The sequence below is a fragment of the Henckelia pumila genome, chromosome 2 (genome assembly GCF_033568475.1).
Source record: "Henckelia pumila isolate YLH828 chromosome 2, ASM3356847v2, whole genome shotgun sequence".
Classification (NCBI taxonomy): domain Eukaryota; kingdom Viridiplantae; phylum Streptophyta; class Magnoliopsida; order Lamiales; family Gesneriaceae; genus Henckelia; species Henckelia pumila.
This window is the reverse complement of record NC_133121.1, coordinates 102,304,787-102,376,875: the sequence shown is the minus strand read 5'-3', so window position 1 is coordinate 102,376,875 and position 72,089 is coordinate 102,304,787. Positions and strand designations below refer to the sequence as shown.

The following is a 72,089-nucleotide window of genomic DNA, read 5'->3' as shown; positions in this document are numbered from 1 at the left end:
ACTCAATAAAAATCACCAGATTGTGGTTCCAATCAAATAAAGCACATTTTTTTACTACCAATCTGCTTATTTTCACGATTTTTTTTTATTTTTTAAAAAACAATTCAAGCAGGCAATCCGTCAAAGACAACTCCAATTTCGCTGACAAAAATAACACGGGTACCGATTCTGGGTCAAATTTCACGCATTTCACCACCCAACCCTCCTGAACAAAAGAAACGAAAGAACCAACAATTTGGTGCAAAATTTATGCTCGAGTTCACCTCATACCCCGAGCTACAATAAAACATCAAATAATTTAGTAGCAAGTAAATATGATCACGAAATTCCAACCCCACAACAATCTTTTTCCACGCATAACATCGCCATTCAAAAACATTAATCTTCCAGAAAGGAAAAAAAATTCGATCCCATTTCTCCTAACAAAGATGATGATTGTTTCCATTAAAACAACAAAAACTCGCAATGCTACAAGAGCATACACAATTGGAAAACAAGAAACGGTCCTTACCGAGCTGGATTCCGCTGAAATTACAGGATCATATAGAAAAATGTGATCTTGGTTGGATCTATGTTGGTTCCGAGGCACGGGAATTGAGTTGACACGAACGCGTAGGGCTCTCTTATTATAATATATATATATATATATATTTATCAATTTGAAAACCGCATTTTTCTTCGCAAGTTTTTGGAATTTATGTCGGAACCATGTAATGTAATCCATAAATTTTCGTCTTGCCACGACGTCGTTTTGGTATTTGTTTCTTTTTTGCATCACTCCCACCCAAGTCCCAATTACAGAGTCCAATTTTCTATATTTTTAGTTTTTTTCCCCCACTTTTACACCAATTTGCTCTTATTAATTCGATATCATTAATTATTTATACATTTTTTTTACTTTATTAAAATATTTATCAAATAAGAATAAATTGAAATTTTGTTTTATAAAATTTATATTTTCAAACACTTTCTTAATCTTATATGTGAAAAAAATGTAGATTTCAACCTAGCATATGAGTATTACCCCAATGATAGATCTAATGTCTCATGATTTGTCACGTTAATAATATATAATTAATTACGCCTATGTGTAAAAATAAGAACTATTGGATGCATAGTTTGGATATTACCCATATGGTAGGATCTCATCTACCGTGAAAAAACATAGAAGCCTAAATTAATGAGATAAAGAGAGTTTTTTTAATTATAATTATGCATTGTTAAACTACCTTTAAGTCCTTAAACAATGGTTATTTTTCATTCGTCCCTCAAGCTTTTATTTTACAGTAACACACGTACACTCTGTGTTTGGATGGGAGGATTCAGAGAAAGTAATTGAATAAAGATTTTAGATGAATTCGTAGTCGGATGTATTTGAAATCTACAATTATTATTATTTTTTTTTTAAAAAAAACTAGGTGTTATTTGAAATCCATTGTTAATTAGTGGATTTATCCAAACAAGTCTATTAATTTGTTATTATGTATTTAAAATCATTAAATTCAAATCCAAAATACAAAATCAAATAAAAATAATAATACTCCAACCAATCAAATGATTTTCTATAACCACAAAAGGTGTAAAATATTTATACTATGTTTTGTATATTGCCTAACGCAAATGTAAGTGATCTCGTAATTATATGTTAATTGAGTCCTATATATATAAAAATTTAAAACCCTTTTTGTGGATTGTAATTTGAGATTTAGATAGTTTTTGCAATCTTTTAAAATAAATTATTATCATTTTTTTCTTCATGATTGTTAAATATATATATATATATAAATTTTCAGCTGCCCAACCAATGATGACCAACTCGTTCTCGACCACTAAAACCCGGTACCGTGTTTTAGTTATGCGAAAAATAAAAAAAATAACTAAAACCCGATACCGAATTTTAATGGTCAGAAACAAGATAAGAAAATATTGTTGGGCAGCTGAAAAATTCTCTATATATATATATAATTACTTACTTTTATTTTTAGATATTACAAACAATCCATCAGTTATCCACACACTGAACGTTACATAAAAAAGATTGATAATTGTAATATAAAATCTTGGTAAATCATTGCATGTGAAACAGTGAAACTTAAGACAATGGGACCCTCACACGCACATGTATAAGTTAATTAATCCACCAAACAAACAAACCTCACACAAGAATCAAGTTTTGGGAGTTGATTTCTGTGCCCAAATTTTAAAACTTATGTCTCCAACTTGAGATATTCTATGTTTGCCAACTTGCCATCCATTTTCTTGGCTAGAGTGTATCTAAGATAATCTATATATTTAACGTCATTTCTGTAAATTTGGGGGAAGCGATCATCTTCCACCATGGTTTCAACTGGGTTCAACTCGGCCTCATTGCCCGGGATCACGAATGCCGCGATTGATATCCTCGATTTTTCTTCATTAGTAACCGCTCTATGCTCGATGCTCTTGTATATCCCATTGCTCCAAGCCTCCATGACCAAGAAAACATATATAGAAATTGTCAATTATAAATCGCAAAAGTACATATCGACATATCGTAGCTCATCAATTTTTCAAATGTCGCTCGTTATCAGCTTTCAAGATAGCTTGAACTCAACCAGACAAGAGAGAAACGACTTTTTCACGTACCTCGAGAACATCACCGACGTTGACAACAATGGCATTTGGAATAGGCTTAACCGGCACCCATTCTCTCTTGTGCCTGATTTGTAGAGCAGTGATTTCATCTTCTTGCACAAGTAAAGTAATTGAACTAGCATCAGAATGTGGGCTAACACCTAGTACCAAATCAGGCCTACCACACTTTGGGTAATAGTTCATTCTAATGCCTTGTTTCATGTCTTTATGCAACTCTTTGAGACAATTTTCTTCCTTTCCCATTAACAACGACAAGTTTTTGAATATTTCATCTGTCACCCTTTGAACTTCAATCGCGTATTCATCTACAGATTCCCTGTGATCATATATTAGCTACAATCATATGAAACTATTAACTATATATATACTCATCAATAACATTAATATTTCTTCTTGAGTTAACAAACATACTTGAAAGAGGGTATTGTGAGAGGCCAATACTTGATATTCCTCATATCAGATGGCAGTGTCATCAAGAAAATAAGGTCATTCCAGTCGAGTTTTTGATCCTCCGAGACCACGTAACCTTGTCCATAACCTTGAATGTCATTCGCGGCCATAGCATATTTCTTCTTCTCCGCTAAGGGGAGAGCGAAAAATGCTGCTACACTTGCCTTCATCTTGGGTATAGCCTTATCACAGTTGTGGTTAATAACCTGCATACCAATTATATTCTCATCATATATATGCTACCATTTGTTTTTCTTTCATATATATATAGACAAAGAAGGGATCCATTATACTATATAATTAAGTTTGGATTAATAGTCAATAGATATATGATGAATCAATGATAGTTTTATAAAATAATATACTTTCAACATTTTCACCTGGAAGAAACCCCATTCCTTACATGCAACATCCAACTTTCTTCTTTCGGCTTCGTCTCCATTGGCAAGCGGAGAAAGATCTATGATAGGAATATGCAAAGAAAGATGGGATGTATCAGAAAGTTTAGGCCTGTCCTCGACCTCTTTGATGTACTTTTCGGGGATATTCGTGGGATCATTCCTTACAATTTCTTGAACACTTGGCACAGGCAAGGAGCTTCCATAGCCTAATCCTTCATCTTCTTGCATTGTCCCCATTGCTGTATCTACTTGTGAATATATGAATATTAATGTTCTTCCTAAGGCCTATATATATATATCACATTTGGTGCAATATTTATACACTACCAAACTGAGAATCTTGGAATTAATCTCCATAGGAGATTCCAATTTAGTGTTTCATGGTTAATTTAGCTCTAATTGTCTTGTTGCTTCATTCTTGATAATGACAGTTCTTGGTTTTTGGTAATGTCCATAGGCGATGTGATAAAAGTTTGTAATAAATTATTAATAATTTTATAATCTTTCAATATTTGATCACTTTACACATCGTTAACAAAGGTTTGTTTGTAGTGGTTAACATATATATATATATATATAGCAAACTATTTGAATGATTGGAAATGGATTTTTAGGGGAATGCTATTTGCATAATACTTCGTCCCCCTGTTTTTTCCAAGTATCTATATATGCATGGTTTAATGATTAAATCCATACGTACCTTTAAGGCAAATATATCATTACGTACGATTTCTTTTCACTTTATATTATAAATATATCAAATAATTAAAACTAAAATTATTTACATTCGTTTTATTTTGCAATGTTGAATTTCTAGTTTTAATTTTGGGAAATATGTCGACAAAAATTTTAATTAAAAAAAATGGATCATATATTCAATACCATGGGTTTCTCCGCTCTAAGCTTGAGCCTTGTTACCGATTAGTTGGATTAATAATGTCCCAAATCCCAATTTTATGATGTGATAACTACGTCTCAATATTTTTGTCCCGTGGAAGGAATTATTCCTATGTATTTATACCAAATGGATTATAATTAAATAATTAATTAATTAGTAGGCTCTAAGATTTTGACTTTATAACCAACATTTTTTGTTTTTTTTTTTGAAAGATATAACGAACAGTTAATATTGTGTAATATACTTATAAAGAATTTAATATTTTTTTTAAAAAAATTGACTCGTACGATAAGATGATAAAAATATATCGATACAAATAACATATATCATCTTTAATTTACGTAAATCATTTTAAAATTCGAGCAAAAAAATTTATAAGATACAGAGGTGAATCCAAACAATGTCTAAATAGAGCTTGGTTCGTCTTTCATTTCTTGTGCTAATTAAATTTTCCATTCAAGTCTTCTGAAAACGTGTATATTACGTTTCAAAAATAAAATAAAATAAAATAAAAATGTATGTATTACTGAACTAACAAATAAAATGTATCTTACTTTATTAAAATAAATAAATAAAATGTATCTTGCTGTATTGGGCCACGCATGCATCCATTCTTTATTAATTTATTAACTAATATTCTAAATATATATAGGTTTATTCTAATCACAACAAACTTTAAGAAGTAAGCTATTGAATTTCAACTTTATTTCCAGATCGATTTGGTGTAATTTGGACAATTTGGTCATTTATTACTATATACTAACAGATCATAACACACATATTCTGATAAAGCTCTAACTCAGATGAAGGATCTAATCTATGTTGGCGCAAGAGCAAAAGAGATTCAGAAAAGTATGGCCCTCTACAAGTTTCTAAGATTGCCCATATAGGCCAGGCTCCCAATGTTGTTGCATACAGTGTTTGCTTCTTTTGTTTCTTATTCCCATGAATCATGATCTATTTGTTTGGAAATTTGAAAATTTTCTTTTTTGGTTGAATAAATCTCTTGTATCCCCAATGTTGTTGCACACATTGTTTACTTCTTTTGTTTCTTATTCCATGATCCATTTGTTTGAGAATTTGAGGATTTTTTTTTGGATAATGCTATGTGTACATAGAGTTGTACATAGAGGGTTACACGTCCTATAAATTAGGAAAGTATATCAAAAATCTTTTAAAATATCTTTATTTTCAATAGTTTGTTTTGCTCAAAAAAACTTTTAACGAAAATATTATTATTTTTTATTTTATTATTTATTGTGCAGTTTTAGGAGGTGTCAAAATTGAACCCGACCCGAGCTGATCAGAAAATTATCGGATTAAGGTTTTGAGGTTTTGGGATTCGGGTTGACCTGAAATATTTGAATTTTTTTTTATTTTTAACAAAATAATTAAATACACATAATAATAATAATCAATATATTTTAATTTAAATACATAATAACAAAATCTCACTTATATAGTTTTATATAATTTAAATTGAAAGTTTAATTGTACAAAATTTAAAATATACTTACTACACAAAATAAAAATTATTTTTAAAAATCAATACCCGAATAAATCAATAGCGATCGACCCAAACTCGACTAACTCGATCAACTCAAACCTACATGATTTGAGTTTTGATTTTGTTTTTTTTAACAAAATATTAACTATTACACATAATAATAATAAATATATTTTAATTTAAATACATAATAATAAAATCTCGTTTATATATGATTTAAATTTGAAAGCTAAATTTTAAAATTTTATAAAATAATTATTTTTGTTGAACTCGGTAAATTAATTCTAAAAGTAAGTAATAGAATAAAAATAATAATATTTTAGAGAAAAGTTTTTAGAGTAAGACAAAAAATTGTAGGTTGAAGAGAAAAAAAATTTAAGATACTTTCCTAATTTAATTGACGTGTAACCCTTTATGTACAACTCTATGTACACATAGCATTGTCCTTTTTCTTTTTGGTTTAAATCTCTTGTGATACAATAATTTTATGGTCAACTCATTTTCTGACTACAACAGCTGAGAGAGTTTTATTTCTTCAATTAAAGCCGGGATGGTGATGGTGCCTTCCCGATTTTCCTTCCCAATACTGGGAAAGAGGATGAGGTTTGCGGCTACCGACCAGTCACCCCTCCCGGGACAAAAGACGAGGGTTCTTCTAGGATAATGAAATTGGACATAACTCACTACAAAAAATTTAGCTAAAAGAGAAGAATTGTCCTTTTCTATATACTAGTAAACAGCACGTGCGATGCATGTGATTATACTTTGTTTATATATATTATATCTATTTATTATTTTTTTATAATTATCGAGATTTTCACGGCATCATAATAAAAATCATATAAACTTTAATTATTAATTATGAAAATCAACTGAAATAATACAAAGATCATTTTTTTCAGTTTTAGTCATGTTAATGGTGAATTTGTATTTTCAATCCTGTAACTTGAATGTTTTCATTTTTAGTCATATTATGATGCATTTTCATTTTTAATCATGTAACTTGTATATTGTTTTTTTATTTTGATCATTTAACTCCCATGTTTTTTTGGGTTATGTACTTATGTTATGGTATATATATTTTCATTTATAGTCATGTAACTTTTATATTATTTTTATTTTTTGTCATTTAACTTGTATTATATCCCTATATATTTTTATATGACCTTACTTATAGTGTAAATAAAATAACAAATTTTTTATTTCACAATGATAAAACTTTACTTTTTTATTCAAACTTTTAGATATGTAATAGATAATAGATAGATAGATTTCACAATGATAAAATTTTACCATTTTTATTCACATTTTTATGTAGGTAATAGATTTAATTTATACTCCTACATTAATTTCGTAAATATATGTACTTATGTTGTGGTATATATATATATATTTTTTCATTTATAGTCATGTAACTTTTATATTATTTTTATTTTTTGTCATTTAACTTGTATTATATCCCTATATATTTTTATATGACCTTACTTATAGTGTAAATAAAATGACAAATTTTTTATTTCACAATGATAAAACTTTATTTTTTTATTCAAACTTTTAGATAGGTAATATATAATAGATAAATAGATTTCACAATGATAAAATTTTATCATTTTTATTCACATTTTTATGTAGGTAATAGATTTAATTTATACTCATACATTAATTTCGTAAATATATGTTTTTAACTTTAACTTTTAATATTATTACAGAAAATTTTAGTTTTTATTTTTGTTCTTTTCAAGATTTATATTCTTATATTTTTTTTAATTTTAACTATTTATATTAATACCGTAAGTTTTGATTTTTTCCTTTTTTTCTTTTCAAAATTTATTTATCTATTTGATTAACTGCAACTCGATTAAGTCACAAACTAAAATTTAGCTTATTCTTATATATTTTTAAATTGCCTAACATTACATAAGTTGTAATATAAATAAAGACAAATTGTGAGAAATTAAAAAATGGTTCTTTCAAAAAATAATAATTAAAAAATGAATTATTTAATGACATTAATGGACGCATTATTTGCAATTTAATGAAAGTGTATAATTTATTTATGGATATTAATATTTACATATAATATAATAAAAATATTTATTTACTTTTAAGTTCTAACTAAAATGTTGTTTTACTTTAATATCTTTTTATATTTTTATATGACCTTACTTATAGTGTAAATAAAATGACAAATTTGTTATTTCACAATTGCAAAATTTTATCCTTTTTATTCATACTTTTAGAGAGGTAAAGTAATAATTATTAAATATACATGATTTTCTTTTAATAATTTCAGTAAAAAAAAATTTTATTTGTAAAATATCTATATATATATATATATATATATATATATAAATATATTTAAAGTGAAAATATTTATTATCTTAATTGTTTTGAATTGAAATAATACACAATCTAATAAAATAAATATTTATTATCTTTAATAATTTTAATAAATAGATATTTTTATTTTTCAAAATCTAATCATTTTTATGTTAATCAAAATAATACATAATTTAATAAAATAAATATTTATTATCTTTAATAATTTTAATGAATATAAATTTTTTCCAACATCTAATCAATTTTTTTAATTGTTTTAGATTTTCCTTAGAAATATGTACGATAAAATATTATTTCTCAAATTTATTTTTATTATCAAATTTTTATTCAATTTTGGCGTATCGTTTTTTTTCAAATTTTTTTATAAGTATGTCGTAACCAAATTTTATTTTTCTATTATATATATATATTTTAGAAAAAACCACTTTGATGCTCATGTATTTTAAATTTTGTTATCTTAAATTCATAGAAAATAATTCAAACCAATTCACTGAAAGTGAAATTTTATAATTAAATAAGATGCGAGTTAACACAATGTATTTTTAATACCAAAAAATTATATAAAAATAATTTATTCATTGATTGCATTTATATTGTAATAATATATTATTAAATTTATAAATATAGTATGATATTTATAAAATCATTAACACGTGTCTCATGGGTTAGACACGTGAAAATATATTAGATATAACATAAGACAAATAATAAATTTAAATTTATTCACCTTTAAAATAAAAATAAAAAAAGTAATAATTAAAATTTCAAATAATATTCATTTGTTTTATTGTTTCTAAGATATAGTGAATTTTTAATATTTGATAAGGTCTTATATTTGAGTCTTAAATTTATTTAGATTAAATATGGATTACATTTTGACATTTATTTTTGAAAAAATTGCTTTTTTGATTCTATAAAATTCTTTATTTATAATTCCGATACTTTGTGTTATCAGATTTCAAAGTCTGTTATATTTGTTTTTTTTTTCTTACGATTTTAGAGTCTTTTTTTATGTGATATTTTTGTAGCGTAGACGTTTATAGTATTGCATCAGCATTTTTGAGAAACAATAAGTAAAATTGTCAAAAATCGAAACACGCAAGACTAAACTAAAGTTGAAATTTTGATATAGCTAAAAACCCTTTATATCTGTTAAGTCCTTGTGTTTCAAATTTTGGACATAAAACGGCTACAAAAATACGTATGCATATGGGGATATGCTCAAACTTGAAAACGCGAGGATATATGTGCTCAAGATTTGAAAACACAAGGAGTTAATAGATAATTCATTTTTCATAATGGATTTTTAGAAATTTTGAGATTTCACAGGGATATGTATGTAATTATTTCATATGAAAATATAAACCCAAAATCATAATTATCAAATATTAGTGGACTAAAATTACAATTTTTTCTTTATTTTTCCATCATTATCTTTGATTTATTTATATTTATGAATGAAATTTATAATATTTAATTTTATTTAAATTCCAAATTATACATATATTTTATATTATATATTTTTTTCTTATTTTTTTACATTCATTTTTCACCAAGTTTTCATGAAATTATTTATCGACAAATTCTTTAATGAATTTTTTTTATTTCTATTCAAACTTTTAAAGATAAAATTATTAAATATACATAATTTTTTTAAAAATAATTAATTTAAAATATATTTTAATTTTCAAATATATATTCACTTTATATATCAATTTTTATATTTTTAAAACACTATGTAGAAAATCTCATATCAATACAATTAATCGAATGAATATACAATCCAAAGGCAAAATAAAAAAATCCATACTAAAAAACTTAGTCATTCTATTTATACTTTTATAGTCATAATAAAATAAATATATATTATCTTTAATAGTTTTAAAGAATACATGCATATTTTTATTTTCCAACATCTGAATCATTTTTATATGTTAATAGTTTTTATATTTTCCTAAGAATTATGTTTCGATAAAATTTTATTTCTCTAATTTATTTTTATAATCTATTGAATTATGACGTATCATTATTTTCAAATTTTTTTATAAATATGTCGTAACTAAATTTTATTTTTTATTATAATTTTTTTTAAAAAATGTGTTTTAATTTTTTTTCTTAAATTGATAGAAAATAATTCAAACCAATTCATTGAAAGTGAATTTCTATAAATAAATAAGAGGTGAATTGACACAATGTATTTGTAATAACAAAGAAACTATATGAAAATAATTTAATTTTTGATTTCACTTATATTGCTATAGTGTATAATTAATTTTACAAATGCAATATGATATTTAATAAACCAATTAAAATGTTGTGTTTAAAGAGTTCAAAAAAATTTATATTATTTTTATTTTTTTCTAATATAGCAAGTTTTTATTAATAGATTATTGCATTATGAAACTTATTCTTCATAAAATTTATGGTGATATTATATTTCTATATATTATATTAAACACAAATTTCGTAGAAGTGTAAATATTGCTTAAATATTTTAAATGATCAGTTATTTTATTGTCATAGTACAAAAAGTATGTGAATTATTCTATTGTTGTATTTGTTAGTGTAATTAATTATATTAATTCATAATTTATATTAGCATCTTACTATTATATTATTATAATCATAACAGTTTTTTCTAGGGATGTAAATGAGACGAACAGTTCGCGAACTGTTCGGGTCTCGGCTCGTTAAAAGCTCGTTCGGGCTCGTTTAATGAGGCTCGTTAAGGCAAACAAACCAAGCTCGAGCTTTACAATATTCGGCTCGTTAGCTCGTGAACATGCTCGTTAACAAGCTTGTAAGTCATCTCTTAGACGAAAAATAATAGTATTGATATTTAATTTACAAATTTTAATAATAATATTATATTTTTTCAAATATATAACTTAGTTTTTAATTAATTTAATGAATATTTAAATTTATAGTTTAAATATATTAAGCTTGTTTTGGCTCGATAAAAGCTCGAATAAGCTCGTGAGCCATGAATATATTCGTTAAATAAGCTCGGGCTCGGATCGTTTATAAATGAACCGAGCTTGAACATTCAAAAGCTCGGCTCGGCTCGTTTACATCCCTAGTTTTTTCCTCTTAATTTACCTCATAATTCTATATTTTTCAAGACAACAAATCATTATTATCCATAAATATTTATATTAAAAATAAAAATAATTCACTTAGAACATAATCCACAAGAGCTTTTTTTGCTTGTTAATTATTAATTTACCCCATACTTTTACATTTTTAAGATAAAAAATAATAATGATTAATTTATAAAATTAAAAAATAGTTTATAAGAAAAAATAGTTAGTAGAAATAATGCATTATCTTATAATTTTCTTCTCATTATTATTTTTTAGAATGAATTAGGAATATGATGGCATTAAAATGTATTCAATGGGTGGTAAAATAATAATAATAATAATAATAATAATAATAATAATAATAATAATAATAAATGCATCAATTAAATGAATGAACAACATATTGTTTTGTAGAAATTGCACATCCCAAATTTGACCTTAAATTTTATATCATTTTTCTACTTATGCCCGCAATTAATACCAATCATTCATATCTTTTGGGCAATGTAGTAAATACACAATGCAAAACTTTGCCCTTTATTCATATTTTTATAGTAGAAATAGATATAATTCACAGGAATTTTATTTTTACCCGACTTATGTGAGACAAAAAACACTAAAAAAGAAACATGAGATTTTCCCAAATTAGATGACATCGCTTTCTCATTTAAAACATAAATTATGGTGGAGACAATGTACATATACAGGAAAGGTGGTGTTGGATGTGTGAATTCTAAGTAGGAAACATTTTAATTAGTATCCAACGAAGATGAGAGTTATAGTTACTTTGTACTTAGGTTAATAAAAGAAATTAAAAAGAAGATTTAATAATAATAATAATAATAATAATAATAATAATAATAAAAAGGAAAGATATCAAAATTTTAAATCATGAGATAAGATATGATAGAAAGAAAAATGTATACTATGAAATAATTGAGTGGTTAAATATATTTTTGAAATCTATATTATATATAAAGTTTGATACATCTATATATACTACATAGTATAGATATATAAAGTAAAATCGTGTACGAAGAGGTACTAATATAATGTAAGATTGTGATAGATAATTTTTTTTTAAAATTAAAACTGACAGCATAAGATTGGATAGAAAATTATTATGCCACATTGAGATATCAAAGTTAGCGCTAAATTTAATAATGTGTAGCATAATATATATATATATATATATATATATATATATATATATATATATATATTCTTATTCTGAAACTAAATACGAAAAAGTCTCGTTAGGTAGATGGTGGAATGGGGTTTAGGAATATCCATGAATTCAATATTGCTCTCTTGGCTAAACAGAGTTGGAGACTTATCTCCGAACCAAATTCAATTACATCTCAGGTGATAAAAGCTAGATACTACCCTCATGGTGACTTTTTTAATGCTAAGCTAGGGGCTAATCCAAGTTATGTTTGGCCTAGTATCTTGGCTACCCAGGATTTGATCCGTAAAGGGGCTCGGTTGAGAATTGGTTCAGGTGTTCAAACAAAAATTTGGGGTGATCCTTGGTTGCCAGACTCTGAAAATCCTTATATTGTATCAGATGCTCATCCAAAGTTGCATTTGGCCACCGTTAGTTCATTGCGATGTGAAGAGGGGGGTAACTGGGATTTGGATCTTCTAAGGGATTTATTCACTCCGAGGGACCAAGGCCTCATTCTATCTATTCCTCTGAGTAGACTCCCTTTTGATGACTGCTGGATTTGGGGTGAAGATCGTAAAGGTTGTTATACTATCAAGAGTGGGTATGGGATGTTGATGAAGAGTCGAGTTCAGGTCCACCAATATGATGGTGTTAACTGGTCTTTAATCTGGAATTTAAGGGAGTGTTTGCAATCACTAAAAAAAAGTGATTGTTAGCTTTTGGCTTAAAAAATCATTTTTGTGTGTTTTTTAAACCTAGATTATGTATTAGCTTATGCTTAACTTAATTGAAATCCAAAAGCTAATCATGTGGTGATTATGATTCTCCAAAAGTGATTCTAATAAGAAGGTCGTTGTTAAAATCACTCTAATCACTTATTTATCAAACATTACCCAACTTTGATTTTTAGATTTTCACATTTGTTTCCAAACACTACCAACTTTTGATTTTTCTTAACTTTTTTATAATTTATAAATTAATCACTTCTACAAAAGCACAATCTGTTGAAAACACTCCCTAAATATCCCGGTGAACGTTCGCAATTTTCTGTGGAGGAGTCTATCTAATATATTACCTACGATGAAGAACCTTCAAACTCGTAGAGTGCCGGTCCCTGATTGGTGCCCCCTTTGTCGTCATGAAACTGAAGATGGTCTTCACGCTTTAGTTTCCTGCCCCCTAGTGCGCGGCACTTGGAATTTCTCTTCGATTGGAAGCTTTTTAGGTCCAGTGCCACTCTTTCAGCTTGGTGGAAGAATATTATCAGTACCCGCAATCTTCCTGACATTGAAATTGCAGCAATGATTGTGTGGTGCACTTGGAAAATCCGGAATGACGTGGTGTGGAATGGTAAAAGTAAAACAGCTGCTGGAATTTTTTCTTCTTGTAGTGACCCTGCATGGTATCACCTACTAACTGGCAACTAATAGCATGCATTAACTTAATACAGCAAAATAACTTAACAGAGTAAAACATGCGGAAACAAAACCATAATTTACATATCAGCTTAGTAACATAATTCAGGCTTAAATCTGTAGTGATACAACCAAATCGAAAACTTAAACAGTACACATTATACAGCTATATCGAATCCTGCTGTATAATAAAATCCTCAAGGCTCCTGCCCCCTAGTCCTGCCTTGAACTACCAGCTCCGTCCATCCTGCGACCTGCCCCATGGAATAGGGTGTCCAAGATAACAACTAGGACGTGAGCGCTAACGCCCAATACGTAAACATGAGTAAACATATGTATATAATGCATGCAACATGATGACTGGTACAGGGTCATCTGAAAAGTCATGCTCAGAACCGGCGCCACATGAGTGCTGCCACCGCACGGATCAACCTCTGGGTGCAACCACACTCGTCTAGTACACTAGAGTAGACAGACATAAATGCCCCCGCCGTCGCGGTACTCTCAGTGACAGACTATCGAGTATAGAGCTGAGCGGCTCTATAGTCAGGTATAACAAGGTATAGACTCAACGTGTATATGCACATGACATATGAATATAGAAAGCGGTAAATCATACATCATGCCATATAATAATACCAAATAAATGCAACATATAAACATGTATACTCGCTGGCAATCTCAGTCAATGTGTACGTATCTCTAGGCTAGTTCAAGTATAATAGGATCCTAGGTTCCAAGCCTATATTCAAAAGTTCACTGTATCACTACATAAATTCTATAAGCCTTAACTAAGCTAATAAGTACTCCCAAAACTTAAATAGATTCCCGGACCATACCTTCGTCCGTAGTTAGCCCTTTGAAGTCACTAGTCCCAGATGACTATAACCACACCTTGGTTATTCCAGAACCTCTATTATAACCGATAGGGCCCTCAAGTGTATATCTCACACTATATAACTGAAGAAGGAAACTCGGAAACTCGTAATTGAAAATGAATCTGCGAAGCCCTATTTATAGGCAAAATTCCCGGCCAAGATCGGAACTTCCGATTTCGGGATCGGAGCTTCCGATCCAGCTCATTGCGTGCATGCAAGACACGCCAGGATCAGAACTTCCGATCAGGCGATCGGAGCTTCCGATCTGCTCTACGTTCAACACTTGTCAAAACTCGCGGCTGAGTCATCGAGCATTGCTGGCAGCTGGAGATCGGAACTTCCGTTCTAGGATCGGAGCTTCCGATCTTGATGCTTCCGCTGAGCTTCCGAAGTGGCTGGGATCGGAGTGTCCGATCTGGGTTCGGAGCTTCCGATCCGGCCCAAATACAAAAGCCCAAATTCTTTTCTGATGCCCAATAAAACTCTGGAATTGGTTAATTACTAACCCTTAATCATGTTTAACATATTATTATCTTAAAATGGAATCTGGGTTACTACATTCTCCCCACCTTTAGATATTTCGTCCGCAAAATAACATCTAAAGACAATTCAAGATAACAATATGAAATATCAAACCATGTTTTATTACAACAACTGTAATTACAACTACATGGTAATCAAAAATACAAAGCAAACAACTCAGGATATTCTGCTTGCATACGACTCTCAGTTTCCCAAGTTGCTTCTTCAACGCCTCGGCGCTGCCACTGTACCATCACAAGTGGTATAGTCTTGTTTCGAAGAACTTTCTCCTTCCTGTCTAGGATACGGATTGGTCGTTCAACAAAAGACAGATCTGGCTCTAACTGAATATCAGTAGACTGAATCACATGAGATTCATCAGCTATATACCGTCGAAGCAACGACACATGAAAAACATTATGTATACTGGAAAGATTTGGCGGTAAAGCCAAACGATATGCAACAAGAGTGGGTGCCCGGTTAGCCAACTTGTGGCTAAGGGCTTTTATGACTCTATGTAAAACAATCTTTTGTTTATTATAATTTACACTTTTATAATGGCATTGACTTTATCTTTCTTCATAATGTTATATTATGATATACTATTGTTGTTTTGATAAAGACCTTGAATATACTATAGTGTATGTAAGATGTGGTAGCACATGGGGATGGCTATCATGAAACACATCTTATAGTCACTGTATATTCTAAACTGTTCCTAGTCAATTGAGCCGTCCGCAAATAAGGATAAGGATCGCTCGAGATTGAGACTAGCATTTGCGATGCCGAGTACCACGTTTCATTGGTATGGAACATAGAGATGTTCAAAGCATGCAAATGGATATTCATATGATGAATGATCGAACTACCCTATTCGGATTTTCCAAGTGGTTATCACTTATCGAGTGGATAAAGTCCGCGGTTTTGGTTGTACACCATTAGTCCTTATTACTTGAAACATCATTGAGACTCTATATGCTAGTACTGTACTTTGACTCGTTTACCGACTCTATTGGGGTCATCAGGTGTCGGGATTGGGTACAGTTACGACACATATAGGAGTCGATACTTTGTTGTCAAGGATTCACCACATACTTGCGAGTGTGGATATCCTATGCGATCTGAGGAGATATTAGTGTGACGAATCTGTGGCCAGAGTACATGATGTGTTTTAGGTTACTTGGTGTTCCTAGTAACACATGCGATGTCACTAATAGATCTCCAAGATGTTATGCATAGTTATCGAATCTCGAACGACTCTCGATATACCAATGGTTGTTGATTCGATCGGGATATATGGATGAAGGGACCGTACTGTACGCTAACCAAAATCTACTGGTTCTTGCAGGCACTATCAGTAATACCTAGGGAATCATGGGGTGATGTTGCTAGGCGCTCTTACCATGATTCGATGGGTAAGTCGGAAATTGTTGTTCCGAGTCACAAGGAGTTGTCAGCCCACGGCTAGCTGTATTCCTGAACCATTGAGGGTTACACAAGTAATGAATTACTAAAACCCCGTAGAGATAGTTAAATTTAAAGAGTTAAATTTAATGAAAGAGAAGTTGGACTTCTTAACTAAAGGGAGTGGGATTTTCTAAAATGACATAGAGATGGACATTTTTGGAAATCACTGAATTCGGATTCAGAAAAATTATCTTGACTCTAAAAGATGCAGAAATGGTTTTTGTGCACATTGGTGAAATCACTTTATCAATCGGAGTCACGATGAATTTTATATTAATTTCTATAACAACAGGCTTGACTTGTTGGGCTTAAGTTATGGATTGTGGGCTTTAAGAAGTTAGAGTCCTGATACAATTATAACTAGAAATTATCTATAAATAGAGGTGTTGGGTTCGAAAATTACACACATTGAATACTGCAATTTTCGAAATTCACTCTATACTATTCAAGAGGATTTTTCGAAAATTCCTCTGTCCCTTTTTGAGAAAATTCGGACTGTGATTTTTGTGAAAAATTACAATTCGAATTAACAGATCATATCTGTTTATTCTCTACGTAAAACTTCTGATTGATTTCTAGTGCAGTCAATCAGAGGGTTACTGTTTTTAATTCTTGGACCTAATTCCGGAGTTAGATCGTGACTGTCATCGGTTTCCGGGATTTACAAGAAGAGCAGATTAAATTCTGTTGGAGTTCACGATCAAGCCTTTGCTTGACGAGGTAAAAATTTAATTGTGATTTTATTTTTACTTGAACAAATTTAATCGTAAAAGTTCTGATACCCATATATGGAATCGTTCCATATAATAAAATAAAAATTTTAAACTTCCGCTGCATCGGGTATCAATTCTTAATTGATCTGAACACGTTTTCCAACAGTGGTATCAGAGCCAGGTTGCTCAGATCAAACGATTAAATTAATCGATTGTACAAAATTTTTAAGCTTCGGTTTTTTGAAACAAAACGAAAATTTTAAAATTGAATTTTAATGGAAAAATCGGGCAGCGCTGGGCGCTGCCCTTGTCCATCGCTGCCCAGGGTAGCGATCGTCGTTGCCCAAGGGGCAGCCTGCCCGGGCCCCTCTTTGGGGCGCGGGCTGCCCGGGATTGTCCCGGGCAGCCCAAAAAAATTATTTTTAATTTTTAATTAAAATTTTAATTTTTTGAAATTCTAGTTTTTGATCCGATCGAAAATTGTTTTTGATTGGTTCACGAGGCATCAGATCGAATTGTTCGAGTCCAAAAATTTTAAAATTGATTTTTGGATAAATTTGAATTTTTGGAAAATTTATAAATTTTATCCGTTAAATTAAATTTTATAAAATTAATTATTTTGGTACAATTGATGATAAGATATGATCTTATGGATGGATAAGATAAAATATGATTTTATCTTTTAAATTATGATGCCTTTGCATGTTTATCCAATTATTTAATTATTGAATTAATTAATGGATAAAAGATGATCGATTGCCATGACCAATGTTTTAGGTGTATGTTAGGTGATTTACATTTGTCTTATTGTTGTTGGTGTTTATTTATGAGCTTGGTTTATAGCCCAATATGATTGTCATATGTAATAAAAGTGGGCCTGGTTTATGGCCCGTTCCCACCCCTAAAATGTATCCCATATTTGTCATCGAAATTTATTGTAAATTTATTAGACTTAGTGGGAGACAAAGATTTGAAGAAATGGTGGGCCCAGCAGACAATGAAGACCGAAAAAATGTAAATTGGAAGCTCAATGTAATAGGATTGCATTGCATACTTGCATATCACCTAGGATTGGACTTAGACTCGTGATTGGCAACCACGGGTCGATTAGTTAATGGGATCGATCATCCTTAAATAATATATGATATTATTGATGTATGCATGTTTAGACTAAATTGTATGAATCCCGCAAGCATACATAAATTGCATGATGAGACAAATTTTCAAAATTAAAAATCCCTCATTTTAAATATGATTTAAAATTGATATCAAGATTAATAAAAAGAGAATTTAAATATTGTTTAAATATTCCTACCTTCCATCAACGATCAATGTATGAGATGCTACCCGCGGATATGGTCCGGCTCATATTATTGGGGGGGCCCGTTCGTCGGAAAGTTGTACATTGGATCGACACATGTTGTAAGTTGGGTGGAACTCCCATGGGATTGGCTCATATTATTGGGGATCCACATGGCGACCGTCCATCACAACTTAATATTGATGGGTTATCTTGACATGTCACAATAAACGGCGTCATATTATTGGGCCCTTATTGGACATGAGGTAAAAACATGGGGGTTAATTTGGAAGTAATTGGGCTCTACCTTTTGAAAATTATGGTTGGATGATATTATTCGGGATCATGATTTGTCAATTGGACTCCATGTTCTTACTAAGGAAAACAGTTTCCCGTTTTCACTAGAGGGTAGTGAAATCGTTAAAATAGTGGGGTGTAATTCATAAAATTAAAATTCGCCATATTTTATGTCTTAGTAAATTAATTATACAATCATTGATTATTGTCTGTTTCCTTTTCAGTATATTATTACAATGACTTCTCGTAATCCACTGTTTTCAATTCTCGAACAAAACAAATTGACTGGCGCAAACTATACGGAATGGTTCCGTAAGTTGAAAATTATTCTTACTTCGGAAAAAAGCTTTCTACGTGTTAGAGAAGCCGCCTCCGAAGGAAGCCCCGGCTAATACAAGTCCGGAAGAGTTGGCCAAACTTGATTTATGGTGGGACCATGATATCAAGGCCAAATGCTACATGCAGACTTCGATGTCTGATGAGCTTCAAAGGAGATTCGAAGATGCCGTGAATGCTGCTGACATTCACAAGAACCTCAAGGAACTCTTTGGAGCTCAGTCAAGGTCGAAGAGGTATGCCACCATCAGAGAGCTCATGACGAGCCGCATGCGAGATGGGACTTCGGTCCGTGAGCATGGGGTGCGCATGATTGGGCTCATTGAAAAGTTGGTAACACTCGACTAGTCTTTGGAGCATGAACTTAGCGCGGACTTGTTGCTTCTATCACTTCCTTCATCGTTTGACGGTTTTGTGATGAACTTTAATATGAACAAGATAGAGGCCACCCTTTAAGAGATGGTCAATATGCTTGTCACATATGAAACCACACTAAATAAGGATAAACCGGTACTCTTGGTTGGCTCCTCTTCTAACTCTAAGAAAGGACCAAGTGGAAAGGGTAAGAAACGTTCTGCCCCGCCCAAGAAGATTGTACCAGATAAGAAGGGAAAGGCCAAGGCTTCAATTGGGATAAAAGATGAAAACGTTTGCCATTACTGCAAGAAACCCGGTCATTGAAAACGTAACTGCAAGGAATACCTCAAACAGTTGCGAACTGCAAAGGGTATGCTTTACATTGAAATAAATGTTTCGCTTAATACTTCTTCTTGGGTATTGGATACTGGATGTGGATCTCACATTTGCAATGATTTGCAGGTGATGACAAGAAGTCATAAGCTAAGGTTGGGTGAGATCCAGCTAAGGCTCGGGAATGGTTCTAGAGTCGAAGCCAAAGCTATAGGAGACATTTATTTAGTTTTGCAGAACAATTTTAAGTTATTTTTGAGAGATGTTTTATATGTTCCGGATTTGGTCAAAAACATTATATCTATTTCTATGCTTGATAGAGATGGTTTTTCTTGCAATTTTGTGAATGAGATTTGCAATATTTACAAGAATGAATGTTTGATTAGAAATGGACAACTTGAAAACGATCTATATAGATTAAAATTAAAAGACGTTCCAATTAATTATGTTGAGATACCAGTCGCAAGTTTAAAAATTTATTTAAACTTTGATCCCCTTCAAGAAGAAGACCATATCTAATAGGAGGCCTAGAATTCCTCTCGGATCTCCTAGTAATAGGCGTGTCTTGTGATGATTCTTGAGGTGTAGGATCGCTATTTTGTATCTCGGGTTCTTCTCGAATTTCTTCGAGTTCCATCATCTTGTCTTTCTTATCCAATAAGAACTCCTTCTCCAAGAAGGTGGCATTCCTTGAAACAAACACTTTTGTTTCAGCAGGATGATAGAAATAATATCCGATTGAATTCTTCGGATACCCTACAAAATAACATAAGGTGGATCGACTATCCAACTTATCTCCCACTGTCTGCTTCATGTAAGCAGGACATCCCCAAATCCTCAAGTACGAATACTTAGGAGCTTTGTCATTCCATAACTCGTATGGTGTTTTATTTACTGCTTTAGTGTGGACGTTGTTTAACAACAATACCGCTGTTTCAAGCGCGTAGCCCCAAAACGAAGGTGGGAGCTCAGTGAAGCTCATCATGGATCGAACCATGTCCAACAAAGTTCGATTGCGACGCTCCAAAACACCATTAAGCTGAGGTATCATAGGAGGAGTCCACTGAGAGAGAATCCCATTCTCTTTTAGATAGTCCAAAAACTCGGTACTTAAGTATTCTCCACCTCAATCCGATCGAAGTGCCTTAATACTTTTACCTAGTTTGTAAGACCTTAGCCACAAGTTGGCTTACAAAATCAGTTTATCAATCGGAGTCACCAGTCGCAATGTTCAAGTCCATAAGAATCCTTATTGCCATAGCAGCATGGTATGACTATGAGATATGACAAATGGATGTAAAGACTGCATTTCTTAATGGAAACATTAAGGAAGAGATCTATATGATGCAGCCTGAGGGATACACATCCATGGGAAGCGAGCATAAGGTATGCAAGCTTCAGAGATCAATCTATGGTCTCAAACAAGCATCAAGAAGTTGGAACCAAAAATTTGATGAAATGATAAAGGATTTTGGTTTTATCAAGAACCCGGAGGAATCATGCGTGTACAAGAAAGTAGTTAAGAATGCGGTAACATTCTTAGTACTTTGTGTTGATGACATCCTACTCATGGGGAATGATGTAGGGATGTTGCAGTCAACAAAGATATGGTTATCAGGTAGATTCTCGATGAAGGATTTAGGTGAGGCATCCTATATTCTAGGAATTCAGATCTATAGAGATAGATCTAAAAGAATGATAGGACTCACTCAATCAACCTACATCGACACCATATTGAAAAGGTTTTCAATGGATGGGTCCAAGAGAGGACATCTACCTATGTGTTATGAAGTTTCTCTATCCAAGTCTATGTGTCCCAAGACTGACGAAGAGATAGAGAAGATGACACACGTGCCATATGCGTCAGCCATAGGTAGTATCATGTATGGGATGATATCTACCAGACCGGATGTGGCCTATGCTCTGAGCGTCACGAGCAGATACCAAGCTAATCCCGGTCAAATGCATTGGAAAGCCGTGAAGGATATTCTTAAGTACTTGCGAAGGACTAAGAATTTATTCATGGTTTATGGAGGGAGAGAATTGAAGTTGGAAGGCTATACCGACTCTAGCTTCCAATGTGACGTGGATGACTCGAAATCAAACTCTGGATTTGTATTCGTACTCAAAGGCGGTGCTGTCTCTTGGAAGAGTTCCAAGCAGGACACCACAGTGGATTCCACCACTGAGGCAGAATACATTGCAGCATCAGCTGCTGCTAAAGAGGCGGTTTGGATAAGGAAATTCATCCAAGAGTTGGGTGTAATTCCTGAAGCTGTTGATCCAGTCCCGGTGTACTGTGACAACATGGGTGCCGTTGCTCAGGCAAAGGAACCAAGGTCTCATCAGAAGTCCAAACACGTACTGAGGAAATACCACATCATCCGGGAGATCGTGGAAAGAGGAGACATCAGTGTCGAGAGAGTGGCCTCTACAGACAATATCGCTGATCCGCTTACTAAGCCCTTGCCAGGACCACTGTTTGACAAACATCGCGAAGCAATGGGATTACGTAGTATGACTAGTTGGCTTTAGGGCAAGTGGGAGATTGAAAGAGTGGGTGCCCGGTTAGCCAACTTGTGGCTAAGGGCTTTTATGACTCTATGTAAAACAATCTTTTGTTTAATATAATTTACACTTTTATAATGGCATTGACTTTATCTTTCTTCATAATGTTATATTATGATATACTATTGTTGTTTTGATAAAGACCTTGAATATACTATAGTGTATGTAAGATGTGGTAGCACATAGGGATGGCTATCATGAAACACATCTTATAGTCACTGTATATTCTAAACTGTTCCTAGTCAATTGAGCCGTCCGCAAATAAGGATAAGGATCGCTCGAGATTGAGACTAGCATTTGCGATGCCGAGTACCACGTTTCATTGGTATGGAACATAGAGATGTTCAAAGCATGCAAATGGATATTCATATGATGAATGATCGAACTACCCTATTCGGACTTTCCAAGTGGTTATCACTTATCGAGTGGATAAAGTCCGCGGTTTTGGTTGTACACCATTAGTCCTTATTACTTGAAACATCATTGAGACTCTATATGCTAGTACTGTACTTTGACTCATTTACCGACTCTATTGGGGTCATCAGGTGTCGGGATTGGGTACAGTTACGATACATATAGGAGTCGATGCTTTGTTGTCAAGGATTCACCACATACTTGCGAGTGTGGATATCCTATGCGATCTGAGGAGATATTAGTGTGACGAATCTGTGACCAGAGTACATGATGTGTTTTAGGTTACTTGGTGTTCCTAGTAACACATGCGATGTCACTAACAGATCTCCAAGATGTTATGCATAGTTATCGAATCTCGAACGACTCTCGATATACCAATGGTTGTTGATTCGATCGGGATATATGGATGAAGGGACCGTACTGTACGCTAACCAAAATCTACTGATTCTTGCAGGCACTATCAGTAATACCTAGGGAATCATGGGGCGATGTTGCTAGGCGCTCTTACCATGATTCGATGGGTAAGTCGGAAATTGTTGTTCCGAGTCACAAGGAGTTGTGAGCCCACGGCTAGCTGTATTCTTGAACTATTGAGAGTTACACAAGTAATGGATTACTAAAACCCCGTAGAGATAGTTAAATTTAAAGAGTTAAATTTAATGAAAGAGAAGTTGGACTTCTTAACTAAAGGGAGTGGGATTTCCTAAAATGACATAGGGATGGGCATTTTTGGAAATCATTGAATTCGGATTCAGAAAAATTATCTTGACTCTAAAAGATGCAGAAATGGTTTCTGTGCACATTGGTGAAATCAGTTTATAAATCGGAGTCACGATGAATTTTATATTAATTTCTATAACAACAGACTTGGCTTGTTGGGCTTAAGTTATGGATTGTGGGCTTTAAGGAGTTAGAGTCCTGATACAATTATAACTAGAAATTATCTATAAATAGAGGTGTTGGGTTCGAAAATTACACACATTGAATACTGCAATTTTCGAAAATCAGTCTATATTATTCAAGAGGTTTTTCGAAAATTCCTCTGTCCCTTTTGGAGAAAATTCGACTTGTGATTTTTGTGAAAAATTACAAATCGAATTAACAGATCATATCTGTTTATTCTCTACGTAAAACTTCTGATTGATTTCTAGTGCAGTCAATCAGAGGGTTTCTGTTTTTCATTCGTGGACCTAATTCCGAAGTTAGATCGTGACTGTCATCGGTTCCCGGGATTTACAAGAAGAGCAGATTAAATTATGTTGGAGTCCACGATCAAGCCTTTGCTTGACGAGGTAAAAATTTAATTGTGATTTTATTTTTACTTGAACAAATTTAATCGTAAAAGTTTTGATACCCATATATGGAATCGTTTCATATAATAAAATAAAATTTTTAAACTTCCGCTGCACCGGGTATCAATTCTTAATTGATCTGAACACAGTTTTCCAACAACATCTCCAATCTTCTCCAGTATCTGGAAAGGCCCAATGAAACGAGGAGACAACTTGCCTTTCACGCCGAATCTCATCACCTTTCTGAAAGGTGATACTCGAAGGAACACATATTCACCAGGCTCAAACTGAAGTGGCCTGCGGAGAATATTAGCATAACTGGCTTGTCTATCTTGAGCAACTTTGATCCTATGCTTGATCAAATCTACCTTGTCTACAATCTGCTGCACCAATTCAGGACCCTCGACTTGCCGTTCCCGACTTCATCCCAGAATAACGGAGTACGACACCGTCGACCGTACAATGCCTCGAAAGGTGCCATTTCGATACTACGATGATAACTGTTATTGTAGGCAAATTCGATCAAAGGTAACTGATCCTGCCAAGATAAGCCAAAATCCATGACTGAAGAACGTAGCATATCCTCCAGCGTACGAATCGTCCGTTCTGACTGCCCGTCAGTCTCCGGATGATATGCAGTGCTCAAACTCAGAGTGGTACCCAACGCCTCCTGAAAACTACCCCAAAAACGTGAGGTAAATCGCGGGTCTCTATCACTAACTATGCTCACTGGAATCCCATGCAATCGCACTATCTCCTGGATGTATAAATGTGCCATGCGATCATAAGAATACTCCCGGTTATAAGGAATAAAGTGTGTTGATTTTGTCAAACGGTCAACAACAACCCAGATAGCATCACACTGACGTGACGTCATAGGAAAGTGGGTAACAAAGTCCATAGTCACGTGCTCTCACTTCCATTCGGAAATCTCAAGATTCTGCAGTAATCCACCTGGTCGTCGATGTTCAGCCTTGACCTGTTGACAAACCAAACATCTCGAAACAAATTGATACACACTTCTCTTCATCCCTTTCCACCAGAATCTAGTTCGCAAGTCCTTATACATTTTCATGCTTCCAGGATAAACTGATAATCGACTCCTGTGAGCTTGAGAAAGAATATCATTCCTGAGCTCCGCATCATTAGGTACAACCACTCGATTAGATAAGCACAATAAACCATCTGCCTGAAAATGAAATCCAGATGTATTAACTCCATTGGCTAGACGTGCCAAACGCTGAGTCTTAACATCAGATATCTGAGCATCTCTGATCCGAGAATACAATGCTGGCTCAGACAAAATAGTATACAACCGAATCCCATTTCTCCCTTTCTTGTGCTTGAGCGTAAAACTCAAAGAACAGCACTCTTGTATCATATGAGATACTTCACTAGTCTGAAGTACAGAAAGTCTCACTTGCCGACTCAAGACATCAGCAGTAAGATTAACAGAACCTGGATGATATTTGATTTCACAATCATAATCTTTCAGAAGATCCATCCAGCGTCTCTGTCGCATATTCAACTCTGCCCGAGTGAATAAATACTTCAAACTCTTGTGATCCGTGAATATCTCAAATTTTTCGCCATAAAGATAATGCCTCCAAATCTTGAGCGCAAATACAATGGCTGCTAACTCGAGATCATGTACTGGATAATTACTCTCATGCGTCTTCAACTGTCGAGAAGCATAGGCAATAACATGTCCATGCTGTATCAGAACACATCCTAACCCCTGACCAGAGGCATCAGTATAGACAACATAGCCTCCTGATCCAGAAGGTAGAGCTAGCACAGGTGCAGTAGTAAGACGTCTACGCAGCTCGTGAAATGACTCCTCACAATCCGAGGACCATATGAAGGAAACATATTTTCGTGTAAGCTGTGTCAAAGGCCTGGACAACTGTGAAAAATTCTCGATAAACCGACGGTAATATCCAGCTAGACCCAAGAAACTACGAATCTCAGCAACCGTCATCGGACGAGACCAGTTCAGCACTGCCTCTATCTTACTAGGATCAACAGATATCCCTTCATTAGAAATCACATGACCGAGAAACACTACCCGATCAAGCCAGAATTCACACTTGCTCAATTTCGCATACAGCTGCTTATCTCGTAACGTCTGCAACACAATCCTTAGATGATGTGCATGCTCATCCTTGTCATGAGAATAGACAAGAATATCATCAATGAAGACGATGACAAATCTATCCAGATATTCTCGAAATATCTGATTCATCAGATTCATAAAGACTGCCGGTGCATTCGTCAAACCAAATGGCATTACCAGAAATTCATAATGCCCATATCTGGTTCTGAAAGCAGTCGTAGAAATATCTGAGTCTCGTACCCGCATCTGATGGTATCCAGATCTCAGATCTATCTTAGAGTAAACAGAAGTACCCTGTAATTGATCAAATAGATCATCAATTCGCGGCAAAGGATACTTATTCTTGATGGTGACACGATTCAACTGCCTGTAATTAATACATAATCGCATCGATCCATCCTTCTTCTTGACAAATAAAACAGGTGCTCCCCACGGAGAAACACTCGGACGAATACATCCCTTATCAAGAAAATCCTGTAATTGCTGTTTCAATTCCCTCATCTCTGACGGTGCCAGACGATAAGGTGCTCGGGATATAGGCGTAGTTCCTGGTACTAAATCAATACCAAATTCAACCTCTCGCACCGGAGGAAAACTAGGAATCTCATCAGGGAATACGTCAGGAAACTCGCTGACAACCGGTAGCTGATCAATACCCGAACTACTCGCGAACATATCAACTGCATAGATGAGGTAGCCCTCCACACCTGACTCCAAGACATGACATGCCTTCAGAGCCGAAACAAATGGCATCGGAGGTCGCGCACCCTCACCATAAAAATACCAGCTATCACCCTCAACCGGATGAAACTGTACCAGACGCTGATAACAATCCACAGTAGCATGATACAAATTCAGCATATCTATTCCCAAGATACAGTCAAAATCTGCCATCGCTAATATCATTAAATTAGCTGCTAACACATTACCCTCAAACTCCAGAAGGCAACCCATCACTAGACGCTTAGTTACTATCTCTTGCTCCAACGGAGTAGATACAACTAAATCCATATCTAATGATACATAAGGTAATCTATGTCTCTTAACAAAGCGACTAGAAATAAAGGAATGCGATGCTCCAGTATCAATTAATACAAGTGCAGGAATACCACATAACAAAAAGGTACCTGCCAACATGCGATCGCTTCCCTCTGTAGCCTGCTCCTGAGACAGAGCAAACACCTGCCCTTGAGTCTGGGGACGGTAACCAGAAGAACTCTGTGGTGCTGGCTGCTGATGTGGAACAATAGAAGCCTAAGATCCAACCTGTGATCCCGATCCACTAGAAGAACTCATGCGCTGAGGACAATCTCTCCGCAGATGTCCCTGCTGACCGCAAATATAACAAGCACCAGTAGCTCTCCGACATGAAGCTGCAGGATGCTTCCCTCCACAATGGCTACAAAATTCCTCCTTCTTCTTCTTCTTTCCAAAACGAAACATACCCCGTGAACTACGAGATCCAGATAAAGTAGTAGGAGTAGAAGAAGATGTAGGTCCAGATTGCACAACAGATTGAGCTCGAGGCTCAAAAGATCCACTAGGCTGTCCTGGCATCATCAACTGTGCCCGCCTGTTGCTAGTCTCCACAAGACGGCAACGGTTCACCAAAGTCTCAAAAGATATCGGGTCATCACAGACGACAACCTGAGAGTAGATATCTTGGTTCAAATCTTGTAGAAAGATATCATACTTCGACGCATCACTCTCATTAATATGAGGACTGAAAGGTAGCAGATCAAGAAATCGTTGCTGATATTGATCAATAGTCATTGATCCTTGCCTCAAAGTAAGCAACTCCATAGATCGTGCTTGGCGAACAGCTGGAGGAAATACAATTTCTGGAACTCCCGACATAAATCCTCCCAAGTCACATGTCCTCTCTCAGTACGTGCTTGAGCAGCTTTGGCATCCCACCAAAAACGTGCTCGATCCTCTAGAACGAATTCTAGAACTTCCAATTTTTGCTCCTCAGTACAATCGAAAGCACGAAAAGTACTCTCGAGTTTAGACATCCAACTCCTCGCCTGTTCAGGATTCTCGCCTTCCACCAAGGGTTTCGGTCCTACTTGCATGAACTTATTGATAGAGTAGCGACGTCTACCCTCATGATGACGATGTTGATCATCATGATGGCGGTGATGACGATGATGATGACCACCTCCCTGACCAATACTATCGTGACTCTCGTCAGCCATATCCTGAAAAGAATTGCACATTAAAATCCCAAATGCGCAAGAATTACTAGACTAAATCCCAAGTACTAATCCCAAAATTTAAGCATGCTCTGATACCAAAAAATGTAGTGACCCTGCATGGTATCACCTACTAGCTGGCAACTAATAACATGCATTAACTTAATACAGCAAAATAACTTAACAGAGTAAAACATGCGGAAACAAAACCATAATTTACATATCAGCTTAGTAACATAATTCAGGCTTAAATCTGTAGTGATACAACCAAATCGAAAACTTAAACAGTAAACATTATACATCTATATCGAATCCTGCTGTATAATAAAATCCTCAAGGCTCCTGCCCCCTAGTCCTGCCTTGAACTACCAGCTCCGTCCATCCTGCGACCTGCCCCATGGAATAGGGTGTCCAAGATAACAACTAGGACGTGAGCGCTAACGCCCAATACGTAAACATGAGTAAACATATGAAACGACCCTAACTCTATAATTATTAAATAAATAAATATGCGGAATTTTTTTTTTTTTTTAAAAAAAACTCCCTAAATAAAATATGCACATACATGCCCATACATACATGCACATAATAAAAGATTTAAAATAGATAAATAAATAAATAACTAAAATAAAAATTGCATTCTTCAAATAAATTAAATATCTGAGTCAAACATTTAACTAAAAATACTGCATAAGAAAAATGATGTAAAATTTGCATGCACTGAAAATATTCGAAACCACAACCACTGAAAAATAGTTAAAAAGTGTAACATGCTGACATAATTAAAACATGCAATGTGACTCAGACATCTATCACGGTCACGGGGTCACTGCATGTCCGCTCATATGTCCTCGCCGCCGGTAGGAGCTACATCCTCCTCTACGAACTCACCTGCACCATACCAGTGTAGTGAGCCTAGAGGCCCAACATGCTAACATAACAAGGGCTTAAAATAATTTAAAACAATTAAATATTAATACATAACATATACATGAATGAGCATGCTTAGAAATATCATAACATATCATAACTTAAATTAACTTAAATAACATAATACATACAAATTGTTAAGCAGTAAAATTTCTAACATCGCATGGTTGTATCCGTAGTGTAACCTTAAATCATACATTAAATACTGATTAGCGTGGAAACCAACGTACGTGGCGGTGACGAATCACCTCTTAAATTGGCAGTAAACTGCCCTTCAATAGTTCACATATGGAGACGAATCCCCCTTAAATTGTCACACTACTTCAACTCCCAACATAAAATATTTTATTATTGCTCAACCTTAAACATTTAATTATGCATAAAATTATTTCATGAATGCATGTACTTAAATAAAATGTGTGTCCTTCATATATATTTAATTTAATTTCTTACTAACATATAAATATTAAAATAACTTCAATGCATAAAAATAATTAAATATATAATCAGGACACATGCAAATTTCTCATGGATTGTACTGGACTGCTGACCCTAACACTCAAGCCCAATTACTTAAATCTGGCCCAATAACATACTTAAGCCCAATAAAATTGTTCTAAGCCCAATTAAAATAACTTAAAGCCCATAAAATATTCTAGGCCCAATAACAACTTAAACTGGCCCAATGGGCCCAAAAGCCCAAAGACTGGCCCAATAAATTTCATGGGCTCAAAAGCCCATAAAATTAATGAACTAACTTAATTAAAATTTTAAAAGCTCAAATAAAATTATTTGGGAGTCCAAATAATTTTATTTCTAATTAATTGGCCCAAAAACCAATTAATTCATAAAATACTTTAAAAAAATAAAAAGACTCGAGCCCGGCCCACCAACCCGGACCCGGACCAACTTGACCCGACCCACTGCCCTACTGACCCAACCCGGACCACATACCCGACCCGGACCACCCCCTAACCCTAAACCCGAAGCTCCCCCTCCCCTCCCCTTCTCGGCCGCCGCGTGCAGCAGCCCTTCTAGGGCTGCTGCCGCCCTGCTCCGGCCACCCCTGGCCGGAGCCCCGCCGCCCAGACGTAGCCCACGTCTGGGCGGACCAACCCAGCCCAAGGCCTCAGCCCCATGCACTTCCTACACCATAGCCGATCACCCTTTCCCCAAAACCCTAACCTGCGCCGAACAAGAACACCCGATCGCCTAGCTTGCTTCCTGGGCTCGTTTGGCTCGAACCACTCGAGCCACTTGAGCCCAGACCACCCTTACACGACCTCAAGACCCCTGGCCAGCAGCTGAACCCCCCATGGCAACCAAAACGTGAGCATGATACACAAAAGCATGAACAAGGCGCATACATCCATCCAAGTTCGATTCTTTTCTGAAAAATTCTTAAAAAAAATGATGCTCACGCACACACACACGTATAAACACTGATATAGTACGTAAAAATAAGAAGAATCATGCCTTTCACCGGAAACGAAGAGAAAAACGAGCGTGGGACGATTCCGGGACGACGACGACTTGCTTTGGACCTTCAAAAAAACGTGGCTATGGAACTACCTTGGAGGTGTCTGGCCGAAGAAGATGATGAAGATGGTGGGGTGAGGCGGCTGAAGCTTAGGGTCGATGGGTTTGGGGTAGATTAGGTTAGAGTTTTTAATTTAATTAAAATAGGTTTTTAGGAAATTAGATATATTAATAAGGATTTTAATATATATAAAATATATATAACTAAAAAAAAATCTAATTAAGAAAATAAATCTGATAAATAACTTAGATATATTAAAATCTCGAAATATCAATTTAATGGAATTTTAAAAATACTAAAAAATCAATATTTTGGCTTATTTTGAATAAAATGGACTCCTAAAATTATATAAAATTAAATACTAAAAATTTTGAGATAATAAAACTCAAAATAATATTTTAGGGCTCTAAAAAGGCTCATGAAATTAATTGGCTAGAAAGTTGTCATCTCGTCCGTCCACGGTCCCGTCTACGCGATAAAATAATTAAAATACTAAAAATCATAAAAATCACTAATTATGGGTTAAATTCTTAAAAATAAATTAAATCATGCACAAATAATTCACAAAATTATTTAACCCATAAATCACAAATTTAAATAATTAAATATCCTAATTATGCATGCGGATTTACGTATTTAAAATACCGGGTGTTACAATTCTCCCCCCCTTAAATTGAATTTCGTCCTCGAAATTTAAAGTACTTACCCGAACAACTCCGGGTAGCGAGTCCTCATGTCTGCCTCGGTCTCCCAAGTAGCTTCCTCCTCCGAGTGGTTCAGCAACTGGACTCTGACCATCGGTATGACCCGCGTCCTAAGCCTCCGCTCCTCCCTTGCCAAGATCCGCACTGGCCTCTCCTCATATACTAGGTCTGGTGGCAACTGCAAGGGCTCAAAATCCAACACATGCGACGGGTTGGAGACATATCTCCGAAGCACGGATACATGGAAAACGTTGTGCACTGCCGCTAGCCCCGGTGGTAGAGCTAAATGGTAGGCCAACGTGCCAACTCTCTCCAAGATCTCGAATGGCCCTATATACCTCGGATTAAGCTTGCCTCTCCGGCCAAAACGCACTACTCCCTTCATAGGTGACACCTTCAGGAATACGTGATCACCTACAGCGAACTCCAAATCTCGTCGTCTGGCATCTGCATAACTCTTCTGCCGACTCTGAGCAGTCCTCATCCGATCTCTAATCTGAGTCACAATGTCAGCTGTCTGCTGCACAATCTCAGGACCTAGTAAAATCCGCTCACCAACCTCATCCCAATGCACAGGAGATCTACATCTCCTCCCATACAAAGCTGCATAAGGAGCCATACCTATAGACGACTGAAAACTGTTGTTATAGGTAAACTCCACTAATGACAGTCTAGTCTCCCAAGAGCCCCGAAAATCAATGACACAAGCTCTCAGAAGATCCTCGAGAACCTGGATCACCCTCTCCGACTGACCATCTGTCTGGGGATGGAATGTTGTGCTGAACAGAAGCCTAGTCCCCAAAGCCGTGTGCAGACTCTTCCAAAACGCAGATGTGAATCTCGGATCTCTGTCTGACACAATAGACACTGGTATGCCATGCAGTCTAAAAATCTCTATGATGTAAAGCTCTGCATACTGTGTCAAAGAATAAGTAGTCCTCACCGGCAAGAAATGAGCTGATTTGGTGAGTCTATCCACAATCACCCAAATCGATGTGCAACCTCTTGCACTCCTCGGTAAGCCAACCACAAAGTCCATCGTAATATTCTCCCATTTCCATTCCGGAATAGGAAGAGGTCTAAGAAGTCCTGCTGGACGCTGATGCTCTGCCTTGACTTGCTGACAAGTCAAGCACTCTGACACCACTCTCCCGATGTCACTCTTCATCCCGGGCCACCAATACAATAGCTGCAAATCTTTGTACATCTTCGTACTTTCGGGGTGAATGGAGTACGGAGATGTGTGAGCCTCTGTTAAAATCTCAGCTCTCAACTGATCGACGTTCGGTACCCACATCCTCCACTGTATACAAGAGGTTACCCCTAGCCTCATCTCTCTGTCACCATCGCTGCAACTCCTCATCAGTAGACTGTCCATCCCTAATCCGATCTCGCAGAACTGGCTGCACCGTCAACACTGACAAGCTCGGTGCATTACCACTCGGATAACACTCCAAGTCAAATCTCCGAATCTCGCTCTGTAGTGGTAACTGTACGGTCAAACATGATACCACTGATGACTTCCGACTCAAAGCATCGGCCACTACATTAGCTTTACCCGGATGGTAGCTAATGTCATAGTCATAGTCCTTCACCAACTCCAACCATCTGCGCTGTATCATGTTCAACTCCTTCTGTGTGAAGAAGTACTTGAGACTCTTGTGGTCTGTGAAAATCTTGCACTTCTCTCCATACAGATAGTGCCTCCAGATTTTCAAAGCGAAAACCACTGCTGCTAACTCCAAGTCATGCGTCGGATAATTCTGCTCATGTACCTTCAGCTGCCTCGACGCATACGCAATAACCTTACCACACTGCATAAGCACTGCGCCTAAACCTAGTTTAGACGCGTCGGTGTACACCACTAACTCCTCGTGTGGTACTGTCATCGCTAACACTGGTGCAGTAGTGAGTGCTTCCTTCAGCTGATCGAAGCTCCTCTGACAGTCTGAACTCCAGATAAACTTCGCATTCTTCTTGGTCAAGGAAGTCAAGGGTACTGCAATAGAGGAAAAACCCTTGATGAACTTTCTATAATATCCTGCCAAACCCAAGAAACTGCGAATCTCTGAAGCATTCTTCGGAATACCCCAATTCTGCACTGCCTCAACCTTAGACTGATCAACTGCAATCCCATCTCTCGAAATAATGTGGCCAAGAAATGCCACCTGCTCAAGCCAAAACTCGCACTTGCTGAACTTGGCATACAAACGATGCTCCCTCAAAGTCTGCAACGCTGTCTGAAGATGCTGTCTATGCTCCTCGATGCTCCTAGAATAGATCAAGATATCATCAATAAAGACTATGATGAACTGATCTAAATACGGCTGAAAGACTCGGTTCATGAGATCCATGAAAACCGCTGGAGCATTGGTCATCCCAAATGACATCACTAAGAACTCGTAATGCCCATATCGTGTCCTGAAAGCAGTCTTGGACACATCTGCATCTCTAACACGCAACTGATGATAACCAGATCGCAGGTCGATCTTGGAGAACACTGAAGCTCCCTGCAACTGGTCAAATAAATCCTCTATCCTCGGCAGTGGATACTTGTTCTTCACTGTGACCCTGTTGAGCTCTCGGTAATCGATGCACAGTCTCATACTATCATCCTTCTTCTTTACAAACAACACCGGAGCTCCCCACGGAGAAAAGCTAGGACGAACAAAGCCTGTCTCTAACAACTCCTGAATCTGCTCCTTCAACTCTTTCATCTCGGTAGGAGCAAGTCTCTACGGTGCCTTAGAGATAGGCACGGTGTCTGGCACTAAGTCGATGCTGAACTCCACATCTCTCACTGGTGGAATTCCTGCAACATCCTCCGGAAAGACATCCGGAAAGTCACGAACCACCTCTATCTCTGATAATGATCTGCTAGATGGCTCTGAAGTCGTGACGATGCTCGCTAGAAACCCCTGGCAATCCCGTCTCAACAACTTCCTCGCCTGAATATGAGATATCACCTGAGGAATATCACTGCTCTGAGATGCATGAAAAGTGAACGGGTCGCCTACTGTAGGTCTCACTGACACTGATCTCCGACAAAAATCAATCGAAGCTCCATTGACTGTCAACCAGTCCATACCCAAAATCAAATAGAATCCACTCAATGGCAAAACCACCACATCTGCTCGAATGGAGTGTCCCTGCAGCTCCAAATCCAGTCCTCGAATAACCTTCGAGGTAGAAATAATCTGTCCTGACGGCATAGTAACATCATACCCACTGTCACTACTCTCAGGTGTGATGCCTACCCGCCTGATAAACTCCAGGGAGATAAACGAATGCGTAGCCCCTGAATCTAGCAACGCAAACGTGGAGTTGCCTCCAACTAGAATTCTCCCTGCACGCAGAAAATTCCCAACAATTTCATACCACTACTAAATTTTCCCCAACGAGTCACTACTAATTCTTAATTCTAATCACAAGTAAAACATGCTTCCTATTCTAACATGCAGTTAAATAACCCAAATAACAACAATTCCAAATTAAAGACGAAATTTTAACCAAAGGAAAATTATTAAAATGCTAGGGGTAAGATATACCGGTGATCAAGGAGGTGTCTGGATATACCTCCTCGGCCTGCATCACATACACTCTACCAGCGGTGTTCTTCTTCCTCGGGCAGTTAGCTATCTGATGCCCTGGCTCTCTACAGTGGTAGCAAACTCCTGCTCCCAAAAGACAAGGTCCCGAATGCATCTTCTGACACTTCGGGCACGTAGGATAACCTAAGGCATTAGGGGCCCCGCCCCTCTGCTGCTGCGGCCTCTGCTGCTGTGGCCTCTGCTGTGGATTCGGGCCCTTAGCCGGCCCTGTAAATTGCTTCTTCGCAGGAGGCTGCGAAGATGGTCGCTGATACCCAGCCTGAAACTGCCTCTTCCCCTGCTGCTCCCTCTGGATCTCTCTCCGACCCTCCTCGGAACGCAAGGCTCTACTGACTGCAGACTCATAAGTAAGGACGTCTGTCATGCGAACATCATGCTTGATATCCGCCCTCAAACCCTCCACAAACTGCCTCAACTTCTCTGGTGGACTATCTGAAATCAGAGGCACAAAGCGACAGCCCCTCTCAACTGACTCACGTACTCGACCACTGTCTTGTCCCCCTGACGGAGACTCATAAACTCCCGGATCATGCGACTGCGCACATCCTCTGTGAAGTACTTGGCGTAGAAGATACGCCTAAACTCTGTCCATGTCAGTGTAGGAAGGTGAACTCCCCTGGCAGCACCCTCCCACCAAAGCGTTGCATCACCCCTCAGCATGTACATCGCACAGTTCACCCTGTCGGTGTCTGTGATCCCCATATAAGCAAAGATGGACTCCAGAGATCGAATCCATCCCTCAGCCACCAAAGGATCGGTGGTACCAACAAAATCCTTGGGTCCCTTCTTCTGGAACCTCTCAGCAACGTCCTCCTCATGGGACAACCTAGGACGAGTAGCCTGCTGCTCTAACAGAGCAGTAATCCCTGCCATCATATTCGCATTGGCCTGCTCCAATGCTGCTAGAGGGTTCTGCGGAGGTGGAGGTGGAGGTGGAGGTGGAGGTGGAGGTGTAGGTGGAGATCCCCCCACGTCTGTTCATCGGTCTGGGAGGCATTCTGCACCACCACATATTTCTTTACGTAAATCGCCATGCATAACTAAGTTGTTTAAAAGTAATGCTAACTTAAATCCAAAGAATTAAATCATACTATAAACACTTAAAACTTACAGACCGGTAGCGTGGACTTCTGAGCTCGCATAGCAGTAATGACCCCTCCGAGGACCGTGCTTTGATACCAACTGAAACGACCCTAACTCTATAATTATTAAATAAATAAAAATGCGGATTTTTTTTTAAAAAAAAAAACTCCCTAAATAAAATATGCACATATATGCCCATACATACATGCACAGAATAAAAGATTTAAAATAGATAAATAAATAAATAACTAAAATAAAAATTGCATTCTTCAAATAAATTAAATATCTGAGTCAAACATTTAACTAAAAATACTGCATAAGAAAAATGATGTAAAATTTGCATGCACTGAAAATATTCGAAACCACAACCACTGAAAAATAGTTAAAAAGTGTAACATGCTGACATAATTAAAACATGCAATGTGACTCAGACATCTATCACGGTCACGGGGTCACTGCATGTCCGCTCATATGTCCTCGCCGCCGGTAGGAGCTACATCCTCCTCTACGAACTCACCTGCACCATACCAGTGTAGTGAGCCTAGAGGCCCAACATGCTAACATAACAAGAGCTTAAAATAATTTAAAACAATTAAATATTAATACATAACATATACATGAATGAGCATGCTTAGAAATATCATAACATATCATAACTTAAATTAACTTAAATAACATAATACATACAAATTGTTGAGCAGTTAAATTTCTAACATCGCATGGTTGTATCCGTAGTGTAACCTTAAATCATACATTAAATACTGATCAGCGTAGAAACCAACGTACGTGGCGGTGACGAATCACCTCTTAAATTGGCAGTAAACTGCCCTTCAATAGTTCACATATGGGGACGAATCTCCCTTAAATTGTCACACTACTTCAACTCCCAACATAAAATATTTTATTATTGCTCAACCTTAAACATTTAATTATGCATAAAATTATTTCATGAATGCATGTACTTAAATAAAATGTGTGTCCTTCATATATATTTAATTTAATTTCTTACTAACATATAAATATTAAAATAACTTCAATGCATAAAAATAATTAAATATATAATCAGGACACATGCAAATTTCTCATGGATTGTACTGGACTGCTGGCCCTAACACTCAAGCCCAATTACTTAAATCTGACCCAATAACATACTTAAGCCCAATAAAATTGTTCTAAGCCCAATTAAAATAATTTAAAGCCCATAAAATATTCTAGGCCCAATAACAACTTAAACTGGCCCAATGGGCCCAAAAGCCCAAAGACTGGCCCAATAACTTTCATGGGCTCAAAAGCCCATAAAATTAATGGACTAACTTAATTAAAATTTTAAAAGCCCAAATAAAATTATTTGGGAGTCCAAATAATTTTATTTCTAATTAATTGGCCCAAAAACCAATTAATTCATAAAATACTTTAAAAAAATAAAAAGACTCGAGCCCGGCCCACCAACCTGCACCCGGACCAACTTGACCCGAGCCACTACCCTACTGACCCGACCCGGACCACAGACCCGACCCGGACCACCCCCTAACCCTAAACCCGAAGCTCCCCCTCCCCTCCCCTTCTCGGCCGCCGCGTGCAGCAGCCCTTCTAGGGTTGCTGCCGCCCTGCTTCGGCCACCCCTGGCCGGAGCCCCGCCGCCCAGACGTAGCCCACGTCTGTGCGGACCAACCCAGCCCAAGGCCTCATCCCCATGCACTTCCTACACCATAGCCGATCACCCTTTCCCCAAAACCCTAACCTGCGCCGAACAAGAACACCTGATCGCCTAGCTTGCTTCTTGGGCTCGTTTGGCTCGAACCACTCGAGCCACTCGAGCCCAGACCACCCTTACACGACCTCAAGACCCCTGGCCAGCAACTGAACCCCCCATGGCAACCAAAACGTGAGCATGATACACAAAAGCATGAACAAGGCGCATACATCCATCCAAGTTCGATTCTTTTCTGAAAAATTCTTAAAAAAAATGATGCTTACGCACACACACACGTATAAACACTGATATAGTACGTAAAAATAAGAAGAATCATGCCTTTCACCGGAAACAAAGAGAAAAACGAGCGTGGGATGATTCCGGGACGACGGGACGACGACGACTTGCTTTGGACCTTCAAAAAAACGTGGCTATGGAACTACCTTGGAGGTGTCTGGCCGAAGAAGATGATGAAGATGGTGGGGTGAGGCGGCTGAAGCTTAGGGTCGATGGGTTTGGGGTAGATTAGGTTAGAGTTTTTAATTTAATTAAAATAGGTTTTTAGGAAATTAGATATATTAATAAGGATTTTAATATATATAAAATATATATAACTAAAAAAAAAAATCTAATTAAGAAAAGAAATATGATAAATAACTTAGATATATTAAAATCTCAAAATATCAATTTAATGAAATTTTAAAAATACTAAAAAGTCAATATTTTGGCTTATTTTGAATAAAATGGACTCCTAAAATTATATAAAATTAAATACTAAAAATTTTGAGATAATAAAACTCAAAATAATATTTTAGGGCTCTAAAAAGGCTCATGAAATTAATTGGCTAGAAAGTTGTCATCTCGTCCGTCCACGGTCCCGTCTACGCGATAAAATAATTAAAATACTAAAAATCATAAAAATCACTAATTATGGGTTAAATGCTTAAAAATAAATTAAATCATGCACAAATAATTCACAAAATTATTTAACCCATAAATCACAAATTTAAATAATTAAATATCCTAATTATGCATGCGGATTTACGTATTTAAAATACCGGGTGTTACAACATATGTATATAATGCATGCAACATGATGACTGGTACAGGGTCATCTGAAAAGTCATGCTCAGAACCGGCGCCACATGAGTGCTGCCACCGCACGGATCAACCTCTGGGTGCAACCACACTCGTCTAGTACACTAGAGTAGACAGACAAAAATGCCCCCGCCGTCGCGGTACTCTCAATGACAGACTATCGAGTATAGAGCTGAGCGGCTCTATAGTCAGGTATAACAAGGTATAGGCTCAACGTGTATATGCACATGACATATGAATATAGAAAGCGGTAAATCATACATCATGCCATATAATAATGCCAAATAAATGCAACATATAAACATGTATACTCGCTGGCAATCTCAGTCAATGTGTACGTACCTCTAGGCTAGTTCAAGTATAATAGGATCCTAGGTTCCAAGTCTATATTCAAAAGTTCACTGTATCACTACATAAATTCTATAAGTCTTAACTAAGCTAATAAGTACTCCCAAAACTTAAATAGATTCCTGGACCATACCTTCGTCCGTAGTTAGCCCTTTGAAGTCGCTAGTCCCAGATGACTATAACCACACCTTGGTTATTCCAGAACCTCTATTATAACCGATAGGGCCCTCAAGTGTATATCTCACACTATATAACTGAAGAAGAAAACTCGGGAACTCGTAATTGAAAATGAATCTGCGAAGCCTTATTTATAGGCAAAATTCCCGGCCAAGATCGGAACTTCCGATTTCAGGATCGGAGCTTCCGATCCAGCTCATTGCGTGCATGCAAGACACGTCAGGATAGGAACTTCCGATCAGGCGATCGGAGCTTCCGATCTGCTCTACGTTCAACACTTGTCAAAACTCGCGGCTGAGTCATCGAGCATTGCTGGCAGCTGGAGATCGGAACTTCCGTTCTAGGATCGGAGCTTCCGATCTCGATGCTTCCGCTGAGCTTCCGAAGTGGCTGGGATCGGAGCTTCCGATCCGGCCCAAATAAAAAAGCCCAAATTCTTTTCTGATGCCCAATAAAACTCTGGAATTGATTAATTACTAACTCTTAATCATGTTTAACATATTATTATCTTAAAATAGAATCTGGGTTACTACACTTCTGCTATGGAGCTGCTCTCTCAATGGCATGCTACATATCCTGGGACTGCATCCCCCCTGACTCTTCCCCGACAGCAGCCCCCACCTCATTGGAGTAAACCACAGGATTCTTATCTTAAATGCAATGTTGATGTTGCATTGTTTCGAGATCCTTCTCGAACGGGATATGGGTGTGTGTTAAGAGATTCGTCAGGTGTTGCTATTGGCGCTAGCAGTGTTTTGGGAATAGGCGTTGAGAATTCGGGAAGCTCTTAGCTGGTTAAAAGACTTTCCCTTCCCGAACATTTTAATAGAGTCAGATGTTAAGCTTGTCATTGACGCTATTATTTTATCGTCTTTTGATCCGTCTTGTTTGGGTTTGTTAGTTGATGATTGTAAATTCCTGGCACAAGGAATTCCTTCTTGTTTGTTCTCTTTTGTTAAGTGATCAGCGAATCATGTCGCTCATGCTTTGGCCAGAGCAGCTGGTTCTATGACTGGTTTAGAAGATCGAGTCACTCCGTCGCCTTCTTTAATTTTTGATGTAATTTCGGTTGATTTAGCTTAATGATATCCTCCTTTTTCAAAAAAAAAAAAAAAAAAAGTCTCGTTAGGTTTTTATGTAATTTTCCCCCAAGAATTAATGAAATGAACGAGGGTGAAACTTGAGGCTTTCATTTTTTAAAATAAAGTAGAAAATTTATTAATTTCTGAAAATGGACCGGGTCTTGGGTAACCCAGATTACATAACCGGTCTATCCGGTTGTTCTTTCGATTCTCTATAAACAAAAAACCTAATTCCCCTTTAACTCGGTTTCGTTTCGATTGCCCCACAAATACAATCCTCGATCGGGTTTCACAAAAAGGTGATTAATTAACTTCAGTCGAGTAATTTCTTATGACCAACCACCTCGGAATTCTTGTCTTTTTGAATGGCCGGTGTCGAAATTAATTCATGTTTATTGGGTCTGACAGTGTTTATATGTTCCTTTCGACTGCATTTGCATGTTTAAGAATTGGATTTCTGTTGTTTTCTCTCAAGATTTGAATTTTTGTGATAGAAATAAGTTGTTTGTTCTTCGTTTGGTTGGATTGAAATGAACGTTTGCGTGAATCAGAAATATGTTCGGTTTTTCGTTTCAAGATTCTTGTTTTCTCTGGCATTTTTTCATGTTTTGGGAGAGGGGAGGAGGAATAGTGGGTGCCCAGATAGTGATTTGCGTTCTTTTCTTTAAAGGTGGAATCTTCATGTGAAAATGGCTTCTGATTTGGAACCAGTAGCAGTGACTCCGCAAAAGCATGACCCAGCTTGGAAGCATTGCCAAATGTACAAGATTGGGGATAAAGTTCAGCTCAAGTGTATATACTGCGAGAAAATTTTCAAGGGTGGTGGGATTCATAGGATTAAGGAACACCTCGCGTGCCAGAAAGGGAATGCGGCGACCTGCTTAAGAGTTCTACCTGATGTACGGCTCCAAATGCTCGAGAGCTTAAATGGGGTTGCGGCAAAGAAGAGAAAGAAACAGAAACTTACAGATGAGACGCCTAGTTATGATAATCCAGGGACCAGTGTTGTGGAACCATTGAGTGAGAATTGTGGTTTGAAGACCGAAATCGATTTGCTTCCCATGCCTGAATTGCTTGAGCACAATGTGGATGTATATTCGAGCAGAGAGGACATTGTGAGCGGCAATATAGGTGGTAGAAAAAAGAAAGGGAGGATAAGGAAAGCGCCTGATGTGGCCAACAGTAATGCTATTATTGCTTACGATAGTTTCCAAGCTATGAAAATAAAGAAGATTAGCGATCCAGTTCACATGGCAGTGGGACGGTTTTTCTTGGACGTGGGGTTACCTGCGGATGCTGTAAATTCTGCTTATTTTAAGCCAATGCTTGATGCAATTGCCTCTCAGGGAGTAGGGTCTATTGGCCCGTCTTTCCATGATCTCAGGAGCTGGATTTTGAAGAATGTGGTACATGAATCGAGGGGTGATGTTGATAAATGTAGAAGAGATTGGGAAAAGAATGGGTGCACTATATTGGTAGATGAGCAGAATTCGAAGAAGGGTAAGACCTTCGTTAACTTTTTCGTGTATTGTCCAGTAGGTACTGTCTTTTTGAGATCTGCTGATGTATCCGACATCGGAGGTTCTGCAGATGCCCTTTATGATTTACTTAAACAAACAGTGGAAGAAGTTGGTACGGAAAATGTTTTGCAAGTAGTAACAAGTAGTGAAGATCGGTACGTCATTGCTGGGAGAAGACTTTCCGACGCATATCCAACTGTTTTTTGGAGTCCTTGTGCACGTCGTTGCATTGATTTAATGCTAAAGGACATTGGAGAACTTCCAAGGGTGAAGATTATACTTGACCAAGCAAAATCAATATCAAGATTTGTTTACTCAAATCATGTTGTTTTGAACATGACGAGACGATTCACATTTGGGATTGATTTAGTTGATCTGGGAATTACTTGCTACTCAACAGATTTTGTTGCACTAAAACGGATGTTAAATGTTCGACATTATTTGCAGTCTATGATTGCTTCTGAGGAGTGGATGGAAAGCCCGTACTCAAAAAAGCCAGTGGCATTTTCTATACAAAATTATGTAAACAACGAGTCGTTCTGGTCTACATGTGCCTCAATTATTCGGTTAACAGATCCACTCTTGCGACTTCAGAGGATTTTGTGTAGTGAAAAAAGGCCTGCTATGGGATATGTATGCGCTGGAATTTACCGAGCCAAAGAAACAATTAAAAAGGAACTTGCGGATACAGAAGACTATTTACTTTATTGGAACATCATTGAACGTAGGTGGGAACAAGTTCAGCATCATCCCCTTCATGCAGCTGGTTTCTATTTTAATCCCAGATTCTTTTACAACCTCGAAGGGGATGTGCATCATCATATTCGATCACTAGTGTATGATTGTATAGAGAAATTGGTTTCTGACCCTAAGATTCAAGACAATATTATGAAGGAAACAGCATCGTTCCAAGGTGCTGTAGGAGATTTTGGGCGAAAGATGGCTGTCAGAGCTAGAGATACTTTACTCCCCAGTGAGTCTCCATTCTAATATTGGTTTACATTACATTTATGTTTGTTTCCACATCATCCCACTCAGAAGCCCTCAACTTTGCACAATGCCCTATTCCAATTCCCTCTTAATAACTTCAACTTTTGCATCAAAGATGCTGAGTTTGAGGATCGATTGTACCACACTTATGATATGTGGTATCAAAAGTATCTTTCTTGACATGACAAAAAAAAATCTTCTTGATGTAACAGCCGCTAAGCAAAATTTGCATGAACCTGCGAGCAGTTTTTTCAAAAGATAATTTGTTGTCATGCCATGACAATTGGAAATTTGTCTTCTTTATTGATGATATTATGGTATCCATGAACTTATTCATCTTCGCTTTAATTGTTTTAGCGGAGTGGTGGTCAGCATATGGTGGGGGATGCCCGAATTTGGCTCACTTGGCTATTCGAATTCTCAGCCAGACTTGCAGTTTGATCCCTCATAAGATAAATCACATTCCTCTTGAACACATGCATGAAAGGAAAAATTGTTTGGAGCACCAGAGACTCAGTGATCTTGTCTTTGTTCAGTATAACATGTCCTTAAAGCACGCGTAAGTAGTTAATACAACTTATTTTCTATGTTATTAAATTTTGAAGTTATAGCGTGTTTCTTATTACTTGATAGGATTCCAACTGACAAAGAACATGGATGCATGGATCCAATTTCATATGAGAAATTGGAAGTCATGCAAGATTGGATCATGGAGAAAGAAATAGGCTCTGAAAGTTCAGAAACTGCTGACTGGATGGCCATTGATCCACCCTTAGGAAACGCTACACTATTAGGATCACCAATTGACGATTTTGAAGCCTTGGGTTCAGGTACTTTCTGCTATATGTCCAGAAATATACATTAGAGAGTGTTACATTATACATTACTAGAACATTGCCAATCTGCAGGATTTGAGGATTTTGAAATTTTTGACTGGGTGAAAGAAAGTGAAGAAAATGGCAACTAGAACATAGCAAGCAGCTAGATTCTGGTCAAGAAAATCTTTGTTCTTCTGGTGGGGAAAGTATATACATAATAAAGATTAATATACGATAGGCCATTGATTAAATCTATATATTGTACGGCGCATGTGACTTGTTCCGAATATATGTTAAATATTAATTTAAGTGAGGACATTCATTAAACTATCTCTGTTGTATGATACATATGACTTGTTCAGAATTGAATGCTGCCTGTAAATTTGGAGCAAGCCTGGTGATGCATCACACTTGTATATTTCATTCAATCTTTTGGTAGTAAACATGCAAAAGAAGATCCAGAGTACATAGCACAAAACCAATACTTACTAGTAGTCTAAACATACTCGAATACACTATCCCATTTCAACCCAATAGGGCAGGAAAAACAGTAACGACTCTACTCCGTGTATAAACACGACCCATTGTCACTCCTTGCAGTCGGATCGAAGTTTGATGCAATTGGGTCTGTGCAACCTTCAGGCACTGGAATTCCAACTTGTTGGGCTGCTTGGCCTGCCAAGGGAATGTAGTAATAAAGTCAGGCAAAATAGAACTTTCTACTATGCAGAATATTAGGCAATATACTCAGACTCTACCGTAGAATGTCCCTCTTTCGATAGCGTCCTTGTTAGCATCTCCCAGGGCAGCATCTTTCAGGTATTTGTCTGCCAACTGCACTCTCTTCACATTCTCCTGCTCCTGGACCAGCATGAACCCGTATTCCATCAACTTCTCAAGCGTCATCTTCGGTTGCTCGAACTTGGGTGGCCCTTCCCTCGAGTTCACAAGCTTCTTGCCGATGCTATCTACTCCCACTCCGCTTATCCATTTCCTGACTTCATCATCGTATACTCTTGCCCTCAGAGCACCGAAGAAATCTGGAAGACAGCGAGAACGTTTGGTTTGGGTACGTGGAGTGTAATAACAACATAGAAGTTGTGCAATAAAGTGGTATAGGACATGAGTAGAAATGAACTATCTGCTCTTACCGATGGATTGTCCAGGGAAGGTGTCGACGAGTTTGACAACAGCTTCTTGTGGGACGTTGTCGGTTCGGAAAATACCGGTGCAGACACCGATACGATCCTCACGAGTAGGAGCCCAGTAGAACTTCTCCATACGGCCATCACGGATGAGTGGGGCGTACAAGGTTGAGAAGTCGTTACCCGTGACGATGATGGGGACTCGCGGATTCTCCTCTTTGTTGTACATACCAGGGAGCTGCACATTCGTGGGGTTGTCAGCAATGTTCATGAGAGTGGCGTTCACCATTTGGTTGTTAACCGTGTACTGTGTGGTTCCGCCCATACGGCCGGCACCCGCATCTAGATCGTTGATGAACAGGCAGCACATTTTCCCTTTCTTGATGATGTCTGCTGCTTCACGGTACCTCTGCCGGATCAGCTTCGCTGGTTCTCCGGCGTTACCGCTCTCCAGTTCTCCGGCACTCATCATGATGGGGCTGTAGATAGGTGTTTTTTTTTTGTCAGAGAATTAACATCACATCGAAACCCTCTAGTAATACATGTGTTTGTGTACAATTTATGTCCCTGAATCTGCCATTATGTATGTAAATATATTGGGAAATGGTACTTCACTCACTTGATTCCCATCTTGGCGAAGACAAGCTCGCACTGAAATGATTTACCCTGACCTTTGCCTCCCCAAATACCCAAAATAAGAGGAACCTGCACCAAACATTAACTTGAAATCAGAAAAACACACACACAACAAAATTTATACACAGAAGCAATCAATCATCACCTTGATGTTGGGCAAGGTCATGAAATTCTTGGCAACGTGAACAACAAGCTTGTCCATGAATGCAGGAGCGATGTACAATCCACCCATTGTGTTGTCCAAGTTATATCTGTTATCAAAAAACAAACATAAATTTTCCCGGAAATCAAGAATCGTGCATATCAGAGTGAGTGAAAACCTACGTTTTCAGCCCCGTGCTGAGGTACTCGTACGAGCTCATGATGGCATCATGCGTTCCCAGACCGTCGGGTGCTTGGAAGAGGGAATCAACCATGCCCTTTCCTCTGGTAATATCTTGCTGATCGTCGGAGATATCGTTGCCTAGACCAGCCCATCTATCGGTTTTCTTGGCCCCTTCTGCAGCCACGATCTTCAAACTCGAAGATGGGGTCTTGACTATGTGCGATGAAGTCACCTTCTTCAAGCTGCTGCCTAAGAAGGAAGAACTCGGGAGCGCGGCTCCAGCACCGGATCCATGCAAGTTCAGCTGCATCATCATCATCATCATCATCATATGTCAAAATTCTAAGTTCCCAGCTAGTTACTCAGTCCTCTTCAAGATTCTTATGATAATAAAGCTAATTTCATCAATATAATAGCTTGATTTCTTCGATATACAAGCAACAAAGAAGCTTCCATTGATCCATTCCACCTTAGTGATCAAACACTTGGTTACCACTCAGGATAACTTACAGTGGGAAAAAACAGTGCATAACAAAGCTTAGTTTCTTTCTATGTAAAATATAACAAGTATGTTTTCTTTCTGACTTTTTGGCGTGTGTTTGGATGGAAAGATTTGAATTCCGAAAAAGTTTTGAAGCTTAAACAGTTAGCCATCTTGTATAAGCTAATCAAAACCAAGAAAAGGCTTTGAGTCTATTTTCCTTTGTAATGTTTATCGAAATTAGTAGTGAATCCGAGTAAGGTAGAACACATAAAAGATGTAGGCAAGAAGTGTGTACCGGCAGTTGGTTAACGGCTCCGGCAGTTGAGAGGGCGGCTGCCATTGTTGTTAACCGTTAGTTCACTTGGTTGTGCACAATTACTAAGTTGAAGGATAGTGAACATTATAGCAAAGGGTGTTTATAAAGTGTGCACAAATTTGAAAGGATTGGACTTTGCATCCCCATTGGCCACACACTCAAGATAGCCCATTGCCACGTGGCATAAGAATTAAAGGTTGAAATTATTATTATTATTTTTTTTTTTGGAGTTACAATCATTCAGTTGTCTTTTGAGGATGGCATGTTATCTCCACTTTTGTCCACACAAATTTTTAGGTAAGATTTTAGATTAAAAACACATTAGTAAACATTGTTTGAATTGGTTTATCTATATTTCTTTTCTTGGAAATTTTGGGGTTGAATTTTTTTGTTTTTTCCCACAATAAATTCAAGAATATGTTATTTTATATGATTTCTAATTAAAAGTGCAAGTCTTTGCATTTAATTTTTAGATTTTAGTTTACATTATATTTTTATATTTTACACTATAATTTACACATTAAATATCGTAAAATTTTCTTGTCCACATTTCAGATAGCATCCGAGAGGCCCCAAGTTCTATTTGCGTCTAGAGTTTTCTTTTAGTTTTTAGTGTGACTGTGTGAGCAGTGACACATCTGGATATTTAATATTTTTGGTGTGAATGGTTCTCAAAAAATTATAAAAATTGTGACAGGTAGTAAAATAAATAAAAAAATTGTGGTGGAAAACAATATATTATTTTAGTTCCTGGAGGATTCTCCGATCCCATTAATCTTTCTTCGAATCCATATTTATTTTGAAATAATTTAGTATTAGTCGTAAAATTAATCGTGATGAATGAAAGCTCATGACGTATTATTCGCAGAGTGTAATATTTATGAGCTGAAACTTGAAAAATAAAAGGGGAAATCGGAAATCCAAATTTTTTTTAAACATTTTAAACTATGAAATTAAATATCATGGAAAGCAAACAAATAATGTTACAAAGAATAATGATAAATGATTACGAACATATTTTTTTTGAATTTTTATTAAATTTCTTTTAAAATTTTAAAAATATTTTTATTCGCTTTTTAAATACAAATGCAAAAAAAAAAAAAAAAAAACAAGGTTATATATGATCCAAAAGGGTTGACCCGAAGGAGACCTCATCCCCACATGAGTCAGAGGCTAATTGGATCATGCGAGGTTAAATCGAGAGATATGCATGAGCGGCAAGGATCTGAGGGAGGAAGCAACAACATACCCCCACAATATTTCAGCAGGAAATATGCTCCACACGAGAATCGAACCCGCAACGGTGGGGAATTTCTTTTCACATCACCTCAGACCTTACCAACTCGTCTGCTCCCCTGTGGGCCAAGGTTATATATGATCACTTATATTTCATAAAGGTTTTATGTATTTTTACTCGATTTTGTGAGATGAAAGAATACACTGTGTTTTAAGTTTATTTCGCGGAGTCAAAGTCAATTTTTAGTATAGATGTCAAATTATTTAAAATTTCATCTAGCAAGTAACCAAATATTGCAAAATTATGGGGTATGTGATTTGATCGTGGATGCTTGTTTATCAAGAGGAAAGTATTTTAAAATGTTGTAATATTACCATCATGATATAATGTTATGGTCTTTTTTCTTTTTTTTTTTTTGAAATGGTCAAAAGCTAAATTTCAAATTGGTAATTTCGTTGCGAGAAGTAAAATTTGTTTTAGAAGCTGAGAAAAATAAAAGAAGATTTCATTTTTCTTTTTTTAATTCACTTAGAAAACCCGTAAAACCCCAGACGGAAGTTAATAAATAAGTTCATTTTTTTCTAGAAAAACAAGCGTTTCGTTGTTTTTCAAAATTATCTTCCATCTCCAAATCTGCTATTATATTTATCGCTCGCCAGGGGGCAAAAGGTAAAATTTACAAAGTCGGAAGTGACACTCAAGAAAATAAAGGAAAACTTGAAATTAGGGGGAAAATCCAAATTATTACATTAATTGTTTTGTAAAACTTACAAACTCAACCAAACACCTTTCTTTTAAAATTGGGGGAAAAAATGGAAGTTAAGAGAACAAAAACGTAATTTTTCTCTCAGGAAACGAAGGAAAAGTTAAAATTGAAAATCACACTCACTGCAATAATTATATATTGCAAGTAAGAGACCTATTTTTTAAAATTTCATTATCACGAGAGAACCAAATATGGACTAATATAAGAAGAACTTCACAATAACGGTTGTTCCGTGAAAATCATGAATAAAATAATTGACGGGACTTGTGCAATCTACCCATGAAAGTATAGAATTTCAAGTATAAATACACAAGAACGCACGCACAAAGCAATGGCAAATATATTCTCTCTTATTTTCCAACTAGCCAAATCAAATCACATACAGAAACCTAATAATTAATTCGGCGGGAAACATCAACATAAGTTCATGTCCAAGTATGGATTTGTTTCAATTTATTCATACGTTTAAAGGCTGCTGTCTTCAAGGAGCAGCCAAAAGTTAGAAGTGCATAATTAGACCAGAAGAATACGGGTCCAGTAGTTGCATCTACTCGAACAAAATGTTAAAAAAATGGACCATCAAAGACTGGGTGACCAGACTTAAGCAGCTTTCTTCACCTCTGCAGACTTGATGATCTCGATGAACTCCGGCTACACATAGGAAACGAGGAATATGATTTTTATCTTCCATTGTATTATTAAATATTATTGCTTTCTTCACACAGTTGGGATTAAAAGCAACCTTAGCGGAGTAGAAAGAGGAAGAAAGGGTCGTGATTTACCTTGAGTGAAGCGCCACCAACTAGGAAACCATCAACATCAGGTTTCGCAGCCAATTCCTTACAGTTGCCACCATTCACGGAACCTGCAATTCAGTCGCATTTGGAAGCAAGCCATTTGCAAAATGAGCACGGGGTAATTTGGATTGAGTTGGTCGTACAAGAACTATGTTAAGAGTAAAGAAAGTTAAACGTAAATGTTGTGGTTGCAACACTGGTCTTATCACGCAAAAAGAGAGAAACAAAGTGCATGGATGTCAGGTGTCATGGATTGGTTACCATAGTCCTATAAGCCAATAGAGCCACATTTCCTAATTCTGAATATAAAACTTGTTTCATAATTTGGTTGGACATTGGGCATTACCTCCATACATAATCCTGGTTGCGGCTGCAACTTCAGAGCTAACATTTGCTTGAAGCCATTTCCTTAATTCACAATGTACCTGGACATCATTCCATAAATTGAGCTCACAATTTTCAAGTTTAAGGAGTATAACAGAACCAATAAACGATTTTATGCGTGACTGTGTGTCTGACAAGGGATGGGAGGGTGTTTAAACCAGAATTAATGCACTGAGTTTATTTCGAAATTGATTTTGGCAATAATCGTGTGTATATATCATGCGAATATGGAATTGTCGAAGCCAACGTACTTCTTGAGCCTGGTCAGGAGTGGCAACCTTCCCAGTTCCGATAGCCCAAACGGGCTCATAAGCCAAGACAACATTAGTCCAATCAGATATTTGTTCTGTACATGAAAATCAAAAAGAATTTAAGCTGTGAATGAAGTCAAAGCAAGGGCTGGGAAACAATAATATCATTCTGAATCCTGAACAAGATGCAAAATTTCCATGCATTTCCCATTCAGGCTGATCAGTCAAGGCACACATATATTGCTCTTTCCCAGCTCAATTTACAAGATCTCATTCGACTCTGAAAAAAATACAAGAAATACTGTTCTCGTTTTAGGGGTGGGGAAACATGTTTAAAGCAGAAGGATGAGTATAATTCCCTATATAGGTCAAGAGGACCATTAAACTATATAATTAGAAAGTCTTCCTAGTCAAACTGACCATGCGCTCCAGCTACACAAGAATTTTTTCATGCAACCAACATTCAGATTTACAGTGCAAAGCTTTTTGGAAGAAAAAAGCTCTCAAAATCCGGCTAAACAATTAAATGAAAAGAACACGAAAACTGCAACAGCGGACAAGTGACAATTCACGAGCATTTACCCCAAGCACTCAAAGGAAGCACTTCATGTTGCCAAATTGGTAGCTAGAGAATAACAAGGTAGGTACCATATAGAGTTAAAAGGAGAGAAACCAAACAAAGATGGAACTGCATCAGTTGTATATTTAGCCGCATTCAGAGCACGATTAGCCATGTCACAAGAGCGTTTGAAAAAATAAATCCAATGTTGGTGATCTAGAAACAAGTGAGGAGGTGGAGTGAACGTTACAGAAAAATACACTAGGCAACCCAAATCTATCAGTTACACAAAAAATGTGTTGGAACAAAAGAGAATATACAACAACATTTAAACATGAAGTTTCAGAGATTATAGTTCAAACTGTTCACTTCATTTCCTCAAATTCATAAAGAGATAGACACCTTATAACTAGTTTCATATTTTGCCAACCAGAAAATAGCAACAATTAAAAATCCCAAGAACTGAAGATTTATGCACCTTTGAAGCATAAAACTGTAGAAAGGCAGGAAATAGCAGTTCCAGGGGAAAATATTGTCGACAAATAATAACACGGAGAGATGTAGTTCAGAGACAGTTCTTTATAGCAACTAAAACCAAGATATAATATATATATATATATATATATATATATATAAATGGAATAAGAGCAAAGTTCGGGATAGTTAATTAGGATAAACAAACTTTAACTGAGTTTCAAATAAGAGACAAATGAACAGTTTCTTATTGAATAACTAAATACAACCCAGCTATGTGACAACTAACACAACAAACCACCAACATATCATCCCAAAGAAAACTTGTCCACAAAACTCAAGTACCTGCAATAGCCTTCGTCTGTGCAGCAACAACATCAAGAGTTGATCCTGCTTCTCTCTGTTCAAGAGTCTCGCCAACACAAGCAATTACCTTCAAACCTTGACCAAGTGCATACGCAACTTTACTTCCAACAAACTGAAATGAGAAGGCAGCACAAAAACATATAAGTTTTAAGTAAAAACAGAGTAAGATCCAATGACCAACATATAATTTCACTTCCATTATTAAAAATCATTGGGTATGAATTACCTCATTTGATTCAGCTAACAAAGCTCTCCTTTCAGAGTGACCGAGAATTACCCACGGTATGTTCAGATTGACAAGCATCTCAGCACTAGACAAAAAAAACACATAATTTATGAACCACAGTCAAAGTAAATCATAAATTGCTATTCTACATTCTGAGTGGGAAATGGTTGTCCAATTTTAATTTTGAATAAACTGGTAGAAAGAAACCATTTCCGAACTTCAGGATACGAAAATGAGGTTCCTTGAAGAGTAGTAACATGTAAATATAGGGCTAATTGCATCCACACCCCCTGTGAAAAGTCTAAAATACATAAAACCCCTTAAGAAATATTAATAGGCTAATGCATCCCTCAGTTTTTTAAAATGTAGCACATTTCACCCCTATGTTATACAAACTCGGGCACATTTATACCCTCTCATAGGGGTTTTTATGCTAATTTTTTAAAACATAAGGTCTAACATGCTATTAATTTTACACAGGGGGTTTTATGCCTTTTAGACTTTTCACAGGGGGTGTGGATGCAATTAGCCCTGTAAATATATATTGTTTAATAGGAGTATTATTTAAATGTTGGCCATGGTATAGAACATACATAAATCCAAAACTTTCTAAACTACAGTTATTAAAACTACAAGGCTGCGGGTAATCTGAAGCCAAAGCAAAAGGTGAGCGTGATGCATGCAACTTATAAAGAATAATGTTCTTAAATTTAGATATAATAAATAAATTAGGCCATGTCTCATCCAAGTGTACTTTAAAAACTATTGAAAAATACAAATGATTCATTGGTCTCGAGAAAAAAAACATTAACGACCATTAATATTTCATCTTGTATTTATAACTCTCGACTTCAGCCTTTAAGCTGCATATAGGCTGATAGGCATGGCCTTCACGGCCATGGGTCATGAGCCATAGGCCATGCTTTGCATAGGAATCGCAGCACCTTGAGCCTAGGTGTGGATAGATTCTAATACCTATGCGCTATACGCATACACCCATTGATATTGCAGACATGCAACAATAAAACTAAGAAAAAAAAACATATTCAAGAATACAGACCTAACCTCACCGGTGTAAGCACCTCCTTTCTTAACCCAACAGTTCTGAGCAGCAACATAAAAATCAGGTCGCAGAAGACTTTTTACGACAGGAAGAAACACAAATGGAGGGCTGACAACCACCTCTGTAAGACAAAACATTGATGTTACTCAAGCAATCAAGTCAATTAATGACATAAAAAATCTAATTTGCATCACAGAAAGTGCTTATGTTAAACTACCAAAAAGGTTTAAATTGATCATCTGTATTTTTCAATCTCTAAGAATAGTTCCACAAAACAATTTTAAATTCAAATATGACCGACCCAAACTCAATGCAGGAAACTGTTTTCAAAATCAATAACGGATAATTTCGGCTGTTCACGGGCACAACATATAACACGATTCTCGGTCTTTATTATATACAAATTTCTTGTTTCGGATAATATACCAATTTCTCAATAGAATATTAATCTCTCGCTTTCAGAGCTAAACATGCAAGGTATGAGATCTTTTTTTTTTTTTTTTTGAATCGGGGGAGGGGAAAGGTATGGGATCTTGAATCTTCAAAGTTAAGACTAAGCAGAATGTAGGAAACACAGCTCCCTCATTGTCTTTAGTTATTCAGTACCATTAAATAAAAACAAAGAAACAGAATACTCATGCAAGTTCAAGTCAGAGATTGCTTTTACTTAAGCTTTCATTTAATTTATTCTGCATCCTAAATAAATTCCATCAGATAGACAACTGCTAGCCTCCATGAAGCTCGGTTAAAAAGAAAGGGTAGCTATTATGGTACTGACCCACAACATCTTCATGCGGCACTTCAGCAGCATTTAGCATTGAAACAATCTTCTTCACTTCTTCGTTGGTTCCATTCTACACATAATTTCACACTTTAAATAATATTAGCATTTCCTAAATTTAGCACACAAACATGGACATATACAGAAGGGCTAAGCCATTTGAGAGGAATCGCCAATTGCAACCCTCGTATGAAAAATAAACAAATAAATTGTATATAATATTGTTGTCAAAGAAAAATACATGTTTGTCTATCAAATCAATTTTAATTTGCAGAGTGAGGAAATCCTAGGCATCTATGTACATCGAAACGATGACGCGCACGCGTCAATTATTTAATCGATACCATTACACCAACAATCAGCTATACTATGACAAATTACGCTCTGCAAAAAGACGGAGAGCATAACTCAAATATCTGAATCAACGACTTACAGAAATCATACACTACTTATCCAATTTCGGATCTCGAAGATCCGTCATTCCACACGGTTAACGTTAAATCTAAAACAACACTGGATGGACCAGCGGATCAGTCAACAAGGTGGGTAAGTCGATGATTGAAATAGTAGAATCAGATTCGAAAACTTACGCATTTCCAGTTGCCTCCAACGATGAATTTTCTCCCCATTCTCCCGTAGTAATTTCGACGACGATCGCAATAATGAATTGTTCACAAGAAAATATTGGTAGACTCGAGGCTTTAGCTGTGTGGGTTGGAATGAGCTTAGCTAGGTGATGAGGCTGATTTGTTTTATATTCTCTTCTTTTTATTTATTTATTATTATTATATTTATTTTTGAGATATACTTTTTTTTTAACCAAAAAACGTGTAGTTATTAAAAAATTACATTGATTTGTCACCAGTATTAACAAAAAGTATTAACAAAAGAGATAGAAAAATCATCATCAATCATTAGATCAAACATTAGACAAATAAGAGTAATAACCCATGAAAAAAATATCATATCATTTGTAATCTCACTTAACGAAGATTTTAACGTTGTCAATATCATCTTAAATGAACCGCGCAAAGTACAATGTTTGTATACTACTCTCAAATTCAAATTTTATGTTTCAATATTTAAGTACAATTTTGAAAATAAAATTAACAAAATACAAATGAACAAATTATAATAACAATTCAAAATATAAATGTTTAAATGTAAGGTAAAATAATAAATAAACTATATTAAACATGGATTTACTTAAATAAATTGGCTGAAGAAATTTTATTTTTATTATAACTTCAATAAAAATAAAATGTGTACAATCTTGAGTTCATGTATCTAACTAATATTTTCTAAAATAAATATTTTTCATTCCCTGGAAACGAACACGTATTTTTTTATAACTAAATAACTAAATTAACACTAACTGATCAAATTAAAAAATAGTAGATATGAGCTGTCAAAAAAAAAATAGTAGATATGCGTCTAAAAAATACTAAACATCAAATTAGCTAAAGTAATAAATATTGTTTGACTCATTGTTGAGAGGATTAAAAATACATTTTCTTACAATAATAATACTAAAATTTTGGACACTTAAATTAAGCACTGACATTCAATCATATTTTTTGTTGTGTTATGAATTAAATAGTTTTTACTTTTTTTATTTATGTTGGCTGAAAATAGTTTTATTAAATGTTAATGTTTTTTTTTTATTATTAATTTGCATCATGTTATATATGTTACATCTTGATTTATCAACACTTTGAAATGTTGCTTTTAATTATAAACGATTTTAGGTAATTATTTTATAGTTGTTTTCCTAGAAGGATTCGATATATGCATATATTGAAAATGATTTAAAGTGATTGTTAACTTAGATTAATTAATATAATCATCTGCATAAGTATAATATTAATTCAAGAATCTTTTGTTTGTTTGTAGGTTATCAATTTAGTAGGAACAACTACTTATATCTTTTCAAGAAAGTTAAGTCTATGGTAGATAATACATTTTTATTAGAAATTTATTGATAATCATCTGCATATCATTTTAAGTTGATGTTTATCCATATATATATCAATTTCAGATGCATATAAAAAAAGGAGTTCAATAACAGAATAACAGGTTAAAAATGATGCGTAAGGACAGTTTTCTCATCTTGTATTTCGAACATTAAATCAACGGTATGAATAACTCAAAAATTCAATCCCAAAAATTAAATTAAAAGTATAAGTAATTATCTTTTGATTGATTGTTAGTTTTTTGTGTCTTGTTGCCTATCACTATAGATTTTGTCATTCGCTCCATAGTAATTTTGATTTTTTTAAAATTCAGCAGCCTTTCATATGTTTGAATGTTCTTCGCTATATGATTGTGGGAGCATTATAGCCGATCTTGATTTTTTTTTTGATTATGTAATAATTGCTTATGAAAATATGTGAGTTTGGATTTGAGCTTTGGTTTTGAATTTCTCGAAATTGTGATCTGATGGTAAATTTTATAATATGAGATGAGTGATTTAACTATATATGCTCTATATTTGAGAAGCATGACTTACGGGATTGACTCAATAACCTATATTTTCCTTTTTAAAAAAATTTATTGTGATTTAAATATATTACAATTTGATTATAAATTTTTAAACTTAAATTTTTTTAATCTAAATTTGGAATATATCCTAGTTGCTGTTATTTTATTGAAATTAACTCGAGCATTTATTTAGATTTAACTTACGAATTATTTCGATTAATTGATTTGATAAATCTTTAATTGATATGGTTTATTAAGAAAGGAAATATTGCTATTTTTTTATTGGTCACAGTTTCTTAAAATTTTACATTGAATTTCCCAATTAAATGTTTTTTTAATATTTTATGGAATGTGCCTTATTTTCCCGAAAAATTAGAAATTAAAATGTGTATTCGTGTTAAATATATAATAACTAAGATAAGAAATAAGTTTGATTGATTCATTTTTAAAAATTTTATTGGTAGTTTTATATTTAGAAAACTAAGACAAAGATTATGGTATTGATTCACATAATTGTTTGTTTTTCAACATTATTACTTTGTTTTACAACCATAATCAGTATATATTATCTCTAAGCGACCGTGTTATAAATTTTTACCATTTTTTCATAATATTCATTGCTCAGTGAAGAGTGTTTAAATTTTTTTATGTATTGTTAAGTTATTTAAAGACATAAAATTTACCTACATGTTTATAGTTAGGGATTGAATCCCTAACTTATATAATTTTCTGGACTATTTTAATTGCCAAGTTGATTGGCCGGGAAAAAATTATTACAATCTTTGCATCAATTTTAACTTGCATTTTTCAAATCTAATAATATGGAATCTCTTATACTTTATAGAATTTATTTGACAATGAATTTTTATTGTTCAATTTTAAATTAAATTAAAAAAATATGATGATGAATATTTTGATTTGTTAGTCGATATTGTTTGTAAAGGAAAGTAAATATATTCGAAAATTTTTTTAAGTGATAAGATTGATCATATTTTGTTGTAATTATTGCATTGATTTTTTAATATACGTTTTTTAATATGTTATGAGAGGTATTATATTTTCATGTATTTGATTGAAAGTAAAATATGTATTTATGTATAGATTTAAATTAAATTAAATATATTCAAAAAAAATTTTAAGTGATAAGATTGATAATATTTTGTTTTAATTATTGCATTGATTTTTTAATATAAGTTTTTTAATCTGTTATAGGAGGTATTATATTTGCATGTATTTGATTGAAACTAAAATATGTGCCTCTCTCTCTCTCTCTATATATATATATATATATATTTATGTTTATATTTATATTACACATTTTTTGAATTTTTGGAGTTTTTTTTAAATAATTCATGATTTCAATTTTTTTTTTTGGAAAACAAATATTGTAAATGTATATATATGCATATATACAAAGATTATGGAATTTTTAATGAATATATATGTATATAAAAAGATGTAATTTTTAATTAAATGAATATTGAAATTTAATTATGCAATTTTTGATTTTCGTTTTTAGTAATACGATTTTGGCGGGATTTTGCCAAAAATGTCAAAAACTCAGTTATTATATATATATAGATAATATAGTTATTTCTATACTAAATATTGTAACCCGCAACCGGTGTTTTTTTACTTTTCGATTTGGTTTAAGGTTTAAACTAAAATAAAAAATTATTGTCTGGTTTGCGATTTGAAGCTCCTAGTTCAAAACTAAAAAGAAAAATGAATTTATTTATGTTTGCACAAATTTTGAGATCACGAGCATGTTAAGTGCAAGTTTGTGCTAAAAAAGTGAAAAATATAACTTTTCTAACTTCTAAAAACAGAACGACTATGACCGATGAGACCTTAGCCCAATGGGTAAGGTTGATGTCATGAGACCAGGTTCGATTCCTGTTGACTGCAGGTAGTTTTTTTAATTTCAACACCTTTTTATGTACTAGATAAGAAGCGTCGTTATATCTGCACTGTGAAGGCTCTCAGCCACATGGAATACATTGTTTTTTCATACCACTTCAAATCCTTTTTGGTTGCCTAAGTTACACCTTAGGAAGAGAGATAGATGGTTAATGGCGGATAGAACCTTAGCCCGATCATCTTGTTATCATCATAATTTGATTTTAGATTCATGGCGGATAGAACCTTAGCCCGATCATCTTGTTATCATCATAATTTGATTTCATGGAATCTAAGGTATTGAAAGCTTGCATTTGTTATTACAAAAAGGGCTTGATGAACAAGTGAGGAAAGGATCTTAGCCATCGGTGACCGGTCTTTTTGATAAATTCAAGATAAAGATTATTTCGGTTCAACCTGCCTTTAGTTCTCTGTGCGAAGTTTTTATTTAGATAGATTTAGAAAAAAAATTTGTATTACTACCGCTCGAGATAAACATGTTGCTCAAGTCTTGTCTTTAATGCAGACAATTACTCCATATTTTTGTATTCTAGATTAAGATTGTACTTATACTTTAAAAAAAAAACCAAACAAATCGACTATGAATATGTAATTTAATCGTTAGTTATGAACTTATGATGAACAACCAAACTACTTCAAATTACTTTGATGGCCAACTTCTCCTTTTGGAATTGGGTCAAATTCATTGGGCTAACCGTTTTAGCCCAAACAACTTCATATGTTAAACTGAACTATTACATGTAAGTAAACCTTGATCGTTTCCCCTTTTATATTTATGTTTACTTATTTATATCATCTGAAAGGACTAAATTCGAACTGACTTCATGCATACATGCCAATAAAGATGACCAAGTATGAACAATACCCAGATTGATTCGTCTCTATATTTACAACACAAAATGAGAAGGAAAAAAAAATACGAATGGCTTATTTTTAGATTTTATAATACAACTTAATTAGATGTCAATAATCAATGGATCACGTATAAAAAATATTAAAATGCAAAAAATATCTTCAAAAACAAATAAAAAAAAGTGTGATTCAATCACTTGCAGAGTAATTTGTCTTTGAACTTCTATCTCATGCACAATAATTTCTTTACGCCTCTTATGAATTTACATCTCTGGGATCGGTAGAGTTCATTCAATTTTCATAATGTGAATAAATAACTTTTAAAAAAAAAATAATGTGAATAAATAAATAATGTCAAATGACTTATATGAAATATAAATATGTCAAACCAAATCGATATTCTCCTTATTCTGGGCTGCAATTTGGAGGTCATTTGTGAGCAGGGTACATCCAATAAGGAGAGTGATGGATAATATTCAGTTTTAAAATAAATAAGTTCAATTAGAATAAAATAATCGTGATAATTATAATTAATATAATTTAGATATGAGGCTCGTATAATTGTTGAGCATCATTAAGTCCAAAGTTTGGCTACATCTTCAAAGCCATATTGTGTAACATAAGAAAATTCTAATTATGTAAATAAACTAAATTAAAGATGATTCAATTATTTTAAAAAAACAATGCATTTATTTTGACATCAAATTGCAAACTGCACACAACAGTAAAATACATGCATAAATCAACTAAAATATGTAATGTATTTTTTTCACGATCTTATTTAATTATTATTTCTATTTGTTTTTTCTTTCAAATAATTCAATTCAATAAATAAATAAATGAGAAATAATGAGAAAACTTGAAATACATTTAAAACGAATACCAAAAAATATTAAAATTAAATATAAAAAAGATTTTATATATATATATATATATATGATTGAACCAAAAGAAATTAAAAGAATACAAAAGTCTTATTTTGCAATTTTGGAGAATGACTTTTTTGTAATTATTATCATTCTTCAAAATTGATCTTTATTTCTATCGTGATTCTCCAAACTTTATTTTAAAGATGCAAAGAGAACCAATATTGGAGCATTTTTATTCTCCATTTTGGAGAACCATTGGAGATGATCTAATAAGTGGATATTTTAATGCGATCACCAACTTGAACATCCATGAATTTTCTTGCTCGTGACGGAAGTAACAACCTCAAAATTCTCTAATGTGTATATTGTAGGAGCGTCCGTTTACCTGGATTAACTTGTTTTCTTGGAGTAACGTGTTCACCGAGATTGACATATAATTTGGATTCATTGATTTAGGACAACGAATTTTCGTATAACATCAGGTAATCTTATTTACGCGTCTTTTAATTTTCAAGATCACATTAGAAAAATGATTAATATTTTATGAGAGAACAAATATATCAAAATAAGACTAAAATTAAACCAATGCCGCGAAGAATCAAATACACATAGACATCGTTTGGTTTGAGTGATAGGATAACTAATATATAGATAAGTAATATAATGTAATTAAAAAGAAAAAGAAAAAATAGTTAATATATTATTTTATTTGATTATCGATTATAGTTTATTTGATTTAATTGATATAAAATTAATAATTAATAAATAGATAAATAATATGACGAGAATAATGCGAGATTGAATATGATAAGTTATACATAGATTAATAATACACAAAACCAAACAATGTCTAGTAAATAACGATTTCAATCCATAATTTTTTATTTACATTATGAATTTATCTATTCACCTCCCATTCGGCTCTCTTGAGGTAGAAGAGTTATATAGACTTATAGTCTCCAAACAATGTTCAAAGTTGCTGAAATTGATGAACAATTAAGTAGTGTTTGCAATTTTAAAAATAAGTAATTTTTATTTTTTTCATAAATTTGTTAAATTTTTTTTCATAATAACTTATTTTTAGAGTTTACAACCATAGAATTCAAATACGCTAGATAACATATATATATATATATATATATATATATATATATGGTATTGTTATGCTGCCCACCAACCATGCTCACCATGTACAAGTCATGAGTTGACCCGTACAATAGGTGAGTTGACTTGTACATGGTGGGCATAGAGTTGGGCATAGTTGGTGGGCAGCATTGTAGTAACCCGTATCCAGAATTAACGATTTACAAGTAATTAATAATCCGATCATGTTTAGATGTAATAAAAAATGATTAAGGGAGTCCCAGATGGATTAACAGAGTTCGGAAATGGATTCAGAACGCTCGATAATGGTTAGAGGGTCGTCGGGTTTGAAGGCTCCGTTGGTGAGTTCGGACGGTCCGAAGTCAGGGTTCGGACGATCCGAAGAGTGGTTCGGACGCTCCGAACGTGCTGCCGACAGTCGTCATGGATGACATCATTATGCTGACGTAAGCAGTGACGTAATATTGGGTTCGGACGATCCGAAGTCCAGTTCGGACGATCCAAATGTGTTCGGAGGCTCCGAAGTCCAGTTCGGACGATCCGAACTCCGTCTATAAATAGGGGGTGCCGAGCTCACTTTTGAGTGCACCAATTCCTCTCTTCTCTCTCGATTCCTTAGCCTTCTAACTCAGATCTAGGGAATTCTAGGCGTCCCGTTGGGAATCCGGAAGTGGCATAGCAGTCCAGGCATTGTAGCGAAGCTGTGGCCTAGTTTTGAGGCATTCGACAGCAAAGGGCTAACGACGGACGAAGGTATAGCTTTTGCTTCCTAAAAATATTTAGGAGTATGCTTTAGCTTAGTTAAGGCTTTTAGAGCGCTATAATGATAGTAGTATCATTTGGCAGTGTAGCGCGGATTATAGGAGTGGACCTAGGGATGATAGCACTTGCCTAGTATTTGAGGTACAAAAGTACTGTTCGAGATATCCTGACTGAGTATGCATGTATTATGTGACTGCATGATTTATATGTCATTGATTTATGCTGCAATCATTTGCATATTGAGCTATCTCATTTGAGATGTCTGTTAGTAGGGTTCTATCCTATCCTGTTAGTGGTTGGACTTCCATCGATTTGGGTCCGGCATATCCACTGGTATTTTGGTATGGGAGCCACCTCCTGCAGCGATGGCACAGCGTGCTACATACCAGGGCCCGGTCTGTCTCTGTTATCTGATCCTTGACCTCGAGTCTATAGGGAGTTCACTTTGCATGCATGTATACTCATACTCTTGTGTTGAGCATTTTATGCTCACGTCTCGTACTCTGTGTTTCTGGACACCCTATTCCATGGGGCAGATTTGCGATTGGACGAGGCGGGTGGATCCAAGAGGGGCTAGACAGTGGTTGATCAGCTGGAGCTTCGTTTAGGTTTTTATTCTGTTTTGGGTTTATACAGCTATTCGATTTGGTTGTATATTTTTGGATATTTACAGATTCCTTTTCTTGGGATTGTATAAATGTTTATGGTTTCCGCAGTTGAATTCTGATTTTTGTTTAATTAAGTTAATTGCATGCCTAAGTTCTGTTTAGTAGGTGATCCGGGTAAGGATCATTACATTTATGGTATCAAGGCATGCATAATAATCTTGGGATTTAGATTCTGCATAAGGTAACCGTGAGGTACTTTTGTAGATGGCGAACTACGATGACCAGAGTAGCCATGGTAGTGGAGGTGGACGCTGGGGAGATGACGATCGTGAGCGTCATCGGGACCGTCATCATCGTCGTCGTGATGAGGAACGTTTTAGCGTTCACCGATTCTTACATATGGCACCGAAGCCCTTGGTTGGAGGTGAGTCTCCGGAGGATGCGGAGAACTGGTTAGACCACATGGAGACGACTTTTCAGACTTTCCACTGCATCGAGGAGCAGAAGATGGAGACCCTTTGCTATCTTCTGGATGGGCGAGCTCGTAGGTGGTGGAGGTTTACTTCTGCACTGTAGTAACCCAGATTCCATTTTAAGATAATAATATGATAATCATGATTAAGGGTCCAGTCTAAACTGCTGAACTGTTGAGCTGCTGAACTGCAGCTAGGGAATATGAGCAGCTAGGAAAACATGAGCAGCTAGGGAATCTGCTGCTAGGGATTATATATATAGCTAGGGAAACATGAGCAGCTAGGGAAACATGAGCAGCTAGGGAATCTGCTGCTAGGGATTATATAGCTAGGGATTCTTTAGCTAGGGAATTCTGCTATTAGCCTGTTAGGGAATTTCGTTACTAAGGAAGTTTGAAAAGCTGCTAGGGAATCCCGAACTGCTATTAAGGAATCCCGACCTGCTGCTAGGGAATTCCGACCTGCTGCTAGGGAATCCCGAACTGCTATTAAGGAATCCCGACCTGCTGTTAAGGAATCCCGAACTGCTATTAGGGAAGCCCGAACCCTCCAGGACAGGCAGGCAAGTGTGTGGACGCTTGCATGAATGACAGTTGGCGCCTAAGCATGAGCTGTCAATAATGGTAGTGACTCAGGACAGCTAGGGGTTGTCTTTTTTCCAGCTTAGTTCAGACTTCGGTGTTAGGTACATACACATTAACTGAGATTGTCAGCGAGTATACATGTTTATATGTTGCATTTATTTGGCATTATTATGTGGCATGATGTATGTTTTACCGCTTTCTATATTCATATATCATGTGCACATACACGTTGAGCCTATACCTTGTTATACCTGATTATGGAGCCGCTCAGCTCTATACTCGATAGTCTGTCACTGAGAGTACCGCGACGGCGGGGACATGTATGTCTGACTACTCTGGTGTATTAGACGAGTGTGGTTGCACCCAGAGGTTGATCCGTGTGGTGGCAGCACTCATGTGGCGCCGGTACTGAGCATGACTTTTCAGATGACCATTTACCAGTCATCATGTTGCATGCATCATATACATATGTTTACTCATGTTTATGTACTGGGCGTTAGTGCTCACGTCCTAGTTGTTATCTTGGACACCCATTTCACGGGACAGGTCGCAGGATGGACGGAGCCGGTAGCTCGAGGCAGGATTAGGGAGCCAGAGCTTTTCAGGGGCTTTTATACAGCATGATTTGTTTAGCTGTATAAATGTTTTAGACAGTTTATTTTAAGCATTTCAATATGGTTGTATCACTACAGATTTAAGCTTGGATATGTTTTCCTAAGCTGTTATGTAAATTATGGATTATGTTTCCGTACGTTTTTACTCTGTTAAGAATTTTGCTGTATTAAGTTTAATGCATGCTATTAGTTGCCAGTTAGTAGGTGATTCCATGCAGGATCACTACATTTTTGGTATCAGAGAATGCATGGATTTTGGGATTAGTACTTGGGATTTACTCTCATCTTAAGTAATTATTGCGCATTTGGGATTTTAATGTGCAATTATTTTCAGGATATGGCTGACGAGAGTCACGGTAGTGTTGGCCAGGGAGGTGGTCATCATCATCATCATCATCGCCATCAGGATGATCAACATCGTCCTCATGAGGGTAGACGTCGTTACTCTATTAATAATTTCATGCAAGTAGGACCGAAACCCTTGGTGGGAGGTGAGAATCCTGAACAAGCAAGAGGTTGGATGTCTAAACTTGAGAGTGCGTTTCGAGCTTTCGATTGCACTGAGGAGCAGAAACTGGAAGTTCTAGAATTCGTTCTAGAGGATCGAGCACGCTTATGGTGGGATGCAAAAGCTACTCAGGCACGTACTGAGAGAGTACGCTTATGGTGTATTTTCCTCCAGCTGTTCGTCAGGCACGATCTATGGAGTTGCTGACTCTGAGGCAAGGATCAATGACTATTGATCAATATCAGCAACGATTTCTTGATCTGCTACCTTTTAGTCCTCATATCAATGACAGTGATGCGTCCAACTATGATATCTTTCTGCAAGGCCTGAATCAAGATATCTACTCACAAGTTGTCGTATGTGATAATCCGACATCTTATGAGACTTTGGTGAACCGTTGCCGTCAAGTGGAGAACAGCAATAGGCGGGCACTGTTGATGATGCCAGGACAGCCTAGTGGATCTCTTGGGCCTAGGGCTCAATCTGTTGTGCAATCTGGACCTATGTCTTCTTCTACTACTACTACTACTACTTCGTCTGGTTTTCGTGGTTCACGAGGTACTTTCCGTTTCGAGAAGAAGAAGAAGAAGAAGAAGAAGAAGAAGAAGAAGAAGAAGAAGAAGAAGAAGAAGAAGAAGAAGAAGAAGAAGAAGAAGAAGGAGGAGGAGGAATTTTGCAGCCACTGTGGTGGGAAGCATCCTGCGGCTTCGTGTCATAAGGCTACTGGTGCTTGTTATATTTGTGGTGAGCAGAGACATCTGCGGAGAGATTGTCCTCAGCGCATGGGTTCTGCTAGTGGATCGGGATCACAGGTTAGATCTCAGGCTTCTACTTTTCCACGTCAGCAAACAGCACCACAGAGTTCTTCTGGTTACCGTCCACAGACTCAAGGGCAGGTATTTGCTCTGTCTCAGGAGCAGGCTACAGAGGGAAGCGATCGCATGTTGGCAGGTACCTTTCTGTTATGTGGTATTCCTGCATTTGTCTTAATTGATACTGGAGCGTCGCATTCCTTTATTTATAGTCATTTTGTTAAGAGACATAGATTACCTTATGTATCATTAGATATGGATTTAGTTGTATCTACTCCGCTGGAGCAGGAGGTAGTAACTAAGCGTCTAGTGATGGGTTGCCTTCTAGAGTTTGAGGGTAATGTGTTATTGGCTAATCTGATGATATTAGCGATGGCAGATTTTGATTGTATTTGGGAATAGATATGCTGACTTTGCATCACGCTACTGTGGATTATTATCAGCGTCTGGTACAGTTTCATCCGGATGAGGGTGATAGCTGGTACTTTTATGGTGAGGGTGCGCGACCTCCGATGCCACTTATATCGGCTCTGAAGGCATGTCATGTCTTGGAGTCAGGTGGGGAGGGCTACCTCATTTATGCAGTTGATATGTCCACGAGTAGTCCGGGTATCGATCAGCTACCGGTTGTCAGCGAGTTTTCAGATGTATTCCCTGATGAGATTCCTGGTTTTCCTTCGGTTCGAGAGGTTGAATTTGGTATTGATCTAGTACCAGGAACTACGCCTATATCCCGAGCACCTTATCGTCTAGCACCGTCAGAGATAAGGGAATTGAAACAGCAGTTGCAGGATCTGCTTGATAAGGGATATATTCGTCCGAGTGTTTCTTCGTGGGGAGCACCTGTTTTGTTTGTCAAGAAGAATGATGGATCGATGCGATTATGTATTGATTACAGGCAGCTGAATCGTGTCACCATCAAGAATAAGTATCCTTTGCCACGAATTGATGATTTGTTCGATCAATTACAGGGTACTTCTGTTTACTTCAAGATAGATCTGAGATCGGGATACCACCAGATGCGGGTACGAGACTCAGATATTTCTACGACTGCTTTCAGAACCAGATACGGGCATTATGAATTTCTGGTGATGCCATTCGGTTTGACGAATGCACCGGCAGTCTTTATGAATCTGATGAATCAGGTATTTCAAGAATATCTGAATAGATTTGTCATTATCTTCATTGATGATATTCTTGTCTATTCTCATGACAAGGATGAGCATGCACAGCATCTGAGGATTGTGTTGCAGACGTTACGAGATAAGCAGTTGTATGCGAAATTGAGCAAGTGTGAATTCTGGCTTGATCGGGTAGTGTTTCTCGGTCATGTGATTTCTAGTGAAGGAATATCTGTTGATCCTAGTAAGATAGAGGCAGTGCTGAACTGGTCTCGTTCGACGACGGTTGCTGAGATTCGTAGTTTCTTGGGTCTAGCGGGTTATTACCGTCGGTTCATCGAGAATTTTGCACAGTTGACCAGGCCTTTGACTCAGCTTACTCGGAAAGATGTTTCCTTCATATGGTCCTCGGATTGTGAGGATTCATTTCATGAGCTGCGTAGACGTCTTACTACTGCACCTGTGCTAGCTCTACCTTCTGGATCAGGAGGTTATGTTGTCGATACTGATGCCTCTGGTCAGGGGTTAGGATGTGTTCTGACACAGCATGGACATGTTATTGCCTATGCTTCTCGACAGTTGAAGACACATGAGAATAATTATCCAGTACATGATCTCGAGTTAGCCGCCATTGTATTTGCTCTCAAGATTTGGAGACATTATCTTTATGGCGAGAAATTTGAGATATTCACGGATCACAAGAGTTTGAAGTATTTATTCACTCAGGAAGAGTTGAATATGCGACAGAGGCGCTGGATGGATCTTCTGAAGGATTATGATTGCGAAATCAAATATCAACCAGGTTTTGCTAATCTTACTGCTGATGCCTTGAGTCGGCAGGTGAGATTTTCTGCACTTCAGACTAGTGAAGTATCTCATATGATTCAAGAGTGCTGTTCATTGAGTTTTACGCTCAAGCATAAGAAAGGGAGGAATGAGATTCGATTGTATACTATTCTATCTGAGCCAGCATTGTATTCTCGGATCAGAGATGCTCAGATATCTGATGATAAGACTCAGCGTTTGGCACGTCTAGCCAATGGAGTTAATACATCTGGATTCCATTATCAGGCAGATGGTTTATTATGCTTATCGAATCGAGTGGTTGTACTTGATGTTGCGGAGCTCAGAAACGATATTCTTTCTCAAGCTCACAGGAGTCGATTGTCTATTCATCCTGGAAGCATGAAAATGTATAAGGACTTGCGAACTAGATTTTGGTGGAAAGGGATGAAGCGGAGTGTATATCAATTTGTTTCAAGGTGTTTGGTTTGTCAACAGGTCAAGGCTGAACATCGACGACCAGGTGGATTACTGCAGAATCTTGAGATTCCCGAATGGAAGTGGGAGCACGTGACTATGGATTTTGTTACCCACTTGCCTATGACGTCACGTCAGTGTGATGCTATCTGGGTTGTTGTGGACCGTCTGACAAAATCAGCACATTTCATTCCTTACAACCGGGAGTATTCTTATGATCGCATGGCACGCTTATATGTCTAGGAGATAGTGCGATTGCATGGAATTCCAGTGAGCATAGTCAGTGATAGAGACCCGCGATTTACCTCACATTTCTGGGGTAGTTTTCAGCAGTCGTTGGGTACCACTCTGAGTTTAAGTACTGCATATCATTCGGAGACTGACGGGCAGTCAGAACGGACGATTCGTACATTGGAGGATATGCTACGTTCTTCTGTCATGGACTTTGGTTTATCTTGGCAGGATCAGTTACCTTTGATCGAATTTGCTTACAATAACAGTTATCATCGTAGTATTGATATGGCACCTTTCGAGGCATTATATGGTCGATGGTGTCGTACTCCGTTATTCTGGAATGAAGTAGGAGAACGACAAGTCGAGGGTCCTGAGTTGGTGCAGCAGATTGTAGACAAGGTAGATTTGATCAAGCGGAGAATCAAAACTGCTCAAGATAGACAAACCAGTTATGCTAATATTCATCGCAGGCCATTGCAGTTTGAGCCTGGTGAATATATGTTCTTGCGAGTATCACCTTTCAGGAAGGTGATGAGATTCGGTGTGAAAGGCAAGTTGTCACCTCGTTTCATTGGACCTTTCCAAATACTGGAGAAGATCGGAGATGTTGCTTATCTTTTGGCGTTACCGCCATATCTTTCCAGTATACATGATGTTTTTCATGTGTCGTTACTTCGACAATATATATCTGATGAATCTCATATTATCCAGCCTACAGATGTTCAGCTAGAGCCAGATCTGCCGTATGTTGAACGACCACTCCGTATCCTAGACAGGAAGGAGAAATTTCTTCGGAACAAGACTATACCACTTGTAATGGTACAATGGCAGCGCCGAGAAATTGAAGAAGCAACTTGGAAAACCGAGAGCCATATGCGAGCGGAATACCCTGAGTTGTTTGCTTTATACTTTTGATTACCATGTAAAGATGTAATTACTGTTGTTGTAATAAGACATGGTTTTCTGTTTCATATTGTTATCTTAATTTGTCTTTAGATTTTATTTCGCGGACGAAATATCTAAAGGTAGGGAGAATGTAGTAACCCAGATTCCATTTTAAGATAATAATATGATAATCATGATTAAGGGTCCAGTCTAAACTGCTGAACTATTGAGCTGCTGAACTGCAGCTAGGGAATATGAGCAGCTAGGGAAACATGAGCAGCTAGGAAATCTGCTGCTAAGGATTATATAGCTAGAGAATATGAGCAGCTAGGGAAACATGAGCAGCTAGGGAATCTGCTGCTAGGGATTATATAGCTAGGGATTCTTTAGCTAGGGAATTCTGCTGTTAGCCTGTTAGGGAATTTCGTTACTAAGGAAGTTTGAAAAGCTGCTAGGGAATCCCGAACTGCTATTAAGGAATCCCGACCTGCTGCTAAGGAATCCCGACCTGCTTTTAGGGAATCCCGAACTGCTATTAGGGAAGCCCGAACCCTCCAGGACAGGCATGCAGGTGTGTGGACGCTTGCATGAATGACAGTTGGCGCCTAAGCATGAGCTGTCAATAATGGTAGTGACTCAGCTCAAGCATCTAATACGTGGCATGCTTATAGGAGCTCGGACGTCTCGACGTCAGCTCAAGAATCCCGATAACCCCAAATATTTGTTTATAAATAGGAGCTGGGGATTCAGTTATTTTTCACATCACTTCCATCTCACTTCATATCTTTACCCGGAAAAGAGTAGCTCGGGAGCTCGGGAAAGAGTAGCTCGGGAATTCGGGAAGGAATAGCTCGGGAAGGAAGAGCTCCGGTTTCGGACCAAGAGGCCAGGTCGGGTCGGGTCGGGCTTGAGACCAGGTCGGGTCGGGAGTTGACCTAGGACAGCTAGGGGTTGTCTTTTTTCCAGCTTAGTTCAGACTTCGGTGTTAGGTACATACAAATTGACTGAGATTGCCAGCGAGTATACATGTTTATATGTTGCATTTATTTGGCATTATTATGTGGCATGATGTATGTTTTACCGCTTTCTATATTCATATATCATGTGCACATACACGTTGAGCCTATATCTTGTTATACCTGATTATAGAGCCGCTCAGCTCTATACTCGATATTCTGTCACTGAGATTACCGCGACGGCGGGGACATGTATGTCTGACTACTCTGGTGTATTAAACGAGTGTGGTTGCACCCAGAGGTTGATCCATACGGTGGCAGCACTCATGTGGCGCCGGTACTGAGCATGACTTTTCAGATGACAATTTACCAGTCATCATGTTGCATGCATCATATACATATGTTTACTCATGTTTATGTACTGGGCGTTAGCGCTCACGTCCTAGTTGTTATCTTGGACACCCATTTCACGGGGCAGGTCGCAGGATGGACGGAGCCGGTAGCTCGAGGCAGGATTAGGGAGCCAGAGCTTTTCAGGGGCTTTTATACAGCATGATTTGTTTAACTGTATAAATGTTTTAGACAGTTTATTTTAAGCATTTCAATATGGTTGTATCACTACAGATTTAAGCCTGGATATGTTTTCCTAAGCTGTTATGTAAATTATGGATTATGTTTCCGTACGTTTTTACCCTGTCAAGAATTTTGCTGTATTAAGTTTAATGCATGCTATTAGTTGCCAGTTAGTATATGATTCCATGCAGGGTCACTACATGCACCCTTTGTTGCGGCGAGAGGAGTGGCCACCTGGGCCGAGTTCCGCACAGCTTTTCAGAAGCTGTATTTTCCTCCTGCACTGCATCAGTCGAAGGCGGACGAGCTACTGAGTCTGCGACAGGGAGTCATGTCTATTGACGAGTATCAGCAGAAGTTCTTTGATCTGCTATCCTATTGCCCCGAGATTGCTGACAGATCTGGGATGAAGTATAATCTGTTCCTTCAGGGCCTTAACCCTGAGATCCACGAGCGTGTGGCGGTCGGCGATGACATGTCCTACGAGGGTTTGGTGAGCCATTGTCACCAGGCAGAGGACAGCATTCGGCGGAACAAGTCTTTCTCTCAGTCGAGGCCTGCTAGTTCTTTGGGTCCCCGTGCCCAATCTTTCAAGAAGTCCGAATCTACTTCTTCCTCTGGTTCTGGAGGTGTTGTTCGCTTTGGGAAGAAAGACAAGTGCGACCATTGCGGGAAGAACCATCCGTCAGACAAGTGTCGTAGAGCTTCTGGAGCTTGTTTCCGATGTGGAGATGTTGGTCATATTCGGAGGTATTGTCCACTATCTGGGGGAGGCGGTTCTGGATCAGGATCAGGTTCTCAGACCACCGTTTAGCAGAGGTCGTAGGGACAGTCTGCTGGGAGTTCTCATTTGAGGCCGCGGGCTTCTGGTCAGGTGTTTGCCTTGAGGCATGATCAGGCTGTGGAGGAGAATGAGAAGGTCATCGCAGGTACATTTATACTTTATGGTATACCTGTTATCGTACTTATTGACACTGGTGCATCTCATTCCTTCATTTCTGCACGTTTTGTTAAGAGGCATAAGTTACCATGCATTGCACTAGACGTAGTAGTTTCTGTTTCTACTCCGACGGGTCAATCTGCTTTGGCCAAGCGTCTAGTGATGGGTTTCCCTTTAGAGTTCGAAGGGAACATTTTGTTGGCGAATCTCATGGTCCTTGCGATGGACAATTTTGATTGTATTCTGGGGATAGACATGCTGACTACCTATCGAGCTTCAGTGGACTGCTATCAGAGATTAGTACACTTTCATCCGGATGGGAGTGATAGCTGGTTTTTCTATGGTGAGGGAGCGCGATCCCCGATGCCTTTGGTATCAGCTTTGAGAGCCTTTCGAGCTCTAGAGTCTGGCGGGTAAGGTTGCCTTATCTATGCAGTTAATTTGT

The 72,089-nt window shown here is 36.5% G+C and overlaps 5 protein-coding genes across 9 annotated transcripts in view; 1 reads left to right on the top strand and 4 right to left on the bottom strand.

Moving 5' to 3' along the window:
* LOC140879718 (E3 ubiquitin-protein ligase SDIR1) overlaps positions 1–658 on the bottom strand; it is a 4,995-nt gene extending 4,337 nt beyond the window's left edge. For 2 of the 4 annotated variants that reach the window (XM_073283571.1, XM_073283574.1), the window contains exon 1: positions 512–653. The gene's annotated coding sequence lies outside the window, so the exon portion shown is untranslated. The other 2 variants (XM_073283572.1, XM_073283570.1) reach the window with 2 other exon arrangements.
* Positions 659–2,207: 1,549 nt separating this feature from the next.
* Positions 2,208–3,713, bottom strand: LOC140878036 (protein LATERAL BRANCHING OXIDOREDUCTASE 1-like). The gene is made up of 4 exons (XM_073281637.1): positions 3,465–3,713; positions 3,046–3,290; positions 2,626–2,950; positions 2,208–2,465 (listed from the first exon to the last, which is right to left on the bottom strand). Exons 1-4 carry the CDS (start codon positions 3,711–3,713, stop codon positions 2,208–2,210), a joined length of 1,077 nt encoding a protein of 358 aa, XP_073137738.1.
* Positions 3,714–41,187: 37,474 nt separating this feature from the next.
* Positions 41,188–44,701, top strand: LOC140879491 (uncharacterized). The gene is made up of 5 exons (XM_073283221.1): positions 41,188–41,249; positions 41,621–43,443; positions 43,818–44,019; positions 44,094–44,290; positions 44,369–44,701. The coding sequence occupies exons 2-5, from the start codon at positions 41,640–41,642 to the stop codon at positions 44,425–44,427; spliced, it is 2,262 nt and encodes a 753-aa protein (XP_073139322.1). The 5' UTR covers positions 41,188–41,249; positions 41,621–41,639; the 3' UTR covers positions 44,428–44,701.
* On the bottom strand, positions 44,677–47,312 carry LOC140879492 (ribulose bisphosphate carboxylase/oxygenase activase, chloroplastic-like). Its single transcript, XM_073283222.1, has 7 exons — positions 47,164–47,312; positions 46,384–46,688; positions 46,205–46,310; positions 46,043–46,128; positions 45,430–45,902; positions 45,037–45,318; positions 44,677–44,953 (listed from the first exon to the last, which is right to left on the bottom strand). Exons 1-7 carry the CDS (start codon positions 47,206–47,208, stop codon positions 44,838–44,840), a joined length of 1,413 nt encoding a protein of 470 aa, XP_073139323.1. The 5' UTR covers positions 47,209–47,312; the 3' UTR covers positions 44,677–44,837.
* Positions 47,313–49,567: 2,255 nt separating this feature from the next.
* On the bottom strand, positions 49,568–54,814 carry LOC140881424 (triosephosphate isomerase, cytosolic). Of its 2 annotated transcripts, none has more exons than XM_073286720.1 (9): positions 54,679–54,814; positions 54,086–54,161; positions 53,305–53,428; positions 52,245–52,329; positions 51,998–52,130; positions 50,620–50,714; positions 50,331–50,409; positions 49,970–50,052; positions 49,568–49,838 (listed from the first exon to the last, which is right to left on the bottom strand). In XM_073286720.1, the coding sequence occupies exons 1-9, from the start codon at positions 54,715–54,717 to the stop codon at positions 49,788–49,790; spliced, it is 765 nt and encodes a 254-aa protein (XP_073142821.1). In that variant the 5' UTR covers positions 54,718–54,814; the 3' UTR covers positions 49,568–49,787. The 2 variants fall into 2 exon arrangements, with proteins under 2 accessions (XP_073142821.1, XP_073142822.1); XM_073286721.1 differs by having other exon boundaries at positions 54,086–54,178; positions 54,679–54,780.
* Positions 54,815–72,089: the final 17,275 nt, after the last annotated feature.

Coding starts and splice junctions, on each gene's coding strand:
- LOC140879491 (XM_073283221.1), top strand. CDS start 41,640: ATGGCTTCTGATTTGGAACCAGTAGCAGTGACTCCGCAAAAGCATGAC. Junction 44,020..44,093: donor AACATGTCCTTAAAGCACGC/GTAAGTAGTTAA, acceptor ATTACTTGATAG/GATTCCAACTGACAAAGAAC. Junction 44,291..44,368: donor TTTTGAAGCCTTGGGTTCAG/GTACTTTCTGCT, acceptor GCCAATCTGCAG/GATTTGAGGATTTTGAAATT.
- LOC140879492 (XM_073283222.1), bottom strand. CDS start 47,208: ATGGCAGCCGCCCTCTCAACTGCCGGAGCCGTTAACCAACTGCCG. Junction 46,129..46,204: donor TGACCTTGCCCAACATCAAG/GTGATGATTGAT, acceptor TGTTTGGTGCAG/GTTCCTCTTATTTTGGGTAT. Junction 45,319..45,429: donor CTTCCCTGGACAATCCATCG/GTAAGAGCAGAT, acceptor GCTGTCTTCCAG/ATTTCTTCGGTGCTCTGAGG.
- LOC140881424 (XM_073286720.1), bottom strand. CDS start 54,717: ATGGGGAGAAAATTCATCGTTGGAGGCAACTGGAAATGC. Junction 54,162..54,678: donor TTGGAGGCAACTGGAAATGC/GTAAGTTTTCGA, acceptor AATTATGTGTAG/AATGGAACCAACGAAGAAGT. Junction 49,839..49,969: donor TTGGTGGCGCTTCACTCAAG/GTAAATCACGAC, acceptor TCCTATGTGTAG/CCGGAGTTCATCGAGATCAT.
- LOC140878036 (XM_073281637.1), bottom strand. CDS start 3,713: ATGCAAGAAGATGAAGGATTAGGCTATGGAAGCTCCTTGCCTGTGCCA. Junction 2,951..3,045: donor CTCACAATACCCTCTTTCAA/GTATGTTTGTTA, acceptor ATATGATCACAG/GGAATCTGTAGATGAATACG. Junction 2,466..2,625: donor ACGTCGGTGATGTTCTCGAG/GTACGTGAAAAA, acceptor TTGGTCATGGAG/GCTTGGAGCAATGGGATATA.